The 72,089-nt window shown below is 37.9% G+C and overlaps 1 protein-coding gene across 1 annotated transcript; it reads right to left on the bottom strand.

The window, feature by feature from the left end:
• Positions 1-26,257: 26,257 nt before the first annotated feature.
• On the bottom strand, positions 26,258-59,631 carry LOC307164980 (uncharacterized protein). Its single transcript, XM_079882232.1, has 2 exons — positions 59,486-59,631; positions 26,258-28,817 (listed from the first exon to the last, which is right to left on the bottom strand). Exon 2 carries the CDS (start codon positions 28,804-28,806, stop codon positions 27,781-27,783), a length of 1,026 nt encoding a protein of 341 aa, XP_079738358.1. The 5' UTR covers positions 28,807-28,817; positions 59,486-59,631; the 3' UTR covers positions 26,258-27,780.
• Between the last annotated feature and the right edge of the window lie 12,458 nt (positions 59,632-72,089).

Raw genomic sequence — 72,089 nt, 5'->3', positions numbered from 1 at the left:
TATTTCCATTCGGGACGAATCAAAGGATTGGCTTAGGCGACTGTCACTCTCTCTCGCAACCATGGCAACCACCCTTTTGCCACGGGATCTGCCCACTTGCGCGCGCACGTTTGATTTGAGGAATTCGAGAGGCACTGAACCTAGGAATAGCAAAACAATGGCAGAGAAAGAGCAATCAAAATTCACATTACCGGCATGCAGTTAGCGAAGGCAAACAAGGCAAAAAAAGAAGACAGTACAAGAAAAGGTAATGAACAAAAAGTCTTTGGATAAACAAAGAAATAAAACGCCTGTCAATATCATCGTGGCTTTCCAGCGACCACCCCGTCCTCGGCCTCTACTTCCTCGGACCCTAGTTGCACGCCACGGCCTCTTGCACGACCTCCTCTGCTTCGCCCTAAAATTATTTTTATTTTACAAAAGGACATTTTACAAACCTACATTTTGCGCATGTGCTCCTGCACGCACTTTTCCAGTCACAACACAGCAATCAGAGGAGGACGCGCTGAAAACTGTAATGCTGTTCTCTTCCTTCATAACTCGTACTGAGAAGGTTTGAGTTGCAGAGGAATTTGTGACTGTTTCAGCTGTTCAACCACATCAAAGTTTCATAATTAGTAAGTCCGTGCTTTTTCTCTTTTTGTTCTTATGTGCTGAAGGGCCGCTGTGCCTTGGTGAAACGGTGTTTGTACGTGAAGAGCTCTTTCCCAAAACGCCATAAACCTAAAAAGCTGCCTCAAAGAACCAGCAAAAGTAATGAATATGAATGTGTAAAATATTGCAATAAGACATTTTAAAGGAAATGTATGTAAGAAATGTATTTCAATTAATCATAAAATGGCCCTGATATGTCACTAGACATTAAGAAATCATGTTCATTTCAAATACTTATATCACTGACAACAGTAGTCCGGCCAGGATATTGTCATTTAAAAAGTGAATTTGCAGCCCTCAACTGATGTTGATGTTGTCATCTTGTGTTTTGGCCTGAAGCGCCACCCTCCACCTATCTACCAATCACGAAGTCAGTAGTGTTTTGGCATCCGGGTTGCCAGCTCTGCTCTAGTTGAAAGCTCCTTGTAGCAGCCTATGTTCCTGCTGGATTCTGCAGCCTATCTGGCAACCTCGAGTCAGGGGGGAGGGGGAGGGGATACACCACTCTACAGTAATTTGAAAGTGATTGCAGTACCAGTTTTGGCCACAACCTTACATACAGCTCCTTTAATTGTTTATTAATTTCGGTGTCGGCTGCAAAGATGAAGTTGACGATAGACTCGCGATCTTCGCAGTAGGCTAGTGAACGCACCGGAGAAATGCACATTTAGGCTACATAGTTTTATTTTGTTTTGGATGGTTTTGTTTAGAACCAGATTTCTGTAAATATATTCCACATTTTTTAGGCCTGTGAGGCGAGTAGGCTACGGTTCGGTTCACAATGATATAATCTCCAGTTCAAGCACCTTGTGTTGTTATTGATAGCCTATATTTACTTTATGTATTTAATCCAGGAATGAAAATATTAATGAATTAATGAAAAAAATATATATTAAAATTAAGATACAATTAATACAAAACGAAATTCGTTTTAAAGAAAGGCTTTGTGCTTTCTGTTTTGAGGTCTCTGTTAAAGTTTGAAAGTCTTAGTGCAGCTTTCAGAGCGCTCGCGTCCATAATGGAGAACTGTCAAGTAATATTGTTTTTTCCTCATAAATGCAAACACGAAAAATAAAAGACAAAAACTTTTTTTAAAAGACAAACCATAAATTTAGAAAAAAAAAAGAAAAAAAAAGATGGATTTATAGCGTTTTGGGGGGAAAATTAATGGATTTATACCGTTTTGAAAATGTTATTTTTTTTTTACTTTGAATTGATCATCAACAATATTGTTGTTTGATTTAATAATCACTGTTGCAAGAAGTGCCTAGTTAAGTTTTTTTTTTGTTTTTTTTGTAAGTGGAAAAAGTAGGGGCTGCCACAGATTCTGTTTAGTTAGCTCCTTTATTGTTTTTTTCTATAGCCTACAATAATATAGGTCAAATGCAGCAAGTCAAAAGACCAACTGGACCTTCTTTGCCAGTTTGCTCACATTTTTTTGAAGGATGGCAAAAATATTGCCTGAATATCGATATCTAGATATTGGAAAAAAATATCGAGATATTCATTTTTGTCAATATCTCCCACCCCTACATGCAGAACACCATATATGTTATGAATCTTACACGAAATTCATCTTCATCACAATATAAGTGATGGTAATGTAAAAAAGTGTATCAATGCAACCTGTTTTTAGCTTATATAACTAGCTCGTTAGCGAATCAAAAAATATATATTTTAATATATCAATATGCTAGCTTGATAGTGAGTACTAAAATACATCTTATTTGTTTATATTCATAAGCAATTAGCGTTAGATTTTTTTTATTACATGTGATTCTGACATAATGTCACTACATGCACTGCGCTCCTTCCTCTCTGCTTGTCTCAGGTAAATAATGCGTCTTCAGCTCAGCGGTTGGAGTCGCGCGTTCATGTGTTTTGGGGGCGTGGCTTTGGAAGGAGCCCAGAAGGGAGGGGGTGGAGTGAATGGAAATAATGAACTGTCTTTAAAACAGTCCTGAGAGGTCTACAGACACTCGATTTTTATACTTTCTTTTTCAGAGTACTTACATTTTAATTATGTATTGATATGTACATAAAGTTTAAACAAATTTGAAAAAGAAGTTTTTTAGACCATTCCTACCTACCCTGCCTTTAAAGAGAAATATTACTTGTGTTATTGTGCTTACAAATTTAATGTCTTAAACTTCTGATCTAAGTTACCTTGCTAACTATATAGTGTTTCACTATAGTTCGGATATTTATATCCGTTGCAGAGTTGATAATTACAGCCAGTTCAAATGAACCGCGAACGAGTCATTTGCTCGGTTGTAATAAGTGACTCTTTTGAATTCCCTATAAATTAATTAATAATTCCTTTGAGCTAAATTGTAATCACTACAAATTACAAATATCTTACACGATATAGCCTAATGCATCCTATCTTACTCGTGCTGTTCACTTTTCATATTCAACATAGATGGAAAAAAATAATTAAATGAAACCTTGTAACGAATTCACACTGTAGGGTAGACTGTGTACAGTTGAGACACCTTAAATAAGTTGCGTTCGCAGCAAGCACAAGTTGTGATTTTTGCTGTGCACTTGCATATTAGTGCCAGCTGGGAAGGAAATATATACCAGGGGCCGTATTCACAAAGCATTTTATCTTACCACTAGGAGTACTCCTAAATCGCACTAAAATATTTTAGCTAGGAGTTTTCTCTTAAAAGTTATTCACAACGCCTTTCAGACCTACTCTTAGTAAAGAAAAATGACAACTCCTAAACTAAGAGCGAGTCTTCGTTGCTATGGATGACGTCATTACTCATGCACGAGCTTGACTGAAGTGACCACCTTGATTGGCTGATGATTGTAACGCGGGAATGATTCCAAACACCTCCCCTACGATGATGAGTGACAGGTGACAGGTCTGAGAATGCGTGCGCTACACAAATAGTGCGAAGGACGGAAGATGATGAATAACTGAATAGCCTAAAGGAATAAAGAGTAAGGCTAAACTAATAGCCTAGTAGCCTAATGAAACATGGATTTATGCAATATCTTTGCAACATTATTGAATTAATCTGTCACTATATGCCTCTGCCTACGTTTGCAAAGAGAAGAACATTTTAATTTGATTCACAATGAAACGTTACAATTAGTTTACATGCAATGAGTAGCCTAGTTTTGGTTGTTGTTGGTGGCGTTATTGCATCCCTAGTTATGCCTACAATGCAGAATTATTCCCTCGCGATTGGAAGCTCCTGTAGCGCCGCATACGCGTTTCAAAACACCGCAACGTGAAATGACACAAAAAGCGGTTTGTGAATAGGTCTTAGTGAGTTAGGAGTCCTCTCGACTTCTTTTAAGCTGTCCCAGACTTAGGTGCTACTTTTAGGGCTAAAATGCTTCGTGAATTACTCTTAGTGAGAAAAAAATTAGGAGTCCTAAAGTTAGGAGTGACACGCCCATTATTTTTAGGAGTTGCTCCTAAATTCGCCAGTTAGGAGCTACTTTTAGCCTTAAAATTCTTTGTGAATACGGCCCCAGACCTCTTGGAACTTTAATTGAATACATAGCGTTGGTAAAGCATACTGAAATTACATCCCTACAAATTTATTAGGCCCTACTGAAAATAAATGTATCGAATTTAAGCAAAGTAGCCTAAATGTTAAGACTGTAAGCCCTTTACTTTTTACTTAGCCTATAAAGGACTCTTATAGCCGACTTTGTGTTAATATAATTTGTAGAGGATTTTTTTAACTCAAACACTAACACTGAAATAAATGAAACTAAATTATTATAATTTTTTGGGCACAGACCACGACGAGTGGCGCTATGCATTGTTCTAAAGCCAGGTTTTATTCTGGCATGTTGAATAGTGTTCGACAAACGCGGCGGCGCCTTCATTTGAATGAAGAGCGCTTCTCGCTCGTGTGAGCGAACACACACTGGAACATTAGGCCATGTCGCAACGAGTGAATAGTGGCCGAGTGGTTGAACTTACGTTATGATCATTTAGATGACACGGGATCGAATCCCGAACTAACTTAGACTATTGATATTTTTATATTAGCCTATTAATGCATTTTATAGTCTATTGTTGATGCAGAGAGATTTGTCTAGTTCTAAAACATAGTTTTTTGCTTATAGCCTATTTACAAAATAAAATCACCATGCATTTCCATTTTACACTAAGGAACAAATATTATACAATGACTTTACTTCTGTAGCCTATAATAATTCCAATCGTAATTTCAAAAGCAGTTCTGTATATATATATATATAGACGTTTAAACGACAAACAATAAAATCAGAACCAGTATTTGCGTTCATGGTTCCAGTGGCAGTAATGCATCCACGGCTTTTCAAAATGTCACAAAGCGTTTTGAGATTGTTTTGAATGAAATATTGAAGTTTATAATTAAGTGTTTTGGCACACCACAATGAGTGGCAAACTCTTTGTTTTGTTTTGCAAACTCAGCTAGCCTGTGGGGGGTTTGGAGAAGGCAATAGTTGCTTTATCGTGGGGGTGCAGGACAGAGGTGTTAATGTTCCGTCTTTCATATGGAGAGTGTCGGAGCCAGCCTGATGAGCAGGCAAAGGCAAAATTCTTTTAAGGATTAATCTCAAAATCTCCAAAAGTCCATAGCCTATGTACAGTAGGCCCTATATCTTATTAAATTATATATTGTAGTTTTATTGATTGTATTTAAAGGTTTTCCACACACAATTTCAATTTAGCAGATACAGAGCTCTTTAATTCGCGACCCACCTCGTTTTATTGTGAGGTGAATTCAGCAAGGCGTGTTGTAGCCTATCTTTGAAGGAACAAAAGCTATTTGTAACAGTTTTTTCTTTCGTGATTTGTGTGGATGACACACAGCGACATATACAGTATTGCTTTTTTAGTATACTTTTAATCATAAAATTAGAACGAAACGCGAAATAAAAAAATTTATTAAACATTATCAAAGGGCGCCCCCTCAACCACACGTTTAATTACTTGTCAACCTGATTATTAGATTGAATTTATGATTTTTGTCGACCATTTCTGGATGGGGGCGGGGGCGGGATGGTTGCGTTACGTTACGTTAGGGAAGTGCTCAGCTGCTGGCGCGTTTGTTTGAAAATGAAGCGGTCTAAACCTCTGGTGCACAGGGACGAAAACGGAGAAAGGAAGAAGATAAAAAATAAAGCTCAGTATAGAGTAAGTCTTCTCATCTTAGCTATTAAGGTGTCCAATGAAATAAATTTAGGCTACTTAGTATTGTAGCCTACATCACCTAATATTGGACGTTTCATTGCTGTCACTAAGCTATAGTTTGCTAGCTATAGTTACTTTGAAGGTGAATAGAAATGGCAGAAACAACTATTAATTATTTATTATTTGAGATAGAACTAAAAGAACTTAATATTTTAATTTTGTAGTGGTACATACATTATCCATAATAGCACATTTGTTTGTAGAAGGTATAGTTAAACCAGTAATTGCAATCATAATTTGCTTAAATTAATCCAATTTGGTAAATATCCTTGAACATTCTTTGTAGAATTTGTGTATAAACAATTTACAGTTGATTCTTCAAGTCATAATTTGCTTGTTGAAGTATTGGAGTGACTATTAGAGCATTTTTGTTTGTTCATCAATGAACATTCTTTGTAGCATTTTTGTATGTGCAATTTATTAGAGTGTATCATTTAAGTAATATTTTGCTTGTTGAAGTGTTGGAGTGACTACAGGTGAAACTCGAAAAATTAGAATAGCGTGCAAAAGTTCCTTTATTTCAATTATTCAACTTATAAGGTGAAACTAATATATTATATAGACTCATTACATGCAAAGTGAGATATTTCAAGACTTTGTTATGGCTTACAGCTTATGACATATCAATTCTAATTTTCTGTGATTTTGAATTTGGGGTATTCATAAGCTGTAATCCATAATCATCAAAATTATAACAAATAAAGGCTTGACACTTATCAATATTCGCGCAAAAACTCAATCTTGCCTAGGGCAACCAAAGGGCTAGAGCCGGCCCTGAGTGCGCAAGTACATAAACGAATTTCAGTAGAGTTGAGGGAGCATTCCTGTGGGCGGAGGTTAGTCAAAGAACTGTTCTACTGACGTCATTAAAGAAGGAAGTAGAGGGATGTAGTCCAAACGGGCCGTTCGATGTAGGCAACTTCTGTTAAATAAAATATCTCGCTTGGCATTGAACTTTGAGCTTTATAATTTTACAGATATTATTTATACTCTAACAACAACATTACACACTAACTAAAGTTTAAAACATGGTGGGATCACGAAGAACGGGACCTTTAAGCTCACTTATTCATTCTCTTCGTTATATAAATAATAAAAAATCCCTACGATTTATACAATATTATGAAGAAATATTTAAAGTAAATACATGCACTTCCTTGTATATGTATGTTTTTTTTTTTTATGTCTTGTTTTTTATGTATGTGTATGTAGTTCCTTGATAATGTTATTTTGTTCTTGAGCAATAAAAAAAAAAAAATGAGGGAATTACGTTGTCTTTCGTTGCTCCCTTCAGTATCCACCTCAAGGGCTCCCTTCGAAGGGAGGAGGGCATAGGGATGATCACTTCCGCTTGGAAGTTTACCTGAGTATGTAATCGTGATCGTGTGTTGAGCAGCCATAGATCACCTCAGACTCTCCTCCGTGTTTAATGATCCTCTGAAACAGCGGAGACAGCAGCCATGAGGAGGAATAAAGCTGAGGTGGAGCGATATATTTCTGCAGCTCAAGACTCTCCCTCTCAGAAACTGGTAAGTTATGATAATGTTAGGAATAAGACGACAGTGTCTTCAGTGTTATTTATATCGCATGAACTTTCCTTAAAGGCAGGGTAGGTAGGAATGGTCTAAAAAACTTCTTTTTTAAATTTGTTTAAACTTTATGTACATATCAATACATAATTAAAATGTAAGTACTCTGAAAAAGAAAGTATAAAAATCGAGTGTCTGTAGACCTCTCAGGACTGTTTTAAAGACAGTTCATTATTTCCATTCACTCCACCCCCTCCCTTCTGGGCTCCTTCCAAAGCCACGCCCCCAAAACACATGAACGCGCGACTCCAACCGCTGAGCTGAAGACGCATTATTTACCTGAGACAAGCAGAGAGGAAGGAGCACAGTGCATGTAGTGACATCATGTCAGAATCACATGTAATAAAAAAATCTAACGCTAATTGCTTATGAATATAAACAAATAAGATGTATTTTAGTACTCACTATCAAGCTAGCATATTGATATATTAAAATATATATTTTTTGATTCGCTAACGAGCTAGTTATATAAGCTAAAAACAGGTTGCATTGATACACTTTTTTACATTACCATCACTTATATTGTGATGAAGATGAATTTCGTGTAAGATTCATAACATATATGGTGTTCTGCATGTAGGGGTGGGAGATATTGACAAAAATGAATATCTCGATATTTTTTTCCAATATCTAGATATCGATATTCAGGCAATATTTTTGCCATCCTTCAAAAAAATGTGAGCAAACTGGCAAAGAAGGTCCAGTTGGTCTTTTGACTTGCTGCATTTGACCTATATTATTCTAGGCTATAGAAAAAAACAATAAAGGAGCTAACTAAACAGAATCTGTGGCAGCCCCTACTTTTTCCACTTACAAAAAAAACAAAAAAAAAACTTAACTAGGCACTTCTTGCAACAGTGATTATTAAATCAAACAACAATATTGTTGATGATCAATTCAAAGTAAAAAAAAAATAACATTTTCAAAACGGTATAAATCCATTAATTTTTCCCCCAAAACGCTATAAATCCATCTTTTTTTTTCTTTTTTTTTTCTAAATTTATGGTTTGTCTTTTTAAAAAAGTTTTTGTCTTTTATTTTTCGTGTTTGCATTTATGAGGAAAAAACAATATTACTTGACAGTTCTCCATTATGGACGCGAGCGCTCTGAAAGCTGCACTAAGACTTTCAAACTAACAGAGACCTCAAAACATAAAGCACAAAGCCTTTCTTTAAAACGAATTTCGTTTTGTATTAATTGTATCTTAATTTTAATATATATTTTTTTCATTAATTCATTAATATTTTCATTCCTGGATTAAATACATAAAGTAAATATAGGCTATCAATCACAACACAAGGTGCTTGAACTGGAGATTATATCATTGTGAACCGAACAGTAGCCTCGCCTCACAGGCCTAAAAAATGTGGAATATATTTACAGAAATCTGGTTCTAAACAAAACCATCCAAAACAAAATAAAACTATGTAGCCTAAATGTGCATTTCTCCGGTGCGTTCACTAGCCTACTGCGAAGATCGCGAGTCAATAGTAGATCGTCAACTTCATCTTTGCAGCAGACACAGAAATTAATAAACAATTAAAATGTCTTATTGCAATATTTTACACATTCATATTCATTACTTTTGCTGGTTCTTTGAGGCAGCTTTTTAGGTTTATGGCGTTTTGGGAAAGAGCTCTTCACGTACAAACACCGTTTCACCAAGGCACAGCGGCCCTTCAGCACATAAGAACAAAAAGAGAAAAAGCACGGACTTACTAATTATGAAACTTTGATGTGGTTGAACAGCTGAAACAGTCACAAATTCCTCTGCAACTCAAACCTTCTCAGTACGAGTTATGAAGGAAGAGAACAGCATTACAGTTTTCAGCGCGTCCTCCTCTGATTGCTGTGTTGTGACTGGAAAAGTGCGTGCAGGAGCACATGCGCAAAATGTAGGTTTGTAAAATGTCCTTTTGTAAAATAAAAATAATTTTAGGGCGAAGCAGAGGAGGTCGTGCAAGAGGCCGTGGCGTGCAACTAGGGTCCGAGGAAGTAGAGGCCGAGGACGGGGTGGTCGCTGGAAAGCCACGATGATATTGACAGGCGTTTTATTTCTTTGTTTATCCAAAGACTTTTTGTTCATTACCTTTTCTTGTACTGTCTTCTTTTTTTGCCTTGTTTGCCTTCACTAACTGCATGCCGGTAATGTGAATTTTGATTGCTCTTTCTCTGCCATTGTTTTGCTATTCCTAGGTTCAGTGCCTCTCGAATTCCTCAAATCAAACGTGCGCGCGCAAGTGGGCAGATCCCGTGGCAAAAGGGTGGTTGCCATGGTTGCGAGAGAGAGTGACAGTCGCCTAAGCCAATCCTTTGATTCGTCCCGAATCGAAATAATGAGCTGTGTTTAATACAGATTAAACGGTCTAGAGTCACTTGATTTTTATACTCTTTTTTTCAGAGTACTTACATTTTAATTATGTATTGATATATATAGAAAGTTTTAACAAATTTGGATCTTTTATTTTTATATAGTCCTACCTACCCTGCCTTTAATTTTTGAGTAGCTCAATTTTTAGTTTGTAGTACTCCTCCTGTAGATGGAGTACTGTTTTCTGCTGCTTTAGGACATCCATCTCTATAACCAGTGTTTTGTTTATTAGGGATGGTGTTGGAGCAGAAGGCAGGGAATGAGGCGCTTCGGGCTGAGGGTCGCCCAGCTGCGATGTCCACGGTGCCCATTCCTCTGCTGAAGGCTCTGTGCTGCTGAAAGGGGAAAACATTTAATCTCTGTTATTTAAAATAAATTTAGGCCAATTTGTGTGGTTTTTTTTTTCAGTTCATAGAATGCCAGATAGAAAAATGAGAAATGGCCTTGCCTATGTTAAATAAAAATGTGTCTTTATATTGTGTTACTTGGCTGTTGGTTTATTAAAATTACCATTTTTGTAGTTCCACCAGCTGAATCATTGAGCTTTCTGTGCCCTCCTTAAACCGTTAATACTTGTTTCTGAGTGACCAAACCAATCACAGTCTTCAAAAGATTGTGTCATACATAGCAACGGGGTCAGCCCCGCCTCCTCACTAAGATGAAGTCTTTTTTTTGTCTTTTCCTTACTCAGAGTTGCTCTCAGATCGTTCCTGAATCGCTCTTAAGCTAAAACTCCTACGTAAAAGTTTTTAAGCTAAGTTAAGAGTTTTCTGAAGGATTCTTAGAATCTTTATGAATACGGGCCCTGATCATGTATTTTAATAATAAGATAATTTAATTACTATTTTTCATATATCATCATATAACCTGTGTAGTGGCCGTTTGTCAACGAAGTAACAAAAATCTTAAGTCAAAGTTCAAATCAAACAAAATCAAACAAAATCAAAAAGCCACTGATGCACCGTAGGTTTTGGTGTACGCGGGTGGGAAAAACATCAGGTCCAAACAAGTATTAAAATTCAACAACACGTGGTTTATTTTTTGACTGAAGTCGAGCAAACACAGAACAAAACAAATTTCCTGTGCCTCTCCCGCTCCGGTAAAAAACCATATGCCTAACCTGGTGCATACTAGTCCCTGCCGTGCGCTTACCTAAATAACCTATAGTGCCCCCTAGCGTGCATGAAACAAACAAAACAAATAATAAACTAACAAAACACTAACAGAAATTTAATCATAATTAAATCAAAAAATGAATAAATTTATCATAATGAAATCTAAACACAACACTAAATAGCTCCAACACTCCAGCCCCTAATTGTGCATTAAATCACAATTACGTCAATCTCCCAAAGGAGCTATTCACTCAACCCCTAACCTACAACTAGATATAGCATATCATACATCAGCTTCGGTTTCCGGTCTTCCTTGTGGTAAACCTAAAACAAAACCAAAGAAAGATAGAGACAAAAAGGGAGAGAAAAAGCAAGAAAGAGAGAGTCCATGGAGTCACACCCCTGCTTCCAGCAGCAGGCAGAGCTTGGTCACTGGCCTCTCCAGAATGCTGGTTCTTGTCCGAAGGCGCACAGAACGCACCAGGCCCCTTGCATCTGCTCTCACGTCCAAAATTTTCCCCATCAGCCAAGATCCTCTTGGGGCGGTGGCATCTGCAATGAGGACGATGTCTCCAGGAGTGAGACTTCTCCTTGGTCTTATCCACTTTTGTCTCTCTTGCATCATTGGTAAGTATTCAGCAATCCATCTTTTCCAAAAAAGTTCTGCCATATATTGTGCTTGCCTCCACCTCTTCCTGATGTACAGGTCACTGTGGTCAAATAATCCTGGTGGCATGACTGGCTTGCCTTTTAACGTCAGAATGTGACTAGGTGTGAGTGCCTCCAGGTCATCTGGGTCATCAGAGACATTTGTAATTGGTCTGTCATTTACTATGGCCTCAGCCTCACAGAACACAGTATGGAGTCCTTCATCGTCCAGAACTTGTTGTTTGAGAACTGAAGTGAGAACACTCTTTACTGAACGAATCAAGCGCTCCCACACACCGCCGTGATGGGAAGCTGCAGCTGTGTTGAAGTTCCACTTTATTCCATCCTCAACAAAAGCTCTCTGAATGTTTCCATGATTTAACCCAGCCAGACTTTCTTTCAACTCCCTATTGGCTCCGACGAAGTTTGTACCATTGTCAGACCTGATGGAGGAAACTGGGCCTCGTCTACAGATGAACCTCCGGACAGCATTTATACAGGAATCTGTATCCAGCGTATGTGCCACCTCCAAATGCACAGCACGGCTGGTGAAACATGTGAATAACACTCCATACCTTTTAAGAAGACTCCTGCCTCTTTTAACGTCGATAGGCCCAAAATAGTCGACTCCTACGTCCGTAAAAGGGGCTCTATCAGGCAACACCCTTTCCTCAGGTAAGTCTGCCATCTTCTGTTCAAGAAGCTTTCCTCTATTACGTCTGCAGACCACACATTCAGATATCACCTTCCTGGCAGCGGAATTTGCATTAATGATCCAATACCTCTGACGCAGCTTAGCCAGTATGTGATTTCTTCCTGCATGCCCCAGTTGATGATGAATATGGCGCAGAATCAGTATGGATACATGCAGATCTTTGGACAGAATGACAGGATGTTTGGATTCTGCTGGCATTGCTGCTCGACCCAGCCGACCACCTACTCTGAGGATTCCATCATTCATCACAGGATCTAGTCTGTACAGCGGACTCCCCTTGGAAACACTTTTGCAGCCACTCTTCAATAATGCAATTTCAGCTTTAAACTTATGTTCTTGTACATACTGAATAATTGCATGTTCTGCTTTCACAAAATCTTCAGGAGTCAGACTCTGTCCTTTGAGCATGGCTTTAAAGCTCTGAACTTTCCTTTCCACTGCAGGTCCTTGAGTCTCCAGCTCTTCCTTGTTGAAGTCTGCAGAGGCACACAACTCCTTCCTTTTATGACCCAATAACACAAGAGCTCTCTTAACCCTCAGCAACCAAGCAACAGACCTTTTTAGTTTTTTCCAAGATGAAAAGTAACAAAGCAGGCGATCAGTGGCACACTCAAAATCCACAACAACAGAGTTTGCTGTCAAATCCCTTTTGACCTCTGGGTCATTTACAGGAATCGCATCGAGCTCAGCATCCAACTTAGGCCAAACCTCCTCTGGCTCAAAAAGAAACTCTGGACCATTTATCCATCTCCTGCCTTTCAGGAAAGTCTCTGCCCTCATTCCTCTTGATGCATCATCTGCGGGATTCTCCTTTGATCCAACATATCTCCACTGATGAACACTTGCTGCATCTCTGATGAAGGAAACTCTGTTTGCGACAAAAGTGTGAAATCGCCTGGTTTCATTACAGATGTATTTAAGAACAGTTGCGCTGTCGGTCCAGAAAACTGACTTCTCCAGTTTCAGTTGCAACTCCTTTTGAAGCATTTTATCAACTCGGACTGCAAGAACTGCCGCTGTGAGTTCCAGTCGAGGAATTGTTGTCTGTTTTAGTGGAGCAACTCTGGCCTTTCCCAACAGAAATGCAACCTGAACTCTGTCGTTCTTTTTCAGTCTCAAATACGACACTGTTCCATATCCGACTTGGCTGGCGTCAGAAAAGTGGTGAAGCTGCGCTGTGTCAGGGTCTTTAAAATCTCTGGATTTAATACAGCGATCCACGTTGAACTCAGCCATCTTCTGGAGATCCTCCAACCATTCAAACCACCTTTTAGAGAGGGAATGAGGAATGGCTTCATCCCACCCCAAGCCTCTTCTACAAAGCTCCTGTAACAACAATTTGGCTGGAATAGTAAATGGGGCTAAAAATCCTAAGGGGTCATACAGTGAGCTGACCACCGACAAAATACCTCTTCTGGTCTGTGGCTGTTCCTGTAATGAGGTCCTAAACTTGAACTTGTCGGTTTCAATGCACCACTGTAGTCCCAATGCTCGCTCCATTGGAAGTTGGTCCGTGTCCAAATCCAGCTCCATTACTTCCTTTGCTCTACAGTCTTCAGCAATTGACAGCAACACTGTTCGGCTGTTGCTGATCCATTTGGAAAGATTAAATCCTCCTTTGTGACAAAGTGCAGTCAGATCCTTAACCAGTTGCACTGCTTCCTCCTCTGAGGCCACTGATTTCAAGCAGTCGTCAACATAAAAATTGCTTTTGACTGTATTTACCACTTCATGAGGGAAATGTTGGGCATTATCAACTGCAGTTCTCCTCAATGCATAATTTGCACAACTTGGTGAAGATACTTCTCCAAACAAATGTACTTTCATACGATGTTCCTCTGGAGAATGTGAAGTATCTCCACCAGGCCACCAGAGAAAGCGGAGAAAGTTGATATGCTTTCCAGAAACATGAACTTGGTGATACATTGCTTGAATATCGGCCATTACTGCAACAGGCTCTTGTCTGAATCGAACAAGGACCCCGATTAAAGAGTTTGTTAAATCAGGGCCCTGCAACAGCTGACAGTTCAGTGATGTTCCTCTGTATGCTGCTCCACAGTCAAAAACAACTCGCAGCTTGCCCTTTCTGGGATGATAAACCCCATGATGAGGAAGATACCAAACATTTCCATCACTCTGCTTTAGTTGATCAGAAGGCACAAGCTCAGCATATCCTTGCTTCACCATGTCATTTACAAATGTGATGTATTGTTCCTTGAACTGATCATTCTTGACAAACTTTCTTTTCAAGCTCTGGAGGCGCTGTTCTGCAACGCGACGATTGTTTGGCAGCAGGGGATTTTCCTCCTTGAAAGGTAAGTCAATGCAATAATGGTCTCCAATTAACTTTGTGGTGTTGTTCATGACGTTCATAAACTTTACATCCTCTCTGGACATTTCAAGCTGCTCATCCGATGACCTCTCATTAAAGTCATAGTTAAACTGTTTAACCAGCATTTCCTGAAGATGTTCAACAGAGATTCTGTTTGATGTTACAGCAGAGTAGTCACTTTTATTCCTGTTGCTCCCACCACGAAGTGGACCATTAATGACCCAACCAACTCTGGTTCTAACAGCATAAGGTCCCTCATCCTGGCTGTTGATTAGCTCCCAGGGCTCCATCACTTTTGGTGCATCCGTTCCAATGAGCAAATCAATGCCTTCATCAACGTCATGAAGCTTAACAGCCTTGAGATAAGACCACTGTTCCAAATCTTCTTGTCGTGGAATATTGAGTGTGGAAACAGGCATATCCTTTTGTGTTAAGACGCCAGGTAACTCAATAAAATCATTCATATTTATCCCAGAAACTTCAAGACCGGACAGCAAATGAGCATTTACAACCTTCTTTTGACCCATTGTTCTTAACAGAATACTTGTCCTTTTACCCTTTACATTCAATCTTCTTGCCAAACTATCTGTACAAAACGTTCCTGAACTCCCGGGATCCAAGAAAGCATATGTCTGCACAGTTTTGTTGCTCCTCTGGCTCTTGACTTTGACTGCCACAATAGAAAAAATTGAGGCATCTTTGTGACCAGCCCCAATATGGCCACAAGTCTGAGACACTGAAGGTGAAGCATTTGTTGAGCTCACAGACTGTTGATTGGAGGATGTTCCTTTATCCTGCCGCTCTATATGAAGGACACTTGGGTGACTTTGGTGACACACATTGCAGTCCAAACGTTTTCTACAATCTTTACTCATGTGGCCCACTTTCAGACATCCAAAGCAGATTCCTTTTTCTTTAATGAAATTAATCTTATCCCTGTGTACTTTCATTTTGAACTGTGAACATTGATCCAATGAATGATTACCTTGTGTACAAAACAGGCAATTAAGAGTAAAGTGTCTGGCATTGTTTCCTGTATATTGAGTTATAACTCCTTCTTTGACTGCAGTGACATTGGTGGCAAAACTGCTCCCTCTTTTCCTTTGTTTGAAGTGACTGGCATTGGATGTTTTGGAGTTGGTGAGCTGTAGGTCTTGGATGTTACCAAAGACTGGATCAGAAGCAATCTTGACTTGTCTTTCTATAAATCCTACCAGATCAGTGAACGTTGCTCTATCACCTCTTCGTTCTTGCAGATCACAAGCAACATTTCTCCACTTTTCCCTTAATTTATAGGGAAGTTTCAAGATGATACTCCTCATGTTTGATGGCAAATCCAGCTCTTTCATGTGCATCAAGTGTTCTGTTAAATTTGCACATCCACGCAGAAACAAAGAAAATGATTGCAACCCTTTAATATCCTCGCTTTTAACAGGTGTCCAGTTAAGTATCTTTTCCATATATGCAGCAGCAATTTTGTGTTCATTTCCAAAGTGCTCTGCAAGAAGACTTTTGGCTCTGTGGTATCCCTGCTCTGATGGTAAATGCTGACAACTGTGCACCAGGTCCTTTGGCTGCCCCCTGGTGTACTGTTCAAGAAAATGTAAACGATCACTCCATTTATCTGTTTTAGCCTCCACCCCATTTTCAAAAGCTCTGATAAAAGATCTGTATTGGAGAGGGTCTCCATCAAACACAGAGATGTTCCTAGATGGGAGGACAGCACACAGATTTTGTTGGACAAGCAAAGCAGCGATGTCATTTTGTTTTTGCATAATGTTCAAAACATCATTTTGATAGCTGTCAGTCAAAGCTTGGGTCTGATGGTGAGCATGTCCCATGTGCACTCCGTTTACAGTTTGCATCACATGAACTGGAGCATCAGCCTTTAATGTCATTTCATCCATTTGTTTACTTCGTCTTTGTTTAGGCTTAACAACTGGTGGTGGTTGAAATCCAGAAGCAGACAAACCAAGAGCATGATCATTGCCATTCATGATATCTGGGACAAAAGTGTTGGCGTCGGCATTTAAATCACTCACTCCTCGTGGCTTGTTCCTTTTATAATAAGAATTCATGCCATCTGAACATTTTGAGCCACACTGTGACCTGGTTTCCAAAACATGAAGCTTTGCCTTTGTTGCTGCCAATTCCGTTTCAAGCTCAAGTTGCTCCATTTCTCTCCTTAGTTTTTCCTGTTGCGCTTCAATTTGATGTTTCCTTTTCTGCGCAGCGATGCGCTCCTCGAGCGCTGCCTTGTCGGCCTCCGCTTTAATGCGCGCAGATGATGTAGAAGAAGTCCGTGATAGTTGAGAGTGTGCCTTTTCAAAGCTCACTTTTACACTTGAAACATTGGAGACACTATCTTCAGGATTTATTTCATCAGCATTACATTGATCATCAGGAGTATCTTTATTTGGCTCAGCACATGAATCATGCGCATCAGAGAGCCATCCTTTTACCTTCTCAGTGAAATCACGATATTCTGTCATTTTGTCCGTGAAATATTTGCTTTGTCTTTCAACTTCATCTTTGGGCAAAGGTAGACTCATAAAAGATTTATGGACATCATGTGCGTCTTCGCAACACCTTACAAACACAGAAAGCTCATTCTTTATTGAATCAACATTCTCCTTTGATGTCATTAACTCATTCAAGTGTTTCATACACTTTTTGGCCTGTTTGCATTTTTCACTCCTTTTTTCCTGGAGTGTCATCACACTATATTCTATACCTTTAGCAGACATTTTAACAGTTCTTTTAGGCTTTTCAGTATCGTTTGCACCAACGTCGGACATTTCCGTTTCTATTATTTATTTTCCCTTTTTTGTTTTGTTTTGTTTGCAAACAAATCACACAGTTCATTGACGCACAAGAGAGCAGGTTTGTAAAACACACGATGATTATTGATCATCAGATCCTCTTCATTAAACAAACACACACTGCCGGACTTTTTATGCATGAATGAAAGCACGTGGCCATGCGTAAAGGTAGACGTGTGACATTCAACCAATTCCTTGTGAAATACTGTCAAACTCCACTCGTCCGGCCGTTTTCCATTACGGCTTTAAACAGTTATATCACTGACTTACCGGTGTCTTTGAGAAGGTTGAACGTCGTTGTGTGATCTGGGCCAGAATGAGCCTTGTCGCCACCTCAGCTGAATCTAAGACTGCTTAATGTCTTTTGTCCATAAATCCACATCCAAGCGATCAGATAAGTCCAGTTTTGAAGAGTTCAAAGGCGGGTTTTTTACTTGAGGCTGTAGTGGCCGTTTGTCAACGAAGTAACAAAAATCTTAAGTCAAAGTTCAAATCAAACAAAATCAAACAAAATCAAAAAGCCACTGATGCACCGTAGGTTTTGGTGTACGCGGGTGGGAAAAACATCAGGTCCAAACAAGTATTAAAATTCAACAACACGTGGTTTATTTTTTGACTGAAGTCGAGCAAACACAGAACAAAACAAATTTCCTGTGCCTCTCCCGCTCCGGTAAAAAACCATATGCCTAACCTGGTGCATACTAGTCCCTGCCGTGCGCTTACCTAAATAACCTATAGTGCCCCCTAGCGTGCATGAAACAAACAAAACAAATAATAAACTAACAAAACACTAACAGAAATTTAATCATAATTAAATCAAAAAATGAATAAATTTATCATAATGAAATCTAAACACAACACTAAATAGCTCCAACAACCTGTGTTTCCCACAGTATTTTTGTGGGTGGACCTCGGTACCTCCAGGGGGGTCTTATATGACTTACAAGCATGAACAGTTTGACCTAAAAATATCACAATTGAAACTACTGCAGAAACAAAGACACCTACATCTTGGATGCCCTTGAGGTAAGCTCAAACATACCAAAATTTAATTTCAATGTGAACTATCCCTTTAAGGCCAAGTATAACATTATAGTCGTTCCGCAGCCATAGCACGGCATGATTGTATTGGTTCCCCATAACAGCGTCTAGCGATACAGCACGAGTAAAGTATCGAAAGGGAACGTACTCGGTTACTTGCGTAACCTCGGTTCCCTGAGATACGGGAACGAGTACTGCGTATCAGGCCGTGCTATATTGCTGCACGTAAAGAGTTAATCGAGTACGTTTACTTTTGGTTTCTCTCAATGAACGCAGTCAAGAACGACGTGCATGCAGTTCCTAGGCTATTGATTCCATCGTTTAAAACTTGGAAATATATGACTGTAAAGTGCAATTGTTTATACTAAATAGTGATTTAAAGTGTTTAAGAATTAATAGATTAAGATTATTGCTATATATTTTTGTTATAAGCAGACTTGATTCGTGTTATTGGTAACGTGATATGTTGTAGCGTACTGACATGCTAATTTCTCTACTGTTTGTAAATAATCTGAATATACATTTTTAGTGTATATTACTTCAAATTAGGTTAAAAGGAACTACGCACAAAATCAAATCATAATGTTTCGCTGGATAAGTGTATGCAAATGTGAACATAATGTTCATTAAAAAAATTCTTGTTGTTTGTTATTTATAGAAAAAATATTGAGAAGCGCAATCACCAGTAAAATCACTAAAGTTATGACGACAGCTTTCTGGAGTTCGCTAGTTGTACGCTATCTGTTACACAATATAAATCACACAATTCATCCAAAAAAAAAAAGAAAAAACACCTTATGGATATGTAAATAAATAAACAGAAAGTAAAATGCAATATACTAATAGATAGAAACTGCAGTGGGAATAATTCCTGTAAGCTTCCTTTTTGGCCAAAGCAGCTCTAAACCGATGACCTGATGGCAGTAAAAGAGTGATACAGAGGATGAGAGGGGTCAGTGCTTTCCTCTTTACTGCTCAGTTATAGAGGTCTAACAGCTGAATCTGCAATGATTTCACTGCAAAAAAGGCTTTTCTTACTTAGTATTTCTGTCTTGTGTCCAGTCCAAATATCAAAAAATCCTTAAATCAAGAAACATTTACTAGATAAATAAAATGACATAAGAAATTATATATTGATTTCTGATCAGAAAAATAATAAAATTAAAGGTATAGCGGAGGATCTTTCCGAATTTTAGATAAGAACTGCCCTCTCCACTTTTTGAAAAAATGCACATGCGCAACACACTACCTGCTACCTGCTAACGCCTATTAAACGTGTGCGAGGTTCTCCTCGTGCACGCTCTGTTTACAAGTTGCTGTCGGCATCGCTCATACAAGATTACTTTCCAAAAGAAGATTTGCACTTTTTCTCCAAATAGCATGCCAAACTTTACCTGTCGAGTAGAAACTTCGCGACTGAGGCATCAGTGGGAAGCCCAACCTGTGTTTTCAGCGCACGCCATCGTGTGAAACAATCTCCCAAAAACACTCTGATCTTGTTTCTCTCTTCTGAGGCCTTTCTCTTCTTCTCATACAGTTCGTACAAACTTTTTCTCTTGCGACCCTCAGACATTTTCAAAGGACCCGGTGAAACGGCGAGCTTCAATGAATGGCTTAGCTCTAGCTCACCACACATAAACACCTGAAAGTGCGCATGCGCAGAAAGCCAAAACTAAGGGACGAGCACGTACGACGGCCTTACGTAAACATATCACCAGAATGATTGACACTTAGGTGGACCAATAGTTTGCACTACCCACCCGGAAAAAGAAAATCCTCCGCTATACCTTTAAGTGAGTTTTTGCACAAAGCAACCAAAATTATCTGCCAATTGGGTAAGAAAAAAATAAAAATAGAGTTTTGGTATGGAAAAATCCATACTAAAAATTTCAGGGAAAGATTTTTTTTGCAATGATCAGCAAAATTGTGTGTGACACCTGGGTCTAAGCCTTTCATCTTAAACTACACCAACAACCACAGCATAAAGTGAGGGATCAAAGACGTGCTAGTAACAATCCTCCCTCGCCAAGGAGAGAAAGTCCTTTGCAACGGCTCACAAAGAGTCTCCCTGGTGAAGAGGGAACGTCCATGGGGCAACGAGATGATCAACACACCTGGAGGAAGATGTGGACCAACTAATGGCTTAAGCTTAACAGAAGAATCTGTTAGTGTGATGATTTTATTTGATTCAATCAAACTACAGGGCTGAGTATCGATATAGATATCACGATTTGATTAGTTATGATTCATTTGAAAATATTTCAGGTTAATGTAAATTGAAAAGATGAAAATTTCTAAATGCTATAGACTATTGAGGAACTCACTAGGTACATAATTGTAAAAATAAATAATATTGGGATTATTATTGAAGAAACTTGAGGGTTTTAATATCCAGATGAGACATTATAACAATAAATGCTAAAAATTTTAATAGTTGCAACAGTTGTTGAATGTGTGATAAATCGCTTTGTCAGACCAGGTCCAAATATTCTCATGCAATCTGATTAAAGCTCGCAATAAAGAGCAAAAGAATAAATAAATGGGCTCATCCTGAAAATCTGTCAAACGAGACTCCCGTGGCTCTTCTGCTTCTGTTCTCTTCCAACTTCTGCTCGCCACCAGAGGGATCCCTCTCCCGAACTATATTAAACCTCTTTGAACTAGATTTCCCTCTCACACACCCGGTGTGGTATAGTATTCGCTCCGTGCACAAAATGGCGACCGTTGACGTTTCGAACTTGAGTGTGTGGGCCAGTACTTCCGGTGATTTGACAGCGATAGCGAGAGACAACAGCGACCAAGTTCCATCAACACAGCGATATTTTTCACAATGAGTGTTTTTAGGATTCAAGGTGACTTGCCTTTCAGAGGGTCACAGCCTCAGCACTTCATTGTTGTGTGCCGTTATGTAGGGGAGAGTGGGGTGATTTGTGCCAGTGGGGAAGTTGTGCCACCCCCTGTTTCTAGGGAACCATAGAAGAAATCGGTCATGTGTCCACACATTTTTGATGACTCAGCCATTTCACTCATCCTGCAAAGAAGAGAGCCTTATTGCATGAGAGGTAAGCACATTTAAGTTAAAAAAACTGTTTTTTGCCTTTCAAAGTAAAATTTCTATGATCATGATTTTTTGATTGTTGTGTCTGAACAGTTATAGACAAGTTTGAAAACATTTCACACATGTTTTAGTGCTTTGGTAAGCTACATTATACAGCTAGCATGATGTTAGCTCAAAACTGATGGATGATGCATTTTTTCTAAAATGGTGGGGTTGGGGTGATTTGTGCCAAAGGGCCTGAGTTAAGTTGTGCCAGTGGCACAACTCACCCCCACTTATAAATATTTTAAACATATTATTTTATTGTATTTGTGCATTTTATTCTTAAGTTTTATCACTAAAACTATGTGAGATTCTTCATTTTATACCAAAAATAGAAATATACCACGTCATGCCACGGAGTTATACGAGGAAGACAGGCAGGGCTTCCACTCCTCTACAGGACATGGACAGAGCAGTGAAAGAGGTGGAGAAGGGAAAGTCCATTCGTCAGGTGGCGAGGCAGATGAACATATGCAGGATGACATTAAAACGATACATGGAGAAGAAAAAGATAGCTGGAAAACAAATAAGGCCAGGATATAAAAGAACTGGACTTGCCAATCAAGTCTTTGACGAACATATGGAGAAAGAGCTGGCAGAACATATAAAGGCACTAGCAGCAATGTTTCACGGTCTAAGTCCCATGAAATGCTGTGAACTTGCTTTTGAGTATGCAAAAAGAAATGACATCAATATCCCTGCCAGCTGGATCAGAGAGGAAAAAGCAGGTTTGATTAAGTGTGCATTTATTAATAAAAAGGGAAAAAAGTAAAAGGGAAGTTTAATAATTATTTTCCCAGGAAATGCTCAATGCTCATGCAGATAGTAAGAGAAGCAAAATTGGGTACTTATTTAGAGTGTATAGATTCAACTTATGTAAAGGCAATGGCTCAATAAGGGACACATTAAGAGAAATGCTAATAATGCTAATAAACGTTTAATCTTTTCTAGGACGTGATTGGTTTGCAGCCTTTAAAGCACGCTGTCATTTGTCATGCCGCACTCCTGAAGCAACCTCTCTTGGTAGAGCTACTGCCTTTAATAGGCACAACGTGGGGGAGTTCTTTGATAACCTATCTAAAGTGATGGACAGGTAATCATATGGCCTTGACATGTCAGCCCCAGAAAGACACTCCAGTATACAATCTCTCTCTCTCTCTCTCTCTCTCTCTCTCTCTTCTCTCTCTCTCTCTCTCTCTCTCACACACTCTCTCTCACACACTCTCTCACACACACACACTCTCTCTCTCTCTCTTACACACACACACACACACACACACACACACACACACACACACACACACACACACACTATTTCTCCCTCGCTCTCTCTCTCTCACTCACACACACACACACACACACACTGGCCAGGAAGACTGGGAAGGAGAGGGGGAACATCATCTCTAGGTAGTAGCAGTGGCAGAGTTGACATCTACACAACCACATCCAAATACCTAAAACTGCTGTAAACTTCTCTGATCAACAACAATTTAATCTCATTTCAGGTATAACTTCCCACCACACAAGATCTACAACATGGATGAAACTGGTGTGACAACGGTGCAGACCCCCAAGCAGATTGTCACAGAGAAAGGGAAGAAACAAGTGGGTTCTGTGACATCAGGTGAAAGAGGAGAGCTTGTCACTGTGGCCTGTGCGGTGAATGCCACAGGAAATGCAATCCCACCCATGTTTGTATTTCCGCGTGTCCGTTTCAAAGAACAGTTCCTGAATGGATCACCAGCAGGATCCGTAGGTCATTCTACACGGTCTGGATGGATGAATGAAGAAGCCTTCATCATCTTCATGGAGCACTTCATCCGCCAAACCAACTGCTCCACCAATCACCCAGTCCTGCTCATTCTGGATAACCATGAATCTCACATCTCACTGAAGGCAGTGACAACTGCTAAAGAAAATGGTGTCGTTATGCTCACCCTGCCACCTCACACCTCACACCGCTTGCAACCTTTAGACAAAACAGTCTATTACCCAATGAAAACCTACTACAACAGTGCAATGGATGGATGGATGCGCACTAATCCTGGTAGAACCGTAACGATTTACGAGGTCCCAGGACTTGTAAACCAAGCATTCATGTCTGCAATGACACCCAGAAATATCACATCAGGTTTCAGAGTGACAGGCATATTCCCATTTAACAGGGATATCTTCCCAGATGAAGATTATGCCCCATCAATGCTAACAGACAGGCCAAACCCAGAAGAGCCTTCCACCAGTTCTGCTGCTGACCTGCCTGGACCATCACATGAGGAGCCAACCCATGCCACAGGTCTTGAAGCAGGTCCAGACACAGGGGAGCCACCCACTTCTCCGGAAACAAATCCTGAGCAATCTTTAAGTGACAAAACTGGTTCTTCTGCCCATTTTGGTTATGTATCTCCAGAAGCCATACTTCCCTTGCCAAAAGCCACAGCAAGAAGGCCCAGAATGAAAAGAAAGAAAGTAAAATCAAAAATCGCGACCGAAACACCTGAGAAGATGGAACTGGAGAGGGTACAAAAAGAAAAAGAAGATAAAATGGCTGAAAAGGAAAAGAAAAAGAATGAAAGGCAGATGAAAAGGGCTCTCAAAGGATCAAATCAAACTAAACTCAAGAAAATGAAGAAAACGGTTGTGTACAGTAGCTCAGAAGAAAGCACCATGGCCATTCCACTTAATGAAACCACTGACGATGATAAAGCAGAGGATGACCTGGAGAACACACGCGACAGAGAAAATGAAAAGGGTGAAAAGAAGAAAAGGAATGAAAATAAGAAGATAGGGACTAAACCAACCAAACCAAGAAAGAAAGTAGTTGTCTTCAGTAGCTCAGAAGATAGTGACATTTCCATTCCACTTAACGACACCACTGACTATGAGAGTTCAGATGTCCAGAATGATTATGATGATGATGATGGTGACAAGGATCTGTCTGCTGGGGACTTTGTCATTGTGAATTTTGCAGGCAAAACCAAATCCTATAACTATATTGGATTGGTTGAGAAGGTTGATGGTGCCGACATCAATGCAAAGTTTCTAAGGCGAAGTAGTAAGAGGTCTGTAGATGGAAAGCCAATCTTCACTTTCAAAGAAAATGATGAAGGAGTCATCCCTAGAGAAGATGTGCGTAAGAAACTACCCACACCACAAAAACTTGGAGGTACAGCCAGAAGGGAGCAGAAATTTATATTCCCCTGTAGCATTGACAAGTGGGATGTTATGTAGTAGGCCAGATCTGTGAAAAGGATGGCATTCAGTATGGTCTTCGTTTGAATTTCATTTCGTTCTGAACATATGTTCATGTGGCGCTAGGCCTTGTTTAAGAAAATTTGCCTTCGATGTCATAAATGACCTTTAAATAGAATTTGCTGGTTTTTTTTTTTCCATTTTGAATTAAACTTTGTTCTGATGTGTTCATGAAGGGCTTGTTTAAGAAAATTGACCTTTGATGTGCTCATGTGGCGCAATAGGCTTGTAGAAAATTGCCCTTTGATGTTGTAAAATGACTTTAAATAAACCTTAAATGAGTAATTTTGTATTGAATTTTTCTAGCTTTTATAAAGCATTACAGTTTCTGAGATCAAAATATACTGTTTTACTTCAATAATCAATGGCACAATTTACCCCAATGCATTCTCTCCAAAGGCACAACTTACCCCGCACCTGGGGCAAGTTGTGCCACAAGACCACTTTTTTTCAGAAAGCTATATTTCTTAAATACTATATTTCAGATCGAAAGTGATTGTTCCCAGAGATGCACCACATCCTGAAATATATGTTCATATTGTAGTTGGAACCATTGCTATCATGGCCTCAGCTTAAAGTCACTTTAAGTAAAAACTGGCACAACTCACCCCACTCTCCCCTACCATGTCGTCACGTTATAACAGAGAAGTCAGCTTTCATGCATTCCCCGTTGACGCCGCGAGACGGGCTGAGTGGATGCAGAAGATCCGGAGGGATGACTTCAACCCGACCAAATTTTTAAATGCATATAATTTTAAGTGTATTTCACCTGTGCGTTTCTATGCTTTCTATTACAGCATTTATTTTGTGCAAGTGAGATGAGTAAAGACCACCTGTTTAATAAATCATTATCTGTCTCTGTCTGGTGTTTAAATGCAGCACAGGCTACAGTATTGTACTACGTGTAAAATATACACAAACTTGCCCATATTAAATTGTCTGTGGTACCTACAGTTAAAAATGTAAATGTAAAATATGTGATAATGATTGATGTAAGTAAGTAAAAAATATATGCGCAGAGAAAATAGTATGGTATATATTATGGAGATAAATTGTAGGCAGCCTATCACAGGGCAAACATGTGAATGTTCACAGTGCATTTTATGCAAACAACTCTAATCGGAGTTATAACTATATTTACAGTAGTCATAATTGTTATTGCGTATGTGTATGCAGCATGAGTCAAATACAATCTTCTGTTCGTGAACAGTTGTATTTCATTCATTAATCTACGTATTAATCTTCACGAACAGTGTTTGACTCATGCTGCATACACAATAACAATTATGCCTACTGTAAATATAGAGTTATAACTGGGAGTAGAGATTTGTCAAACATACACCACAACAATGTTTTCTTTGGTAGAAAAAAAAATACAAAATAAAAAAAATAAAAACACCAAGACTTTAAAAGCAGTATCCAGCTTTATTTAACATATTAAAACCAAAATTGCATTCTATAAAGTGAAATATGTGAAAAACAAAAAGCTTTTGATTACATGTTTACACCAAATGCATGAGTTCAAAATTCAGCGCATTTTACGACTGGTGAATCAAACACTTCAGCCGACTTCAGATACACTATAGCCCTATCCGGACGGTAAGTGTTTCTCATGTGGACGTCCATAAAAATAAATGTGCATGTCACCTCAGTGATAAAACTCATGCATTCGGATGCCGATTTATTGACGATGGAAGAGCGAGTTTTGTGATCCTTTGAACCCGGGAACTCACAGCTCACGTGGTCAGTCGCATGATTGTCTGTCAGATGCCAAGTAGGGCCTAAATACAAAATTACATGAGGTAAAGTTTATTTTTTAAGGTAGTCTATATAATTGCTGCCATAATAACGAACCATTTCAAATGTTTATGTGCTTTTCTTCTTTTTGAGCGGTGATGAAATATTGTTCTTGTAAATGCTTTACAGCATTTCAGTAATACAGTAATAGCCTACGCTAGATCTTTAACATGCATACGAACAGTTATTGTACGGTGCTCTGCAGTGGACACGACCTTAGTGTTTGTCAAAAACAGTAGGGTGACCATACGTCCTCTTTTTAGACCTAAAAAAATGCGTCTGGCCGGGATTTTTCTTAATTGGCCAAAATGTCCGGGATTCGGCTTTTGCTTTTTTAGTCGCCGTTTTTGCTTTAAGCTTTAGGTCCCGCCAGTGGGTCATGTGCGTAACGCAAAGATTGGTTAAACTGCATCTTAATCAGGAGCATCAGGAGGACAGAAATACATTTGTACTTAAATAGTGCTGTAGATTTTATTTTATTTTAAACTATGGCCCTGAAAAGAAACAGTGTTATGTAAAAGGTGTTAAAAGCTAAAATATTTTTCCCTAAAAATAGCGGGCCAAAATGTGAATGGAAAGGATGTATTACTTTATGTATTAAGGTACAATAACATAGTTGCAAGGTTGTGGATGCATTTGTCAAGTATTTGTTGTTGCATTCACCCCCCGCCACCCACACCACACACACACACACACACACACACACTCCATACGACCCCATGAGAAACACTTACTGTCCGAATAGGGCTTTAGACTACATCTACAGTAATATAGACTGAGCACACATTTTACTCTAGTAAAAATGTCCCAAAGCCTGATTTAGCCACCATACTGAAAGATTTGAGGTTAGGTTACATGTGTGAGATTTTAAGGTAGTATTCTCTATAAGTTTCTTTTAATCATAAAGATAGTTGTTGAATAGTGTTGTAATTTGTAGTTACATCATCTGTAACTAAATAATCTAAATCAATAATCTATAATAAACAATTACAGCCTTGTTATAAGCAGTGCATGCAGATATCTAAATAGTTGCTTGAGAAGTTATAATTAAGGTATTTAACTGAAGCACTTGGTTATCCTTGGAGTTAAACCATCCTGGTATGTTTTCATGATTGAGCGGGTGGCAGCGGGACTTCAGTCGGCAGGGTTTGGATCATTTGTTATCTTTATATCCCGGCAGAACAACACTGGTTCTTTACCGATACCCAGTTTGTACTGCCACAGATATACAGACTCTTTCGGCTCCAGCTCAAATGAGAGTGTTTCTTCCACTTCAGTCAGTTCGTTCCAGCTTTCTTTTTCAGTGTTGACGTGTGAACCTCCATATTCTGCAGAAAAGGAGAACTGAACCTTCGCAATTAGCTTGGCAAGATCTCCAGTTTCAGCTGTGACTGACGTGGCTATCTTCCAGTTGTGTGTGATCTGGGACATCTTCTCCTTATCGTATCCAACCTTTTTATTGATTCTGTTTTCATATTTTGATGGTGATTTTTTGTCATTAAATAAATATTTAATCTTTTCCCACGTGCCACAGACTGGGCCTTTAGTTACTGACAGCCCACCAGGAAGGAAGTTAAGAATAGCAGGATGAACAGAATAGACACAAATGCAATTGTCTTCGCTTAAGTCTCTACTGGTGTAGTACTCGTATCCCCACTCTGAGGCTGGCTTGAGGAATGAGATGCAGCCAGCCATATATTTGCCCCAGTAATAGAGGCCGTTTCTGAGGTTGGGATGGAGCTTGTATTCTACACCTTCGGAGTCTTCATTCAAGTTTTTTGTTCTTCGATAAGTGCCCTTTTTTTGGAAGATGATGTAAAAATAGTTTTTGACACTGTAAACGTCCAAGGTTGCAAGGTAGTGGTCTCCGCCCCGGAGGTTGGGATGAAGGCTGAAAACTTTGGGATCGTTGTCTGTCTCCAGGCTGGTGACTCTGCGGTAGGAATTGCCCTTGATGACGTAAAAGTAGTTAATATCACGAATGTAGTGGTCTCCATCTTTGCAGGCAGGGTGCAGACTGAAAATAGAGGTTTCATCATTTTCTTTTAAAGCATATGTCTCCATAAAGCAGCCGAGATCAGAGCGGATTATATAATTGCGGTGGAAGTTTGCACAGATGTCAATGCCTTTTGCTTTGCTCTTGGGAATAATGCCGCTCATCGTGCCTGAACCTGCAACACAGAATAAACCAAACATTCAATCTCCACTAGGGCTGAGAGAAAAAAAATCGATTCACCTAGCTTTTTTTTTTTTTTACATTCAAAAAGGAATTAAAAGTGAATTTTGAATTAATCTCTTTTTGTAAACTAAAAAAAAAAAAGAGATGTGGATTTGGACGTTAATTAAATTACCACATGACCTTGGTGTTTGTCAAAAAAACAGTAGGGTGACCATACGTCCTCTTTTTGGACCTAAATTACCTAATTACGACCCCGTGAGAAACACTTACTGCAGTGGCGGCTCCTGCAAAATCTCTCAGGGGGGGCAAGTGTTTGGATGATTGATAAGGATTCGGTCCACCCATGCAATGGATAAATGAACAGCTTAAGCATGTAAAGGCAACTTCACTACTTTAATATTAATGAAAAATAAAGTGACTCTTACAATAAATCTCCTTGTTTGTTTCTATATGAGTGTTAACAATTCAGCAGCAAGTCCAAATCAATTCAAACAAAGCCCAGCCAGGATGCGAATTTCCAAAAATGTTTACTCCAATTTCAATTCAATAAGAAACAACTGAAATCACATAACTCACTATTTACGCTAACGTTACTTGCTCTGGCCAGCGTAGCGCAAATCGCTCTGAATCTGAAGGGCTACATTTATTAAACGAAATATTCCGTCAGATAAATATTTGTTGTGACAGAAATATAGTTACATTTTCAAGCATTTTATCCAAAATTTAAGCACTTTTCAAACCTTAAACACATCCAAATTCAAGCACTTTCAAGGATTTCAAGCACCCGTACGAACCCTGCACATACTCACTATTTACACTATTCACTATTTGATGTACCTTTAAAGACGGTGGCAGTTTTCAAGTGCTCCTCAAACACCTCGTCTAGCGATGCTGAACCAATTTATCCTGATAACTACGACGGCTGAATGTTATTTCTTTTAATGACACGATAGAATTAACTGCGTTCGCAACAATGACGTTGTTCAAGTTCAACTGGCCTCAACTCGCGAGATGTCCCAACAGTCTCTCTCGCTCTCGCTCTCTTTTTTATTTTATTTTTTTTTAATCACATTTGATAAAGATATTAAAGTAGTGTTTCATATTTTCTTGTTGTTCAAATTCAAAATTGTTTTCAAATATTATTTGTCACTTAATCTTAAAGATTTTTAATAGTGTATGTTTGTTCCCACCAATCGCTGCACAAGTTAAGGGTACGTATGATGACGTAAGCACGTTAGTGCGAGCCCTCCCGGAACCCATAGAGAATGCATTGCAGTGCCTGCAGTTCGAAAAAAAAACATCTTTGAATGTAAGTCTATGGCAATATGGGAACACTCTGGGCGATTCTCAGCCAGAGTGAAATCGCCCAAAAAGAGGCGGTACTCCACAGAACGTGACATGGCGCTGATTGGACTAGACATTCTCTGATTACAGAGGCAGATTACAGTGACGGCTAGCGTAACTCTGTGGTTGAATGCGATTGTGAATGTGATTGAAAAAGTCCCTTTGACACTTTGGTGGTGCGTCGCCCAATCGCCCTAATGAAGAAACCGCCCCTGACTTACTGTCCAAATAGGGCTTTAGACTACATCTACAATAATATAGACTGAGCACCCATTTTACTCTAGTAAAAATGTCCCAAAGCCTGATTTAGCCACCATACTGAAATATTTGATTGTTGATTTCGACATTAATAATAACATGTTATTTCGACATAATAAGGAGGACATTGTAATATACATTAAGCCAAATTTTAGCATTCTTATAATGTTTTTCTATGGGAGGAAAATGCTTAACGTGAAATTAAACGTGTTGCGTTCATATTCTGGACTAATCTGATTTTTTTTTGTAGTAGCCTATACTTTATTATGATTAATAAATGCACCCACAATTATCCGTGAACTTGATAAATGTTGCAGACATGTTTTACTATCCACAAACAAATTGCTTTCAACTTATGTGTGTAAAATTCAGAATTCAACGAATGTGCAGCAATTTGTACATATCGATCTCATTTGAGTGTATTCGACAATGCTTAACGTGTAATTAAATCGCCTAGATAGCCTATTTTGCTTCATGTGTTATTAATAATATTAATGTAACTATTATTGTTGTTGCTGCTGTATGGTCCATGCTAACAGTAGATTATTATAATTGAAGAGGTTTCCATACAGCAACATATCGCAACATTCAAATCTGAGTTGGTGCTGCCGCTGACCCAGAGAGAGATGTCATAAAACAGCTTCACAAAACAAAACACAAACAGACTTTAACCTCATAGTATCATTATTTCTGTGATGCAATAGGTAAAATTATCAAAGAAATACTTGGATAGAAGTTTAAAGTTCGAATATAGCTGCAAGCAGCAATTACCGGGTCCAAGAAGAACAAGACGAAAAGACATGCCAACATGGCTGAAAGTGTCAGACCAACTGCAACAATGAGCAATTAAAGACATTTAAAGAGGATTTTAGACGAAATGGCTGAAAAAATCATATGAACTTTAATTAAAAATATGATTTAATTATCACTTTCGACCAATAGGTGGCGCAGTTACTAAACTTATGTGATGTGGTCAGAGTAAAGTGACAATGACACATATAAAGTTTGGTGTCAATATGTCAAGGCATTGCAGAGATAAAGCCTGAATAGTGCTTTCGGCATCATGCCTCAACTTTGCTGCTGCGCTATACGAAAACGGTTTCGTCTATCGACACGAAATCCATAACTTTTAGTCGGCATGGTCTGGAGATGATACGATTTGATTTTGGTGAAAATTGGACAAAAGGTCTAGGAGGAGTTTGAAAAAGTAGATATTGAATGAAAATCAAGAAGGGCGGACAGGAAGTTCGGCCAAATAAGGAAAACTTGGTATCTATGTTCTCGGCTTGACCCAGGGAATCTATTAAAGGGGGGGTTAAATGCTCATTTTCACTCAATCTCCTGTTAATCTTGAGTACCTATAGAGTAGTGTTGCATCTTTCATATCTCCAAAAAGTCTTTTGTTTTATTAGATTTTTAATTGAAAGATTGGCTGTACCGAGTCTTTCCGGAAAAAAACGAGCGGCTGGGGGCGGGCCGTGTGGGCGAAGCTAAAGCTGTGCTAACGCGCCGAGCTAACAACACACAGAGACATTTGTTCAACAGTTTTACTCACCGTTCCCACGCACGACCGCGAACCTTTATCATTGTGACTGCTCGATCCTTAAGCAATAGACGATCTGCAAATCCGCCGATCTGGGCTTTGTTTATTAAACAATCATCGTCGAAATGCAGGGAACAACAGTCTATCACAACTCCGTTTATGCTCAGGAAAACAAACTCCATCCACGGGCTCCTTAACGCTGGGTTCTTTGGGAATCTGTGCAGGGTTGTCTTGCCCTGGCAACCAAAAACACACTTCTTTGGTGACACTGACTTCCCAAAAGCCGGGCAGGGCGCTGATGGCGAACTGCTTTCGCTCTCTTGCTCTGGTCTACGAGTGCGCGCGCGGCCGCGATCTTACCGGAGAAGTGCCCTTAGGACCCATATAAGGAAATTCCGCTCTATCTTACGTAAGACAGAGCCATACTCGAAAAAAACTTTCCGAAACTTGTGACAAACCGGAAGGAGTATTTTTGGAACAACTTAGTTTTTGAAACATTGTCCATGTTTAGCAATGGAATCCAACTCTTTACCAGTGTAAAAAACTCAGTATGCATGAAATAGCATTTCACCCCCCCCTTTAAGACCAGTGGCATTTCAATAGCCAGATGTATTCAAGAGTTATTAGCCTTTTTGGAAATTTTGTTATAACTTTTCACAAGGTGACACTGCCCTGAAACTTTTTGAGTACCTTCAAAGCATGGTGCCGATGACTCATACGAAATTTCGCAATGTTACGTTGATGAGTTTATAAAGTATAGTATAGTATATTATATCACAATACTGTATTGAAGTCAATGAGAATTTCATGTTTTATTCTATTATAGCGCCACCAAGAGGCTCAGTCCCACCATTTTTTTTATGTGTCCTCAGAGTGAGTCCATACATCTGTGTCAATTTTGGTGAAAATATCTCAATTCGCTTCAGAGTTATAGACATTTATATGAAAAAACACGTAAAAAATGACTGACACATGACTTTGATTGAATTTTACTACCCCTTACTATCAATGTTTTCGCATTTGGGCATTGGCGTTAAGCTATCGACCTATGTTTCCAAACTTCTGACCGTGGTTTCGTCTCGATTTGTTAAACAGTTTCGAAGATATTGGCAAAAGCTGTTTAAGCGCTAAATCACAACGCTACACAAACCGTAAGGCAAAACCTAGCATGTTTGGTATCGTTGGACTTAGCAAGGATTTTCCGAAACTTCTCAGGCTCCTTCAGTAGCCTCAGATCATGCTTGTGATGACATGTACCAAGTTATGTCTGAATACGATAAAGCGTTGTAAAGATACAGCTTAACGTCTGTTTCACACATACAGTGCAATGCATAAGTGAATACACCCATGCTAAAGTTGACTAAAAAGAGGAATAAAAAATCATCTTTTGGAAATTGAACTTAATGCCTTAATTTAAAAAATTAGGAAAAATCCAACCTTTAAGGACACCAATTTTCTTTGTGAATGAATAATGTATCATAAATAAATGTTCTTCCTTAAAATACAGGGTGCATAAGTTTGGACACCCCTATGTTAAATTCCCATAGAGGCAGGCAGATTTTTATTTTTAAAGGCCAGTTACTTCATGGATCCAGGACACTATGCATCCTGATAAAGTTCCCTTGGCCTCTGGAATTAAAATAGCCCCACATCATCACATAGCCTTCACCATACCTAGAGATTGGCATGGAGTACTTTCCATAAGATCATCTCTCAATGCAAATCAAACTAGCTATTAGGCTATCTGAAATAAAACCATGCCCATCTCTAGGTATGGTGAAGGCTGTGTGATGATGTGGGGCTATTTTAATTCCAAAGGCCAAGGGAACTTTATCAGGATGCATAGTATCCTAAAAAAAATATAAAAAAAATACTTAAAAATAAAAATCTGCCTGCCTCTATGGGAATTTAACATAGGGGTGTACTCACTTATGCACCCTGTATTTTAAGGAAGAACATTTATTTATTTACGATACATTATTCATTCACAAAGAAAATTGGTGTCCTTAAAGGTAGGATTTTTCCTAATTTTTTAAATTAAGGCATTAAGTTCAGTTTCCAAAAGATGATTTTTTTACTACATTTTCAGATGAAATTACTACATTTTCAGGTCAATCTGTGTTCATTTTGACCATGAAACATGCGCTGTCACTTTAATTCAGCGTTTGCAGCACAGCAGAAATAGACTCGGCGCGGAAACGATCTCTGCACTGCTGTATACGCACCGCTCCTGGAACGGATCGACGGACTGCAACCGCGTGCAGTGTGTGAAAGCTCTGACCTGCTAACATGGGTACGGGAAAAAATACGCACCAGCGTTACGTCTGTTCATGCGTTTAGAGAACGGTTTGAAAAATCAACTTGAATTCCATTTTTTTTTGTCACCACTGCCTAAAGCTGATCTGGTTAAATTTTAATGCAAATCGGACAAACCGTCTAGGAAGAGTTCAAAAAAGTAGGTTTTTTGGACATTTCAAAATTACGGCCATATTTCTATGACGGCAAATGACGTCAAAGGCTGCAATCAAATTGTCATGAGCTCAGGAATCAGAGGAAAAATAATTTTGTTGATTGGCCTTACGTTCAAATGTAATTGACCTTTCGCCGAGCCCCGCCCCCCTTAGTTACTGTTGCTACGTCCGACAAACAAATGGTCAAACACGACCAGCGCGACAGATTGCCATGACGGAAAAAGGTATACCCGTGCGTGTCAGTGACCTTTTTTGGAGCAATACCTCCGCGATATCCTCTAGATTGAGGCAAAAAGGGTTACAGTATGCAGTGGAGGGATATATTATAATATAAAAATACGCAATGAAGGAGACACGACTACTATCTACGTCTCTATCGAGGCTAATGCTTACCGGTGTTCATACACATCATTTGTGATTATGGCAAAGAACAAGGAAACAAGTGTTTAAAAGCATTGTAAGACACTTACTTCTGTTGTGTTTTTGTGTGAAAGAAAAAACTGTCTCTGAAAATAAAAGTGCTGTCAGCAATAATTTCTTATGTGTGTTTTTTCGCATTCACTATGACTAAAATTTTAAATGCTGCAACACATGGGAGTTATATTTCCGATGCTGTAGTTTATTTGATCAGTCACAGTATATCATTAATCAAGCTTAATTTGACTTTTCAACTACAATTAGGCAGGTGAACTGAAAGCTTTTACAATCTTTTAGCTATAACTTAGGCCTATATCATTGACAAACGTATGTGGTGCATTTTCTTCCAAAAATGATTTTCTTTCTCAAATTCATGCTTCAAGTTGACAAAGCACAATAAACGAAATCACACAATAACTGTTTAACCAGACATAGCCTTAATTTGCATCTAAATAACTTGCATTGATTGTCTTTCATAATGCACTTACCATAATATTTATAAGGGGGACAACAGATCACAAAAATCGCGGTTGAGACCATAATATTTATTAGTGGGGCAAGGGATCATAAAACTCGCGGTTCAGACAATATTATGTTTTTTGAGTTACAGATAGGATAGTTTTTCAGATCAGAAAAACAAAACAAAAAAAAACTTTAGGCTAAGTAGCCATCGATACCACAGCCAGCAGGCGTATTTATGCCTCGTAATGTTCGACACATTTAACTGGGATTGGGGCCGTCCACACTGTTTTATCCATTGTAGGCACCGCTCACGTTGTGTTTTCGGCTTTGGGAATGCACACAACTCCTCCAGACAATCTCTCGGGGTATGTAGTGTCCGATTTACAAACGCCATGGGCGCACGCTTCACCATTTTGCTAATGTTTGTCGGACCTGCTCACATAGTAACGGTTGCTATGATGTGTGATTGGACAATGGCCGTTTTGGGGGAGGGGCCGGCGAAAGGTCAATTAGCATACATATGAGTGAAACTTTGGACAGGTGGTGGCACTAGAGGGAATTAGTTAAACACACCAAAATTGGTGTATTGAATGTTGGGACTGTCCTCTATCAGAATGTCAAACCATTACAACTTTCCCACAAATGGTTCTATGGGCTGCCATAGACTTCCATGGCAGAGGAAGAATAATAAGAACGGGAACAGATACAATAGGTGCCTACGCACCTTCGGTGCTTGGCCCCTAAATATAATGTGATATATTATACATTTCCATATATGTAAGGAAACTAGTGCTTATATTTTTCAATATACTGCAATAAATGCACACAATAAAGAGTAAAACTTTGACTATCACATGTAATGCTATTTTTGTCTTCATTTATAAATATTTGATATGTATCGAGTTTTATTCCAATTCAACCAATTTCACTCGCTCACACGCCACACTGTGTATTTCTCACGCTGAAAAGGCAATGCCAACCAAGTTGTCCTGCAAGCTTTATAACGTTGTATACGAGGCGCGGGCACACAAAGTGAACTTTCCTGCCGCCAGCACGTATCTCGGCCAGATTGCGTTCGTTACAAGGCAACATAGATGTGCGAACGGAAGTTGACGGAAAATTCTCGGCCACCGTACGTTCGTTACTAGGTAACCAACAACATCGCGCGAACACACGTCGTGATGGAGAAGGTAAGTTAGAAGAAAGCTTGTCTAACATTTTTAGGCTAGAACATTTAATATATAGCCCATCGTAACATTATTATTGATGCAGTCAAAAACTCTACAACTACTTTGCAACCAGTGGCTCGTTCTTCGTACGTTGCTTATTACATCCGAGACCAAATGACACATCCAAGATGATATCATCGTGCTAATCATGATCCGGCTAATTGGGTTCTTCGAACTCACCTGTTGTTTATGATTAGTATCGCTGGATTGAGTAATCTGAGATAACTGCGTGTTCATGCGCTGGTTTAAAAGGGGATATGTATCGATCGTAGAAACATTGATCAGCAACGCTGCTATTGGCTGTTCAGCGTGGCCAAAGAGCGCGCACAGTTTTTCTCCTCAGCAGAGCAAGAACTAATAGTCGAAGTTTATTCGGAATTTTAATGTTTAATCAAAACGCCAGGGAACACAAAGTCTGCAAAAGCCAGGAGAGAGGGCTGGCAAAAAGTAGCAGACAATTTAAATCCGTTAGAAGTGGCCATGTTAGATGTTTTTATCACTTAGCCTTATTTGTATTTTAATAATTGCATAATTAGGCTACTTTGTTCATTGTAATGTCAGAGTCACCACACTAGAACATGGGAACAAATAAAAGTGAAGTACAAAAATATTCTACATAGCCTAATGGTAATTTTTTGTTATATTATAGTCTCTTCTCTTCTATAAAAGGCACTGTTGAATAAATGGTTGTCTGTTTATAAAAGCAACCAAGAAAAAGGCTGAAAAAAAGAAAAAAAGAAAAAAGAAAAGATCTTAGTAGCCTACACTGTAAAATAATTGTACATATTGCTGCATTAAATGAAGGCCGCATTAAAAGTAATGAATTGCTTCGACTTGTGAAAGTGAAAACTGATAAAGTTATGTTAATGTAAAATTATTTTGCCATTGATCACATTTTCCCGAGTGTAGTTCTTTGTAATGACATTGTGTTTTCCTCTTTTGTGCACTTTTACATAATACACACTTGTATCTGTTCCCAAGAAAGTGGTGGCTGAAATATGTGCAGTAAGTGGACATTTTCTAACTTTCCAAAGGAAAGAAAGTAGAAGACTTTGTAATGTCCATTTGTTTCCATTGCACTGGACAGTGAATAAACCCTCTCAGATAACTGTCATATGGAGGAACTAGCCTACCTGCAAGTGCACACATAACTTTACTTCATTTATACTTGTATGCTTTATGGCTGCAATATAAGTTGCAGGATTCCACATCTCCAGAAAGGCCTACAGAAGAGTCTGCACACACAGAGGAGACATAGGCCTACAGGTGGGCAGTGGATAGACAACTTTTCCTTTTTATTTGTTGCATGAGGCATGTGTCTAATATCTCTTGTTGCAGGCACTTGACCACTGGCTTTTCTTTACAAAGAACAATTTAAATAAAACTCAAGGAACTAAGCATATTTGTCTTTTATTAAACATTTAATTTTTTTTTTTTTTTTTTTTTTGGCAATGTGTAATATGGCACATGCAGCAATGTCACAGGCCCTGTCAGATGTGCAACCCTCAGACTTTTCAGACACTGAAATCTTCCCTTTAGTTAGCTGAAGTTCATTTTCATTGTGTGCCCTTGTCCTGGCTAGAGCTGCATTATAACTGGTTTGGGTCAGGGAATGGGGTCATAAAACACCTGTCTGCAGGAACATGTCATAATCACCTATGGAAAAATGCAGTTCTGTTAGGATCAATAAGTGTATGTAATACAGTGAGCTTGATATTTAATTGTGGAACTTTCCTCACCACTTTCAAATAATGTGCAGGAATGTGAATCTCTGAAAATTCTTAAGTCATGCACAGATCCTGGCCTTTTTGCTTTCACATTTGTGATTATGGAAGATTTTAGTCAACTGCCTTTTTTTTATTTGATATAATATTATTAATCTGGAATATTAAGAATCCCAATAGTAACTGGGCTGCACATTTACATTGTGAACCCCCTTTCTGTTCACATAATCCCCTTCATTGAGGCCTTGATGGCAGCCTATAGTCTAGCCTAGTCTATGGTACCAATCACGTTAGTGAAGCCTGAGTGACATACTGTAATCGGCATGGTCATGATTGTATGATCTTCATAAAAAATGATGATAGCCTAAAGAAATTGCTTTAAAAAAAACTGCTTTACAACATTGGGTCTTAAGTGGCTTGGAAATGCCCCAAAAAAAAAAAAAAAAAAAAAAACTGTTTTTTAAACCTAAAAGCGCCAGGTAAACTCCAAATGACACGACAGACAGCACTTTCCATCAAGTTCTCCGCATCTCCAATAGTGTAAAGGAAAGAGCCACTCGCAAATAATCTTAGGGCAATGCAAACAGTTTGTGCTGTATTTAAAGCCAGACTCCGACAAGTAGTGATGTGCGATACCACTGGTTTCCTATCAGATCCGATACCAACTAAAATGAAGGCGAGTATCGGCGATACCGATCCGATACCGATACTTTGCCCAAAAATTACTGTTTGTGAAATTAAAGTAACAAGTACACTAATTATTCAAGTAACGTGCAGTGAAATCTTGTCATTGGTAGGCTGTGACCTATCAATGTGGCATATGTTAATAGATTCATTCAGTTAATGTAGCAACCCAAGTTCATATCAGGCATCATCACATCGCTGCATGCATACAGCAAAGTCAGTCATATGTGAGCACTAGCGGCGCCAGGATTTTGATTGTAGGTGGGCCCCCAGAAAACTGGATGGGCCAGTTAAATTAAAATAAGCCAAAAAAAAAAACGGGTTCCCCTTCATCTCCGTTTCAGCGCTTTTCTGCGGCACTGAGGACAGCAGGGCCGCGGGAAGAGGTTTTATGTTGGGGGTGCTGATTTGGGGGTGGGTAGGGCGTCACCACTTTTGAATAGGAAACAATATCAAGACTATAAAACTCGTCAAAAAACGCGCACAAACTCAAACCACCTGACTGCACATCACATTTTTGACTTTATTGATTCTGCTTTTATTCGTAATGCAATGGACCGGTCAACGGGACATAAATGAATCATTAAAGGATGGGACTTTATGGGACATTTGCACAAAAAGAATAATAACTTACCGTAGCCTATTTTATAAGTCGCTCCAGAGTCGCATATCAGTCAAAAAATGCGTCACGAGGAAGAAAAAAAACATAGTCCAGTGCGACCTAAGTCGCATTTTTTTAGAAATGTATTTCACAAAAAAAAAAAAAAAAAAAGTTACAGACAGTTCTCCATTAAGGACGTGAGCGCACTAAAGCGGCACTAAAATAATGTTTTAAAACTTTCACAGAGACCTCAAACTGAAAGCACGAATCCTGTCATTAAATTTAATTTCGTTTTAATTGTATCTTAATTTTAATCGATGTTTCATCAACAAATTATCTGGATTTTAATAAATTAGTAAATATAGGCTATTAGAAAATAGTTAATCAGGACACTGAGGCGCTGGCGAACCTGGAGCTCGTCTCATAATGAACCGAAACTCAGCGTAGGCCTATAAGGTAGCCTAGCCTATTGCCTCACAGACCTGAGACATATAGATAGCTTGAAATGTCTGCAAATGAAAAGCAGAACAATTCTTCAAAACAAAAGAAAACAGACTGCGCTGCTTATGTAATTCGTATGAAAATGAAATGTGCATTTCTCTCTGGCGCTGCGAAGATCGCGAGTCGTCAACTTCATCTGTCTATAGCCGACACTGACATAAAAAATAACTGTTTTATTAGTTAACAATTAAAATGTCTCCTGCTATATTGAACATATTTGCCTGTTCCTTACAAAACACTGACAGTGGGGTTTTTGACTTTTTTTTTTTGTTGTTGTTTTGAGCAGCTGCAGACAAATTCTTTCGACACACACACACAATATTGATAAACAGGATTTTTTTTGTTGCTTTTTTAATACAATTAAAATTTCATTTAATTTATTGTTTAATACAATTATAAGCCTATTATTTTTAGATTATTAACAGCAACAACAGCTGTAAAGATGAAGTTGACGATCGCCATCTCCGTATGTGAACGCACATATGAGAGAAATGCACATCATTACACAACCAGAGAGTAGCCTATTTCTTTTTGTTTTAAATTGTTAAAAAGACAATTTCAAGCTTTCTTAAGATATATTTCATGTCTGTGAGGCATATGCTGAGTTTCGTTAAGTTAGGATGAGATGCGCTCCTGTTTACGAGCAGTGCAAGTGACCGCGCGGGCGCCTCTATGATTGTGTTGTCTGCTTTCTGCTATATTTGGTATTTTATTGATAAATTGGTTGATAAAAAAAATTAAAATTAAGATACAATTTATACAAAAAGAAATTCACTTAAAAAAATCATTTTCTGCAAAACAAAACTTAAGTGGTCAAAATCATGTCTGGACTGAGTGGCTAGCGTGCGTGCTGCTCTGCAGTTGTATAGTGCCATATTACGCTCATGACTTGGCAGGCGGAAGAACAAGTAGTTCCGACTAAGTTGGCATTATTCAGATAAACGAGGGTAATTGTGGTTACTTTCCGCTGTATTTCTATTTCCAATAAACTACATATTTGCTCCAAATTACTGAAATATCGATATTTTGATAAGATAATCGATTCTAGAACATACAAAGCTGGTATCAGAGATATCGATATTTTAGTATCGATCCGCACATCACTACCGACAAGTCGAAAATAAATGTGCGTTTCCAACAATTTAATAATGTAAACGACAATCTCACGAGTCACGAAAAAAAAAAAAAAAAACATCTCAGAAAGTGCACTATCGCGCTGCGCTGGACTTCCCGTATCATCTCCGCTTATGAAGCCGCGATCTAATCCTGTTAACATGAAATAAGCCTGCTCCCGAGCAGGTTTGAGCTTGCGCATCTGTTGCTATGACAGCAAGTCCAGGATGAGCTTCGAAGAACCAAACGATCCAAGATCATGCCAAATCGCCAACAATCAAATCCAGCTAACTAAGTTAGCGACCTACGAAGAACGAGCCCCAGGCCAGAAGCTTTGGCTCAGTTTGGCTAGCTTACGTTTTCTGAAACTAAGGGAATTGTTAGTGGGTATGGGAAGGAAGGAATGAAGATGTATTTCTTCGTTTTATTTTAAATTATATATTATACTATATTAATAGTATTTCTAGTTACGTTAAGGCTACATGCATGTATTAAAGCAGAGTGCTCTGGGTAATATTTTATATCCTGTCAAAACATTAATCATTGCCATTGCATTTGTATTTTTCAAAGATGTCAGGGAAAAAGCAAAAAGATATTTTATTGTCAAGTGCCCTCACTTTTGTGAGGTTCAACCCTGCAGTTTCCCCCACTTGAAAGGGTATGCTTGCCTCTGAAGGTTTGGACTGGATTTTACTCAATGACCAGGAATTTCTTTTCTTTCTTTTATTTGATAGTTGTCGTGGTCAAAAGCAGGTAAAAAACCTTAAACACAAACACAAGTGGGTCAATAAAAAATACAATAAACCCAAATAACCATAATAAGACATCATAACAAACGATCAAATACTTAATTTTAAACATTAGAAATTAATCTTGACAATAAGTAAAAAAAGAAACCTCATATCTAAAGCACCCAAATAAATTGAAGACACTTTTAAAACACTACTCAAATGAGTTTAACCTTAAACTCTAGCAGCGTTAACACAATACACAATCCCACACTTTCAACTTTTACCCTTTTAAAATCTTTACAATACATTTCTTTTAACTGTACTTTTAAACCTTCATGATGTTAAATGTATAACATTTTAGCTTACAATTCAAGCACATGATTTTTTTTTCTTTTTTAAATACACACATTTTTCCCCAAGTATAACTACATGATTCACTTAAATGTTAAAATCCACCACACTGCACAAACGAATGCTCACCGACTCCTTCCTTGTACAAACAAGCTTTAGTCCTGCAGTATCATTTCCAGGCCCAGTTTCTCCACACATCTTCCCAGTCTGCTTACCATGCTGTGAGTGAATTCCCCTAATCACCAGATTCTTCCCACCTGGTGGCTAACTAGCTGTCTGCAGCTGGGAGCCACACCCAGTACCAAAGCACCTAGGCTGAAGGGGTGTGGTCTGCAGCTCAGCTCAACATTTATCACTCAAGTGGGAGCCCCCTACCCCTGTTATCAAGGCATCAAAATGTGCAACAAACACTTACAACACAAAACACATTTCATAAGCTGGAGTGTGTACTCTTGTGTACACACACACACACACACACACACACACACACACACACACACACACACACACACACACACACTTACTCTAATATGTAATTTGTTCACAATGTCCCACAACACAATAAAACATTATACCATTTCGACTAGTCATGATGATGATAATGAATGCGGCTGTTTACACTCAGGTACATTACCATGTTTTCTATGTACAACATTATAAATGTAATTAATAATCCCACGATTATAATGAACAACGCGTTATGGTTATTGTGTTATTGTGTATTACTCTCCATTAGGGCTTCTCCCCTAACTGCATGTGATCTCACTCCAAGCTTTTGATAAAACTTGAGAACCCTGCATCCAGACTTTCACGTTTCCATGGTAATCAGTCACTCGTGCATCAAGACACGCCCATGCTCGCACCGGCGCTGTATCCATCATTTTCATAGAGGTCGCAATGAGTTCAAAATGGCAAAAAACTCTACACTACTTTTTCACGAAAAAGTCAAGCACTGTTGTCAAGTCAAGTTGTCGTGTGGTATCCGAATTGTTGCACAGTGATGAATAACTCTGCTTATTATTACAGATGTATGGACTCAGTTGAATAATTAACAAGTTTTGTTGGAAATTGAAAATGTTTGCTACGCGCAAACATGCGTTTATTTTCAGTCTTTCTTTTCTAATTCGTAATGTCTTTTATTTTCACAGATATGTTATCAAAGCCCTTCAAATTAGAATAAAGATGGTGATTGTTAATGCTGAATTTGTATTTTAATACATTAATAGCCACTTGAATCATGCAGCGTTGTAACGTGTAGCCTACATGATGTCTACCATACTGTATATAATTTGGTAACACTTTACAATTAGATAAAAACGTTTGTAGATAAACTTAAAGTTGTCTTGAAAAAGCCTAACCAGAAAGTACTTTTAAAAGCTTGGAGTTTGACTTAGCCTACACAAAAAAAACAAAACAATTTGAAATATGTAAACAATATAGTACAATAGTGTGCAAGAACATATCTTTCTTTCTTTAAAGGGGACATAGGCTATCATGCTAAATCCACTTTTTTAGCCCTTAAATGCATTTTGTTGTATATTTGGAGTGTTTAGAAGTACAGAAAAGTTTAAATTATTCTCTTCAGGTGCTTCGTTGATATCTTTATGTTCTGTTTTGGCCTTATTTTTCAACCTGTTCCGATTTTTCTGTTATCTATGACGTTTTGTGCACTATTACGTCACAGTATTTGCAGCGGAACTGCCAAATAAGGACATTGACTTCCAGCCCAACACTTCGAGCAATCCGCCATTTTTATTTCTCGCTGCAATTTTGTAGTCCAAGCTAAAAGATGCAGAAGTTACGAGAGGGTAAGTTAAAATGTTCGGTTGTTGGAAGTAGTAACCCACACACTTCATTACACCGTCTAATGTAGATGAACTGCCGCGCTTGTGACAGGGTGCATGTTTAAAGGCCGTGTTGCAGGTTTTTTTTTCATCGAATTTGTGCAGTTTACTTGCTGGTAATAAACATTTAAACTGTTATCCATTGTATTTTATGTTGTTGGGTATCACAAAGCGGAATATAATACGAAAAAGTAGGTACTATCTTACAGCAGTTTGCAACGATTCTCCTTTCCCCCACAATGCATTGCATTACGTCACGTTGGGGAGAGAATTTACCAAAGCCCGCGGCCCGCATTAATGCCGCGTTCCAGGCAACCTGTATCCCGTGTTTTTCCAACTCGTAACTGGGAGTACATCGACCTAGTACGAGTTCACGGGTGGGAAGTCACGGGTTTGACTGCCGTTCCAGTGCACTTTCACGGGTATAAGGTTGGAAAAACACGGGTTACAGGTTGCCTGAAACGCTACAAAGTCGTGAGTCGTGGTTTGAAGTCGTGATTTACGTGCTCAAAAACCTGCCTGGAACGCAGCGTAAGAGTGACTAGAAAGACGAGTAGCAGACGAGAGTATTCAGATAACGTTAGCGCAGATTATAGATAAATACATAGATATAGACAGACAGACCGATAAATAGATAGATAGATAGGCTAGTATATAGAGAGACAGGCAGACAGCCAGATAGCATAACGTTAGCATAGCTAGCTAGCAGCTAGATAGATAAATATATAGAAATATATAGGTAGATTGACAATGGTGAACTACTGTGTTTGTGCTGGTGTAAAAACTCTGGATGCTGAGTGAGGCACGTCACATCTGGTCGCAGGGTGAGCTCCTCGACCAGCGACCAAAACGCACTCGCTTCCCTAACGTAACAGCACAAGCTTTCCAACGCAGTTTCCATGGGACGGCACCGCCGGCGCCCACATAAAAACACAGCGACAGACACGCGGCGGCTACGTTTGCAACAACATTTTCACCGGAGGAAGAGATAAACGCTTAGAAACACCCATATAGCTAGCATGATGCCTTTTATTTCTAGATGACAAGGACAAAGTTTACCAGTAAGTTACTACGACAAAGATTACCGGTACTTATCTGAACTAACGTCATGATCACTGCCACTAGATATAAAGAAAACGTTGATTTTTCACTCGGTGCTATTCAAGGACAGTAAAAAAAAAAAACGTGTCGTTATTGTGCATTGCTGCTCGTAGACTAGCTCCAGTGCTCATTGCTGCGTTGCTAAATGATAGCAACTCACCAGGACACTTCACCAACTCTCCACTCATTCTCCTCGGACCATGCATTTAATTATTAAGTATTTACGGCATTCCTAAATCCGAACCACTGAAGACGCAGTGGCTGAGTTTGTTTTCGAAGAGAATATTCCCCACGATCAACGTCAATGTTTGCGCGAATCATTTCACACCAGACTGCTTTACAAACGAGGGTCAGTAAAGCTGGTTTTGCTAAGAAGCTGCTCCTGAAAAAAATGTATCTGTACCAACTATTCGTGTTCCTGCTGCACCTCCAGAAGAAGAAGTGAGTGTAACGTTTTATTAACCTTTAGCCTATAATTAATATTTATATTAATCTTTGCAAATCGCTTGCTACACGCTTCACAATGTGGTGGCATTCAAGAGCGTTCAACTCGTAAATACGATCTATACGAGATGGCTTGAACGCACCATAATACTAGGCTGAGGCTACCTTTCCTCCACTTCTCCCCAACGTGACGTCATCACCGAATTGCGTAAAAAAAACGTTAATATCAAAAACGTAAAAAACAGGTCTTTGAGGCCATTTTTGGGACATTTTAAAAATTATATACATATCTTGAGTGATTTATGTACCCATTAATCGACAGTGGTGGTTAACCTGCAACATGGGCTTTAACTGAAAGAACGAGCAGAGAGAGAGAGACCCGGTCGCGCGATCTCTCTCTTCGGAGCCAGGCGAAAGTGTAAACAAGACACCATCTCCAAACTAGACGGTCTTGCTTTCTCTCCCTCGCACATATTAATCAAAATAAATCGACACGGTGGTAAAAGGTCGGAAGACCAAAGTTTCATGTGTAAATACAGTAACACACCATTGCGATACATCCATATGAAGACGTTGTTCTGCAGGCTCGTCGTCTTCATTTTCATCTCGCTCCGGCTCCGACTCTGGCTCGAACATGTAAGGCTGGCTGGACAAGTCTTCCGTTGTTGACATTTTGTTAATAACGTGTGAATAAAAAGTTTCTGTGCCACTAGATAATCGTATCTCTGCTATCAAACTACAAAAATGGCCGAACGGGGTGGAGTTGAACCGAGTGTCACCTCTGCATCCTGGAGAGGGGGCGGGGTATGAAGTGTCTCAATTGTATTTAAAGAGACCGCACCAAAACGAGTTGATCTCAGACGCACGTCAGAAAAGGGGTAGAAAAGGGGCCTGTGGAGCTATAATAATGAGGAATTCAGACCCAAGCATTGCAGTTCCGCTTTATATAGACTACAAATGTATGATTTATATGTAAAAAGGAACGATTTAAAAGCATGATATGTCTCCTTTAAAGGGGCAGTAAGTAAGAATTACTCCCATCTAGTGGTGAATTTGTATTTTGCAATCAAACTAATTTTGCTCTCCAGCGCCTCGCGTTTTCAAATGCGCGTTGCATCTACGGTAAGCGATATGTACCAAAAAGCTATGACAGGATGTCTTCTAATAGCACCTCGTCGAGTTTTCCTTCTGGTGAACTGGTTTGTTATTTCAAACAAACTACAACTTGACACAACGAACAAACGAATGTTACAGTTTTGAACAAACAAAACTTACAACCTTGTTTATAGGACCATCTCTACTTTACTCAATAGCTGCTATTCATCAAAGAGCCTGTTTAACTTTTAACTATGTTCTACTGTCTATATCAGTGTTTCCCAACCTTTTTTCAGTCAAGGCACCCTTTGAAATTTAAAAAAAATGTGTGGCACCCTACACTAGTGTTGTCACGATACTACTTTGATACTATACTTTGAAATGTGCTGTTTTTTTTTTTTTTTTTTATTATTGATGTGAACAAATAAATGACAGGTAGGCTACCATAAGATTTTCTTCTTCCTGTTCCTTTTTTTTTCTTCGTTCATGCATGTTACAAATGAATGAATGAATTAAACATTTTTAATTTTATATAATATATAATTTTGTTATAATTGCACAAGATAGCTTGTTTTTACTATATTTTATGTAGCCTAATAATTTCACAGTAAATCTCCAAATTAATGTAGAAACATCATAAAGACAGTATATTTCAAATAATTGTTTAATGGCATCTTTTTATGAATGAAGTGTTATTTGATTCTGATGTCACTGCTGCACTGTCACATGTGGATCCCACACGCGTCCCATTTTCCAAAACTATTAACGTTCATTTAAGACTTTATTTAAAGTCCCTGTAAAGTCAAAATTAAGTATGTGTTCTGAGTTTGTCACACCACAGAAAAATGTGTTATTAGCCACCCAGCCAAATTTGAATGATAAAAAAAGACGGCAAGTACATAAAATAAGCTATCAAAATCTTGAAAAAATGAGCAGTGGTCTCTGCTCTCAAACGCTGGGGGCATGTCCGCTGGCTGCGCTGAAACCACACCTACTCGTGAGAAAGCTGCCGTCGTCGTCACACTCAACTGTCTGTCACCGCTACAGCCGGAATGGATGCTCCAAGCAGCTTAATTTGTTTTACAAAGCCATACATGTTCGAGCCTGGACTACCTACTATAATTATAACATAAGCACACAAGGCAACTTACACTCATTGGTGGGCACGCACTGCTGATGATGGCACCAGTTGTCGGCGCGACGGGAGGATGAAGGCCGAGGCGGGAGAGAGTCGGTTCGGCCACATTCACCAGTAACAGCGGATTATCAGTGAATCCCAGTTGTCTCCGACGAAAAGTTTATAAAACTATCCCGTGTAAAATGATCACTACAGAGGCGGGTTTTGGCGGTGATCCTCAGCTCTCCATCAAGGTGGCTCTTCACAAAATTAATCCACCTCTTGTTGATATGATAGTTTTTCGGAAATGTAAATAAGGACACCGATCTGTTTTGTACGTGATCGCATCCAGGTAATACGCATTTCCGTGATGAAGGCATAGCTAGCTAGCAAACTGACTGTAGGATGTAGTAACTAAGTTAATAGTACTGACAGTAACTCGCGATTGAGTTGCAAACTGATGTGAATGGGCTCCAGTGCGTCATCAAGTAGGGGCGTGTCCAATAGCTCAGGGGCTCCAGTGCATCATCAAGTAGGGGCGTGTCCAGGAGCTCAGGGGCTCCAGTGCGTCATCAAGTAGGGGCGTGTCCAATAGCTCAGGGGGCCTCAGTGCGTCATCGAGCCCCCGTTTTAGCCCCGCCCAAAAAATCCGGAACACAGCAACGGTGAAAAACTGTTTAACGGTCTAACTCCACAATTCAGCACTTCACAGTTCACAGTCTTTGTAATATGATTTAGCAATACATTTCTAAAATTTATAATGTGTTTAGAATTTTTTTTTAGAATTGCCTTTACAGGGACTTTAACTAATTTAAGACAGCTCTCATGAGGACACTCAAAGCGAGAGCGTGAAAGAGAAGTCGAGTCTGGCGCGCGTCGTGTCAGCATCACAGACAACGCATTCTCTTTTGTATTTTCTCGCTTGCATGGTTAGAAGCATTTGCATGAAGAAGAACGTGATTATATAATGTAACGCTAGCCAAAGGATGACAGAAAAAAATGCTGCTTTAATTGCGTTAAATATTTTTAACGTGTTAAACTGAAAAACATTAATCGCATGCGTTGCGTTGACAGCTGCACAACCGATGTGTTTATTTGAATACGCGGCAAGACGGACGTTATGACAATGTGTTCGTGTGTATTTGACTGTAAGCGCATCAATGAAAAATAGGCAGCTTTATGTGGACGCACTGGGAATGAGGCACGGGAATAAAATCACATGCAAGCGCAACCTCCGCAATTCAACGCCAAAAACGTATGATTTGCATTTGTATTATAAATTTGTGCGCATTATTTGTTGTTATTAGAGACTTCCGACGATCCGAGATTGATGGTAAAGATTTGTTTTTTTTTTTTTACACAGTTTCCCGCTGGGAAACGCTGGTCTATATAGGCTAATAAAAAAATTAAAAGCCTGTAATTAAGACCTTAACATTGACTTACCTGTCGAGAAGAAAGCAGGCAACTTAAGCGTCTCTTTTGAAAGCTTTCTCCTGCATTAGCTATCCCAACATTATAGCTAATAACCCTTGTTTTTGTAATCTCCGATCACGTTTCCTTTTACGGTCTTATTGTGGAGTTTTTCGACTAAGAGGACTCGTTATCCTTTGACTTAACCGTGCAGTGCAGCCTTTTAAACTTGCCGGGGCAGTGACAAAAGCGCCTCTCACTGCTCTGCTCCTCCGCTTCTGCTGGTTTCAGTCACGTGACGCGGGCTCTGAACGAAAACGCGTTGTGGAAACGCGTTGGCCTAGTACTTTTTGTCCCTCCCTGCTATTATAGTTTTTCAAGATGGCGGAACTACATGGAAGCCTCCGTGGACCTACCCGTCCCATGTATATAAAGATAATAAATTCTTCGTTTACGAGGATAAGTCAGATCATTGGCAGAGGTATTTGGACACCATTGAGGACATATTTATGAATAAAAATATTGATTTTAGATAATAAAATACCTAAAAAGTTACTTGTTGTCCCTTTAAACATAAATAACACATAAGCCAATTAAGAGGGAGCACGCCAAGATGGCGTCTGTGTAGCTGTACCTTTTCTGTGTCGCATAAACTTTTGTGCAAAACAATCTATTTTTTCCTTCCTTGATTTTTTGCGTTACTTGTACAAGTGTATTTATGTTTTGAAGGATTCTACAGCGTTATTAAGCTGAAATTAACAACATTTGCCTTTTGGGACTGAATTGAACATCTGTTGCGGCCTGCCGAGTGCGTTGATTGAAACACGCGCTGCCGAAACATAACCTGAGACAAATGGAAGGAATGGCGGAAAGTGTGAAGCCGAAGCGTGTGCATAATTATGCTAAAATCACCCCCGAAGTCGAAGAGAATTTAAGTATGGATTGTTTACCATCTGCAGACACCCCGATCAACAGCCCTCTTCCGAAGATACGACGGCAGGTATCTGAGCCCAATACGGATATACTAAATGATATACTGAAGGCGATTGAGAGGCTGGGAAAAAAGCAAGATGATTTCATGGAGAAGTTAGTGGAAATTGAAAGGTCTGTTGCATCCAATACGACCCTGATATCCTAACTCGCCACTAAAGTCGATTCAGTTGCCGACAAAACGGAGAGGGCTGTAGCTAAAACTAACGAACTAGGTGTTCAAGTAGCGGCTGTGATTACTGAAAACAAACAACTGTGGGAAAAAATCGACGAACTGGAGGCATATAAAAGACGATGGAATTTGAAAATGTCTGGTATTCCGGAGGAAACAGGAGAAAATGTGAAAATGATCGCAATGGATATCTTTTCTCGAATCTCGCCGGGACTGAGAGACGTTCTTCAGACTTCCATTGATGTCGCACACAGAATCGGCCCGAGAGCAGGAGGCGCGAGTCCTCGGCGGATTATCGTGCAGTTTTTGTCACGCACGCATCGGGATCGCATCTGGATGGACGCGAAAAACTCGGAAGTCCTCAAACAGAAAGGCATCAAAATAACAGAAGATCTGACACAACGAGCGAGGGAGGCACGGAATAAACTGTGGCCGCTGGTAAGTCAAGCCAGGAAAGATGGAAAACGAGCTGGGTTCAAGGGATCGGTTGCCATTATTGATGGAAAGAAGATTACAGCGGATAATATGTGAATCATGTTAATATTTGCCCTCCCTTGCCTATCCTTTGGTGGACACACACACACACACACAAAAAAAGTGACATTGAACCTTAGATGAAAGCAGGGCTGTAGCCTAACCTCTTTGCAAAGATGGTGTCCTTTTGTTTTCTCATGGTATTCCCTTTGAATGCTGGCCTATTAGTTATTTGATAGGTCTTGATATTCTCTAAACCACTCTAAGCTTGATATGGAAGGTTAAATAGATAAGTTTTGCACTATGTTCCTTCTCGCATAGTTAACTCTTTGACCTATTAGGGCAGATTGTTCTTTTTTTGTTTGTTTGTTCCTAAATGTCTTTTAATATTTCTTGTTTTTCACTTAATGTTCGGGGGATTCGCGATCTTACTAAACGAAAAGCTTTATTTTTATTTTGTAATTCTAAAAGAAGAGATGTTTATTTTCTACAAGAAACTCATTCTAGTGTAAACGATGAGTCCTTTTGGTCAACTCAATGGGGAGGTAAAACTTTATTTTCACATGGATCTACTCATTCAGGTGGAGTTGTAATTTTATTTAACCATAATTTTAGTGGTAAAATTCTTGAGTCACACTTCTCTTTAGAGGGCAGATGGATAATAGCTGTTGTTCAGTCAGGAGAAGCTGTTATTATTTTATGTAATGTATATGGCTTTAACAGCTCTAACTTGAACCATATTCTTTTCCAAACTTTATCTACAAAATTACTTGCTTTAAATTTGAAATTTCCTTCAGCAGCGTTTATTGTGGGAGGAGATTTCAACGAAGCCCCTGATCTGCATTTAGATAGATTCCCCCCAAGACTTAATGTTAATCGCCTTAATTTAGTTATAAATGATTTTTGTAGCAGCCTTTCTTTGTTGGATGCTTACAGACACGTCCATGGAAACAGTATCTCGTCATTTACATGGTTTAAAGCAGACATGTCACAAAAATCTAGAATAGACCTTTGGCTTATATCTGACCACCTAGGTTCTTTTAATAGCTCCTGTACTATTTCTCCTGCCCCTCTAACTGATCATGCCTGTATTGATCTTGAAATATCTGAGGTTCGTAACCGTTTCCAGAGACGACCAGGATACTGGAAAATGAATACTTCGTTTTTGCAACTTCCTTCATATTGTTCAGGCATTAAGAATATTATCGAAAAATGTAAAGTTAAGTCAGACTCTGCTATTGCAAAGTGGGAACTTTTTAAATATGAGTGCCGAAACTTTTCTATACAGTTTGGTAAACAACTTTCTAAGGCAAAGGAGTCGAGAAGCTCTGCGGTCATAAAGGAAATTAATAATATTTTATGTTTGTCATCTCCCAGTGAACAGGACAAGGAGAAGTTGTATTTATTGAAGGAAACTCTTGATGTTCTTTATGCAGAAAAGGCCAAAGGTGCATTCATCAGATCAAGGGCAAAATGGCTAGAATTTGGAGAAAAGAATTCTACATATTTTTTTAATTTAGAAAAAAGATGAGGTGAGTTAAAAAGGATTTCAACCCTAAATATAAATGGTAATTTGACTACTGATGAAGGCAAAATTTCAAAGTTTGTATCTGACTTTTACCAGCAACTTTATACTTCTTCTTTTAGTTCTGAAATTTCTAATACATTTTTCTTAAAGGTGGAGCCATTTATTTCATCTATAAGTGAAGATAGTCATGCTGTTTGTGAGGGAGAGATAACTGTGGAAGAACTGGACATTATAATTACTAAGACTCCACTTAATAAGAGTCCGGGCCCTGACGGGTTACCATTTGAATTTTATCGATCATTTTGGAGTGATATTAAATATTTGATTTTAGATTTTTTTAAAGAATGTTTAGATCAAGGGGAATTATCCGCATCGATGAAGCAAGGTCTTATTACCTTAATTCCTAAACCAAATAAAGATAAAACATTTTTAGATAATTGGCGCCCTATAACGTTGCTTAATTCTGATTACAAAATATTAGCTGCAGTATTTTCTAGGAGACTAAAACCCTGTTTAGATGAAGTTGTCTCTCTCACACAATCTGGCTTCATGAAAGGTCGACACATTTCAAACAATATTCGTCTTGTTTTGGATCTTTTAGATTACTCGGAGTTGGTTAATGATGATGCACTTATCTTGTTCCTAGATTTCTACAAGGCATTCGATACAGTAGAGCATACCTTCATGTATGATGCTTTAGGACGATTTGGCTTTGGTCCAAAATTTTTGAAAACTGTTCAGACCCTGTATAAAGACATCAATAGTAATGTATCCTTGTCTAGTGGGACTTCACCACGGTTTGTCATTGAGAGAGGCATCAGGCAAGGCTGCCCTATTTCTCCATTTTTGTTTCTGTTGGTTGCAGAGCTTCTCAACCTTTATATAGTGAATTGTTCGAATATTGAAGGGATCCAAATAGCAGACCGAACTATTTTAACCAGTCAACTGGCAGATGATACATGCATCTTCCTGAAGAATAAAAGACAGGTCCCCATTATATTAGAGGCATTACAACTTTTTTCAGATGCCTCTGCACTCAAAAAAGTGCTCATGGGCATTCATTCGATGAACATAAATCACTCATTTTAGATCAATTCAAATATTATACATTTATAAGGAGATGTATTTTTGTTTTTTTGAAGAAATGTAAATTACCTAGGTTGTACATGTAATGAGAGTGAATTTACTTGGATCAATGACTGAAATTTACGTTTGTGGCCTGACCCCGCCTACTGCGCGTGTCACTGAGAGCTGTGGACTGTGTTCGAGAAACTTTTTTTGCCAACTTTTTTTGCCGCCATTGATTGGAGTCGAGAACTTTCGACGGATCCTGCTAAAGTTGGGTGAGTAACGTTATTCAAGACATTTCTAACAATAACAATGCAATTTCATACCCAGTTACAGTTAAAAAAGTATTTTACCCCCTATGTACACTTTGTTAGGCGAAGCTGTATTCCATGGTGAAAAAAAAACGTTTCCGTCGTTGACATTGAAATCAGTAACTTAGTTTTACCATTAGCTTTAAGTCTGTGAGATGTTACAATTGTCTGTATTCTGAGGTGTTTTGTTTTGTGTATTGTTAATCTCATTTTCTGGTGATACAGTAAGGAAGCGATCGCATTACTGACAGTTCTCCGCACTTTGCAACGGTCGTGATATGACGTCACATTCTGCGGCATCTTTTTTAAAAGCATAAATTCAGTAATATATAACAAATAATGATATATATATAAAATGTAAAAATATACAATCTACTCCAGTGATGGGTCGTTCATTTTGAACGAATCTTTTACTCAGAGTCGCCAGAGTGATTCGAAGTGCGTTCCAATCGACCGTAACAGAGGCGATTCCGCCATCTGAGTGAGAGATTCGAATCCAAAGGGAGCAAACATGTTTAGTTCGAAGGGCACTGCGAACCATGCTGCGGACGGCATAGGGAATAATGGAACATCCATAGAGAGGTAAATGCGCACCGTGTCACCATCAGTCAGCACTTACGATGGTCGACTGGTGGACCTCTTTCATATGATTATGAATGGGTATAACAAAGTAAAAGTGTCCAGAAGAAGCTGAGACTGTCATTTTTTTGTTTGTCTTTATTTACCTGAGGAATGTATTATGAGGCAGCTACAATGCAATTATTATGACCATGGATTAAGAACACATTCACATGATTAACTAATGATTAACTAAATCAACATTCATTTTCATATTGCTTGCAGGCTCATCAAAGTCTCTTCTGCAGTGCCCAAGGAGTTGTTCAAATAAAGATATACAACATTTTGGCTGTGTTGGATGAGGTATGTTATATTTAAGCTATGCTTAAACACATGTAAATATGTATATCCAATTTCTACACATGAACAGCTATTTCTTAACTTTTGTGTATTTTTTTCTAATATTAAAGTGTTAGTTCACCCAAAAATGAAAATTCTGTCAGTAATTACTCTCCCTCATGTTGTTCCAGCCCTCGTAAGACTTTCGTTCATCTTTGGAACACAAATTAAGATATTTTTGAGGAAATCTGACAGCCGTCTCACTCCTTCAAAAGCTTCTATGTTATTTAAGACAATGTTTTATATAGTCCAAGTGATTACAGTGGCTCAACTTTAAGTTTATCAAGCCACGCAAATTTTTAGCATCTTTTAGTGCGCAAACAATATACGACTTCAGTCATTACTCCAAAATAACAACTTTATTCAACTATTCATTTTCTTCTATGTGTGCCTCTGAGTGAGTTCACATAGAGCTGGTAAGTCCCGCCCCTTCCACTAACCCCGCTGGACCTCTAGGTTGAAAAATCGTCAATGCAAGTGAATGGGAGAAAATAATTATTTTCTGGTCCCGTTTGAATTGTGCCATGAATGTGAACATATGTTGTCTGTGAATTTTTTTATATAATCTTTCGTGTGAAGAATGCTACAATTTAGCGGGTAGAAGTTTGATACGGTTAGACTTTGTGTGAGAGGACTTTGTGGACTACAACTCTTCGCTGCTTTCGACGTGTGCAACAACGCAGCGCTTATGTGTTGTATGTCACATGCATCACACACATGACCAGCGTCAGCCAATAGTGAGCCTACGTTCTGACGTACAACCCAGAAGCGCTGCGCTGTTACACTATGTGAACTCACTCAGATGCCCACATAGAAGAAAATGAATAGTTAAATAAAGTTGTTATTTTTGTATGTTTTTTGCACACTAAAAGTATTTGTGTCGCTTGATAAACTTAAAGTTGAGCCACTGTAGTCAATTTGACTATTTTAAACATTGTTTTTACTAACTTTCTGGTCTGGCAAGTTTCGATTACAAAGAAGCCTATGAAAGAGTGAGACAGCCCTCAGATTTCATCAAAAATATCTTAATTTGTGTTCCGAAGATGAACGAAAGTCTTACGGGGTTGGAAAAGCATGAGGATGAGTTACTGTACGTTCACATGGCCGCCGGCGAGAGCGGCAAAATTCACTCCCGCCGCCCTGCCAAGGACGCTGGAGAAAGATTCGGGGACGCTCCGATGCTCTGACGTAGAACCAAGGCTATCTTTTGATCCAAAATACCACAAAAACAGTAATCCACATATCCAGGATCCACATTCTTTAAATTGTAATTTATTCCTGTGATCAAAGCTGAATTTTCAGCATCATTACTCCAGTCTTCAGTGTCACATGATCCTTCAGAAATCACTCTAATATGCCGATTTGCTGCTCAAACATTTATTATTATCAATGTTGAAAGCAGTTGTGTACAATTTCTTTTCACGATTCTTTGAGGAATAGAAAATTCAAAAGAATAGCATTTATCTGAAATAGAATAAACATAATATTAATAACATAACATAATAAATGTCTATACTGTCACTTTTGATCTATTTAATGCATCCTTTCGGAATAAAATTATTAATTTCTTTCCAAACGGTATAAGATAATGTTATAAAAGCTTTTATGTGACACTGAAGACTGCAGTAATGATGCTGAAAATTCAGCTTTACCAACACAGAAATAAATTGCATTTTAAAATATATTCAAAAAGAAAAGTTATTTTAAATTGTAAAAATATCTCACAATATTACTGTTTTTGGATTAAATAAATGAAGCCTTGGTGAGCAGAAGAGACTTATTTTAATACATTTATATATATATATATATTTCTGTTTGTAATGCAAGTTTAGTGGGATGTTTTGTTGTTTTGACCATTACACACACACTGTTTGTGTTTCTTGTGTTCTCCAATTTCAAGGATTGTGAGAAGGCTGAGAAAGCAAGCTGAGATGGTCCTAAGGATCTGTGTGGTCCATGCGGAGGGTGCACAACAACCACCAAAAGAAGTGTCAATTGTAATTCAGACTGTGCTGTGTGCCATCACTTTGCTTATGGACATAATTTATTCTCTGGATCTGAGGTACCCATCCAACCTGCAGCATACTTTCGAGGTCTTTCAAAAACTGAATCTGGATGGACAAAGGCTAGCTGAAGATGTTTGGTTTGAGTAGATCAGTTTTTAGTTGTTTTTTTTTAGTTTTGTCTGCATTTCTGTTATAACTGTTTATAGCATTATGAAATGAATAAACTGTTTGACTTGCTATTTGATTTGTTTGCTTTTTTGGTGTGCATACTGTAATGGCATATTTTTAATGTATGCAACAATGTGAAAGACATGCATGGAAGCAATTCTATGATCAGCACAATATAGTCAATTTTGAATATTTGCCATTCTGTTAGACCTATAGAAAAACACATTGGTCAGTGTAATACATAAGTTATATTTTACTTTGGAAAAATTACATTAGTTCAATGTAATACAGTAAGTTTGACTTTCAAGGAAAATTACATTAGGTCAATGTAATACAGTTAAGTTTAATTTTCAAAAAAATTACATTAGGTCAATGTAATACAGTTAAGTTTAATTTTCAAAAAAATTACATTAGGTCAATGTAATACTATTAAGTTTGATTTTGAGGAAAATTACATTAGGTCAATGTAATTGTGATAATTCAGATAGAAATAGTTTGATTACATCCGACAGACATGATTACAAACAGCTTTATCAATGTAGTAATTTTATGTGGAAATTTGCCACATGATTAATATACATTCAACTGATGAGGTATTTTTTTGAGTGTGGCCTTTCTGTTAATCAGAGTAAATCAGAGATCATGACAATTCATCATTCTGCTATCCCAGATATATGTGGAATTAAGGTAAAAGAAAAGGTTAGGTATCTTGGTATTATAATCACTAAATGTCCACATGAAAGAGTTGAAAATAATTTCTCTACGTGTTTACATAAAGCAAAAATGGTTTTTAATTGCTGTTCTCAGAGAAACCTGTCTATCCATGGACGTGTTCTGCTTTCTAAGGCTGAGGGAGTGTCGAGGCTGGTATATCCGGCTCTCTCCTTGTATGTTAGCTCTAAAATGAGCTCAGATATTGACAGGGCCATATTTAAGTTCATTTGGAAAAACAGAACTGAATATATAAAGCGAAAAACGATCATCAGAACGCTTTCAGAGGGTGGGCTTAACGTTCTTGATTTCAGTACTCTTAATACTATTTTTAAAATCAACTGGATAAAACATTGCTTGGCCCATAATACTTCTATATGGTTTTATATCCCCAATTTGTTTTTTGAAAAGTGTGGAGGATTAAAGTTTTTATTATCATGTGACTTCAAATGTAGTAAACTTCCCATCAAATTATCCAATTTTCACAAGCAATCACTAGATGCATGGAAAATAGCCTTTAAACATAATTTCTCCCCACACTCTTGTATAATATGGAATAACCAAAATGTATTATCTAAAAGAAAAAGTATATATAAAAAAGAATGGTTTGATAAAGGAATTATTTTTATTTCCGACTTACTAAACTGTAATGGTGAGACTTATACTTATGAACAATTTCTTGCTCTCTCAGGTATTGAATCTACATGTAGAGATTACCATATGGTTGTTAAAAATATCTCCATTAAATTGCTTCAGCTTGTGAAAGCACATCTCAGTTACAACTCAGTGTTACGGCAGACTCCTAAACTTATTATAGGAGGTGTTAATATTTTGGATATGAAGTGTAATAACTCTTACATTAGAAAGTGTCTTAATCAAGATATCAGCTGTTACCCAAAAGCAATTCAAAAATGGAAACACATTTTTTCTTCTATACCTTCAACTGAGACAATCTGGTCAGCAAGTAATACATTTTTACTGCCAAATAAGGTCAAGGAAATTCATTTTAAAATACTACACAGGTATTATCCATGTAACGCATTTCTTAATAAGTTTAAAAAAGATTTATCACCACAATGTTGTTTTTGTGATCTTGAAACTGAAACTCTCATACATATGTTTTGTAATTGTAAATATTCTGAAGACTTTTGGAAGCAGGTATCTATGATGGTTTTTGATACATTCTACAAAATAATTAGAATTGATGAGGCTATGATATTATTCTTGGACTGCAATACTGGCTCAGATATAATTGATAACACATTAAAGTTAATAATTCTTCTTGGGAAGTTTCATATACATAAAGCTAAAGTAATGTCTATAATACCCTCCTTTATTTTTTTCTGTAAGGATCTTAAAATATTCTATGACTCATTGAACTCAATCACTGGAAATAAGAAGTGCATAAAAACGTCTCTTATATTGAAAAGAATAATTTGTAGAATTTAATGTTTTACTCTGTACAATGTAAGATCTGTTATATGTTTTCCCCAGTTTCTGTTTGTCTTATGTTTGATGCATATATTTGATATGTCTGTAAGTTTTTTTGAAAGTAAAAAAAAACAAAAAAAAAAACAGCCAATTAAGCAAAAACCTGTCAACAAAGGTCTGAAAAAACAAAACAAAACAAAAAAAACATGCTTGACATTCAGTCCCCCTCACTTTTAGATTGTATTTGTAATCCCCAATCACTCTTTCTTTAGGGAAAATTCTAAAGAACTTTCTATAGAAACTTTCTGATACGTGTCTGTAATGCATAATAACATTGGCTCCAGAAAACAGGTGTTCAAATGAACTACGAGTCCACAAGTGCTCAGTATTAGAAACATACTAACCTGTTGGACTGTAGCCGGAGTCAGAAGAGCAGCTTCTCCTGGATCGAGTCTGAGAGATGATGTGTCTGACAGATTTCTGTCTTATATAAAGCTCTTCAGAGGGCTGGACAAACACACACAAGCCTCAACAGACCCGTCAGTGCAATGCTTCATTCATGTGAAAGGTATTTGGCTCTGTTCCTGTTTTCTCTATATGCACATTTCTCTGCTATAGGCCTATGCAAAGTTCACACTACATATTTTTAAGAGTGAAATGTAAGCAGTTTTCCAGCACTTTCAAGAAGTGACTTCCAGTGCTTTACAAGAAAATGTATTTAATAAAATATTTTATCATTATTGGTCACACGTTGCAGAGGGCAATACGAATATCAGACCTTGGCATTATAAGCTTGTTTCCATTTGCTTAAACAGGGTCCGTGTACTTTTGCGTCCATTCGTTTTTCCTTTTATAACTCGTAACTGAAAAACAGAAAATGACCGGTTGTTGTATTTTTAAAACGCACAATTGAACACCAAAATTTTAATTTTAAACTGTACACACCAAAAGCTGCCCCCCCCCCCCCCCAAAAAAATTATATTGACATATTTTCAGATTTTTGTTCATGACTTTTTGCCCCTTTATTAAACATTTAATTAAAATATTCACAAATTAATATGTAAACAAATGTTGATTTTACTGTTTTTCTAAGGCAAAATTTGAACCCGGAAATTATATTTTTCCCGCAGTACTGAATGAGAAGAGTCATGTCTCTGGAACAGAGAGATTATTTAGGCTAATGACAATAAATGTGTCTGAAAAAAATAATGAGGCATTTTAATTGTTTTTATTAATAAACTAGTATTTTCTAAATCAGTGTCGGCTGCAAAGAGCAAAGACACGTCCAAAAGACGTCATTCTAATGTCTTTGTCGAATGTTCATAAGACGTCCACTGAGGAGCAAGAATGAAAGTTTTTGCAATGTCTTTTTTAGACGTCTTTTTAACGTTAACTATGGACGTCCAATTTACATAAAAAGGAAACATTCAGAAGAAGTCCAGTAAGGAGCCAGAATGAAAGGTTTTGATGCGTCTTTTTCAGACGTCTTTTTAACGTTCACTATTGACGTCCAAGTGACATCTTAACAGGGTTCTAAATGAATGTTTTTACGACGTCACTTACAGATCTCTAAATGACAAGTTTTTATGACACATTTCTTGAACTGATTTCAGTCACAAATCAACTGTATTATTTTAATTGTTAATGAGGTCTGTCTTATCCTCTAATCCTGTCTTGCTATTAGCTTTATTAAACCTTCATCAGGTTCCAAGGTTGGATGACCACATGGTATTCAATAAAACTCACTCTAGTCATAGTAAAAGCAGTGTGCAGAACTACTGTTTTAAAATTGTAAATAAATTACCTATCCCCACATATTCCTTTTTTAACCATGGCAAGAAAAACAAAACAAGAACGGTTGTTGTATTTTTAAATGCTATGTTGAATTCCAAAATTTTCAATAAAACCGTATACACAAATCTTATGCGCATAAAATAAGACACTTGATTTCTTTTAAGACTTTTGTTTATTACATTTTGTATTGTTGTGAAAAAATAACAATATAGGCAAATTAGTTTATTTTGCTGAATTAGAAATAACGTTTCTCCTGCACTTTTGAGAGCCATGTCTGTGGAAACATGATAACACATGACTTGATTATAAAACTGAAATGCCATTCCTGAACATTGCTGTCCCAACATGCTGACGGGAGAGATTTCTCCCCTCTTGCTCCTGTTAAAAACTCAACACATTCTCACTCACACAATTTCTCAATATAAAACAATATGAAATGCCCAACAGCCAGATAAAAGTACATTAACAAGAATTTTTTGTTGAGGATCATATTTGACATCAGGATTTTAAGGCTCATACATAGCAGAACATAGAGCTCAGAGTCTAGGAGGAAAAAGCAGCTCTATTTTATTCAGAGGCCCAAACTGAGAAAAAAGAAGAAAAAGCAATTTTGTGCAGATATTTATATGGCCAAAAACCAAAATGAAATTATGATAGCTTATAATGATCAAGTGTTGGGAAGGATACTTTCAAAACGTATTTTGTTACAGAATGCATGCCCCAAAATGTCATTTGTAAGTGTAGGAATATAAATATAAGTGTGTTGAATATAAGTGAATATAAGTGCATTTTATAAGTGTTGGAATGCAGATTGCGGTGTGGTGATAACACGTTCATGTAACATGTAAGGGTGGCGCTGCCAATAAAGCACCTAAAAGAACCGGCAAAAGTAATGATTATGAATATGTCAAATATAGCAAGGAGATATTTTAATTGTTTATTAATAAACAAGTGTTTTCTGTGTCAGTGTCAGCTGCAAAGATGAAGTTGACGATGCTGACCCGCGATCTTCGCAGTGGTGAGCGCGCCAGAGAGAAATGCACATTTCATACGGATTACATAAGCAGAGAGTAGTCTGTTTTCTTTCGTTTTGAATTGTTCTGTTTAAAAGTAGACATGTCTTTGAGGCAAGTACCTTATACGCTGAGTTTAGGTTCATTTATGAGATGAGTTCCAGTTCACACGCTGGCTCCTCTGTTGTGATTATATTGTCTGCTATATATACTTCTTATCAGTGCTTTAAGTGGCTCAAAAGAGGTGCCGGTACTCTAATTTTTTTTTTTTTTTGCTGACTCCCCTCCTCCCCTGAGGTAACTATGGAAGCTTGTTTCCGCCACTGAATAATAAATAAATAATAATAATTGCGACTTGTTATCTCACAATTCTGACTTTTTTTCTCACAATTGCGATATATCAAGTCAGAATTGTGACTTTTTTTCTCATAATTGCGAGATAAGAAGTCAGAATTGTGAGAAATAAAGTCGCAATTATGAGATATAAAGTCGCAATTGCGAGATATAAAGTCGCAATTCTGAGAAATAAAGGCGCAATTGGGATATATAAAGTCAGAATTGCATGATATAAAGTCGCAAAATGTGTGTTATAAAGTCAGAATTGTGAGATATAAACTATTCTGAGAAAGAAAAAAAAAGTCAGTCTTTTTTTTCCCTTAGAATTTGACTAGCTTTATAGATAGTTTATATCTCACATTTTTTTCACACTTTATAAGACGCAGTGTTGTATAAATTACTAGACAGCAATACTTGAGTAAAAGTACAAGTATCATACTAGAAAAAGACTTTGGTAGAAGTGAAAGTTACCTTTTAAAATATTACTTAAGTAAAAGTCTTAAAGTACCTGATATTTAATGTACTTAAGTAATTGAAGTAAAAGTATTTTTTATTTATTTTTTATTTTATTTTTTAAAAGCAACAGTTAGAACTTTGATTGTGAACTTTATTGTGGCTTTATTGTGGGAGGGGTGGGGGGGGGGGTTGTTGGGATGTACAAAATAATCTTTTTCTTAATCTAATTTGGATAAATATTAGGTACACAAGATAGGCATTCATTTTTCTCAAGAAAAAAAATCTCACCTAATGATGTAAACATACAGAGAGCCCTATCAGCTGGTATTATTTAAGGTTAAAAATAATTCAAATTAAATATAATGCATTTTTTTATCCTAATAACAACTTTATTTAATGATATGTAAAAAAATATAATAAATATGTAATATAGTACACATATTTAGCAAAAATACTCTCTATAGCTGTGTTTTTCTAGCCAACTCACGTGCTATAGCCTATATTATGGTCATCAAATGGCTTTCCTGAGGTAAATATTATGTGACAATTGTTCTCCAGCTGTTTTACTGACCCTTTCCGCGGTTGAAAAACACTGATTGATCGATATTATGTAGGCTGAATATACATTTCGGTAAGTTGTACTGTTTCTTTTAACATTGTGTTCATTCGTGTTAATAGAGATGATCGGTTCACGTGCGCTAGGGATCTGTCATGTCACATTTACAAGCGCCAAAACGGTATTTATTGTTTGAATCTCGTTATAAAAATGACAGAATCTGAGAGCTGGGATTTTGTTTTATATCATAACTAACCTGCTCTGTCTCCGTGTCCTCTTTGCTTCGCGATTTTTCTGTGCGTGAGAAAATGGATGTGTTGTGAGAGCGTGTGAAAAGTGTCAATTGCGTGCATGTGTCTCACGGACGGTGAATGCGTGAGAGTTGGTGGTCGTTTATGATAACGGGAGGTCCTCTCGTGCTTCCATGGCGGTTTCAGTTGTGCTTCCTCCTCCTTTGTCATGGCAACAAACAACCATTATGCTGAAAAAGAGCGCGCGCCGTGCATTGTGAAGGGCGCTCTGAAAAGCGGCAGCGCCGCCAGAGGATTAAAACAGATGTGCAAATGAGCGTACCGGTACGCTAAAAGCACGTTCTGGGCGCACGGAGAGGTGGCGGTACGCTCAAGAGCTATATTTGGAAGTGGCGGTACTGAGTACCGGCGCGTACCGGCCCACTTAAAGCACTGCTTCTTATTTATTAAATTCAGGCAATTGGATTGGAAATGAAACATTTGTTAAAATTAAGATATAATTAATACAAAACGAAATTCACTTTAAAGAAAGGCTTTGTGCTTTCTGTTTGAGGTCTCTGTGAAAGTTTTAAAGCAGTCTTTTAATGCCGCTTTCAGAGCACTCACATCCGTAACGGAGAACTGACACGTGCGTAACATTGTTTTTTCCTCATAAATGCGAACACGAAAAATAAAATAAAATAAATAGTTTATGTTCTGTGGAGAGCTGACACTTCTTCATCTGGTGGGTAGTATTAGCCTACTTTTGGTTTGCACAGTGTAATTCACAGAATATTTTGCCACACAAAAGTTAAAGATTTTTTGTGTCACCCATGCATGCATGTCTATTTCCCTCATTTTAAATATAAAAATACATGTGTAGACTGATATTTTTTTAATGTCTGGACCCCTTTATTAAGGGAGTAGCCTATGGAGATATCAACAGACGTTTCAATATATTGGTATTAAATGCGTTTTCTGAGAATTTATATTTCAAGTTTTTACTGCAAATGTCACATCCATAACGCTGGAATTGCCCAATTTTAAAGGGCCCCTATTATGCATTTTTGAAAATGACCTTTCATATGTAGTGTGTAACATAGCTCTATGAAAACATCCTGCAAAGTTTTACATCTGAAAGTGCACCATATAAAAAGTTATTGTCTTTCAAATGTAAGAATCGACTCTGAGTCAAAGAAATTAATTGTTTTTCAAATGAGTCATAAGCCGTTTCGTTGTGACGTCAAGACGAAACATTAGCATATTGTTCGCCCAAGTATTGCTTGCGCAGACACCAGGGAAAACTTGAACGCCCTTAAAGGGTACATAACATGCACAGTTTCCCCTAATGTCATGTTAATCTTGAGTACCTGTTGGACTGTAGCCGGAGTCAGAAGAGCAGCTTCTCCTGGATCGAGTCTGATAGATGATGTGTCTGACAGATTTCTGTCTTATATAAAGCTCTTCAGAGGGCTGGACAAACACACACAAGCCTCAACAGACCCGTCAGTGCAATGCTTCATTCATGTGAAAGGTATTTGGCTCTGTTCCTGTTTTCTCTATATGCACATTTCTCTGCTATAGGCCTATGCAAAGTTCACACTACATATTTTTAAGAGTGAAATGTAAGCAGTTTTCCAGCACTTTCAAGAAGTGACTTCCAGTGCTTTACAAGAAAATGTATTTAATAAAATATTTTATCATTATTGGTCACACGTTGCAGAGGGCAATACGAATATCAGACCTTGGCATTATAAGCTTGTTTCCATTTGCTTAAACAGGGTCCGTGTACTTTTGCGTCCATTCGTTTTTCCTTTTATAACTCGTAACTGAAAAACAGAAAATGACCGGTTGTTGTATTTTTAAAACGCACAATTGAACAAAATTGTTCAATTTTGAACAATCCCCCCCCCCCCAAAAAAAAATTATATTGACATATTTTCAGATTTTTGTTCATGACTTTTTGCCCCTTTATTAAACATTTAATTAAAATATTCACAAATTAATATGTAAACAAATGTTGATTTTACTGTTTTTCTAAGGCAAAATTTGAACCCGGAAATTATATTTTTCCCGCAGTACTGAATGAGAAGAGTCATGTCTCTGGAACAGAGAGATTATTTAGGCTAATGACAATAAATGTGTCTGAAAAAAATAATGAGGCATTTTAATTGTTTTTATTAATAAACTAGTATTTTCTAAATCAGTGTCGGCTGCAAAGAGCAAAGACACGTCCAAAAGACGTCATTCTAATGTCTTTGTCGAATGTTCATAAGACGTCCACTGAGGAGCAAGAATGAAAGTTTTTGCAATGTCTTTTTTAGACGTCTTTTTAACGTTAACTATGGACGTCCAATTTACATAAAAGGAAACATTCAGAAGAAGTCCAGTAAGGAGCCAGAATGAAAGGTTTTGATGCGTCTTTTTCAGACGTCTTTTTAACGTTCACTATTGACGTCCAAGTGACATCTTAACAGGGTTCTAAATGAATGTTTTTACGACGTCACTTACAGATCTCTAAATGACAAGTTTTTATGACACATTTCTTGAACTGATTTCAGTCACAAATCAACTGTATTATTTTAATTGTTAATGAGGTCTGTCTTATCCTCTAATCCTGTCTTGCTATTAGCTTTATTAAACCTTCATCAGGTTCCAAGGTTGGATGACCACATGGTATTCAATAAAACTCACTCTAGTCATAGTAAAAGCAGTGTGCAGAACTACTGTTTTAAAATTGTAAATAAATTACCTATCCCCACATATTCCTTTTTTAACCATGGCAAGAAAAACAAAACAAGAACGGTTGTTGTATTTTTAAATGCTATGTTGAATTCCAAAATTTTCAATAAAACCGTATACACAAATCTTATGCGCATAAAATAAGACACTTGATTTCTTTTAAGACTTTTGTTTATTACATTTTGTATTGTTGTGAAAAAATAACAATATAGGCAAATTAGTTTATTTTGCTGAATTAGAAATAACGTTTCTCCTGCACTTTTGAGAGCCATGTCTGTGGAAACATGATAACACATGACTTGATTATAAAACTGAAATGCCATTCCTGAACATTGCTGTCCCAACATGCTGACGGGAGAGATTTCTCCCCTCTTGCTCCTGTTAAAAACTCAACACATTCTCACTCACACAATTTCTCAATATAAAACAATATGAAATGCCCAACAGCCAGATAAAAGTACATTAACAAGAATTTTTTGTTGAGGATCATATTTGACATCAGGATTTTAAGGCTCATACATAGCAGAACATAGAGCTCAGAGTCTAGGAGGAAAAAGCAGCTCTATTTTATTCAGAGGCCCAAACTGAGAAAAAAGAAGAAAAAGCAATTTTGTGCAGATATTTATATGGCCAAAAACCAAAATGAAATTATGATAGCTTATAATGATCAAGTGTTGGGAAGGATACTTTCAAAACGTATTTTGTTACAGAATGCATGCCCCAAAATGTCATTTGTAACGTATTCCGTTACATTACTCAATCTGAGTAACGTATTCTGAATACTTGGATTACTTCCACATTGAATATAAGTGTAGGAATATAAATATAAGTGTGTTGAATATAAGTGAATATAAGTGCATTTTATAAGTGTTGGAATGCAGATTGCGGTGTGGTGATAACACGTTCATGTAACATGTAAGGGTGGCGCTGCCAATAAAGCACCTAAAAGAACCGGCAAAAGTAATGATTATGAATATGTCAAATATAGCAAGGAGATATTTTAATTGTTTATTAATAAACAAGTGTTTTCTGTGTCAGTGTCAGCTGCAAAGATGAAGTTGACGATGCTGACCCGCGATCTTCGCAGTGGTGAGCGCGTCAGAGAGAAATGCACATTTCATACGGATTACATAAGCAGAGAGTAGTCTGTTTTCTTTCGTTTTGAATTGTTCTGTTTAAAGTAGACATGTCTTTGAGGCAAGTACCTTATACGCTGAGTTTAGGTTCATTTATGAGATGAGTTCCAGTTCACACGCTGGCTCCTCTGTTGTGATTATATTGTCTGCTATATATACTTCTTATTTATTAAATTCAGGCAATTGGATTGGAAATGAAACATTTGTTAAAATTAAGATATAATTAATACAAAACGGAATTCACTTTAAAGAAAGGCTTTGTGCTTTCTGTTTGAGGTCTCTGTGAAAGTTTTAAAGCAGTCTTTTAATGCCGCTTTCAGAGCACTCACATCCGTAACGGAGAACTGACACGTGCGTAACATTGTTTTTTCCTCATAAATGCGAACACGAAAAATAAAATAAAATAAATATTTTATGTTCTGTGGAGAGCTGACACTTCTTCATCTGGTGGGTAGTATTAGCCTACTTTTGGTTTGCACAGTGTAATTCACAGAATATTTTGCCACACAAAAGTTAAAGATTTTTTGTGTCACCCATGCATGCATGTCTATTTCCCTCATTTTAAACATAAAAATACATGTGTAGACTGATATTTTTTTAATGTCTGGACCCCTTTATTAAGGGAGTAGCCTATGGAGATATCAACAGACATTTCAATATATTGGTATTAAATGCGTTTTCTGAGAATTTATATTTCAAGTTTTTACTGCAAATGTCACATCCATAACGCTGGAATTGCCCAATTTTAAAGGGCCCCTATTATGCATTTTTGAAAATGACCTTTCATATGTAGTGTGTAACATAGCTCTATGAAAACATCCTGCAAAGTTTTACATCTGAAAGTGCACCATATAAAAAGTTATTGTCTTTCAAATGTAAGAATCGACTCTGAGTCAAAGAAATGAATTGTTTTTCAAATGAGTCATAAGCCGTTTCGTTGTGACGTCAAGACGAAACATTAGCATATTGTTCGCCCAAGTATTGCTTGCGCAGACACCAGGGAAAACTTGAACGCCCTTAAAGGGTACATAACATGCACAGTTTCACCTAATGTCATGTTAATCTTGAGGAGTAGTATTGCATCCTTCATATCTCCAATTTTATTTATAAAAGAAAGATAGGCTGTACCGAGTCTTTCCGGAAAAAAACGGAGCGGCTGGAGGCGTGCTGTGTGGGCGGAGTGCCGATAGCTAACAACACACAGTTTTGAAGCAGTTTTACTCATGCACGACCGTGAACCTTTATCGTTGGGACTGCTCCATCCTTGAGCATTAGACGATCTGCAAATCCGGCGTCGAACTGGATCTTGTTTATAAAACCTATGCAGGGCTGCCAATGATTTCCTGTTGAAGCGCGTTGATGTGCGCGGTCTCGCTCTCCTCTGGTCAACGTGTGCGCGGGTGTGCTTTTCCGAGAGAAATGCTCATATAAGGAGTTCCACTCTCGTCTAAAAAAAACAGCCGAAACTTGTACCAACCCGGAAGTAAGATTTTCGGCACAGAAATTCTCCGTTATTCGTTCAAAATATATTTTTTAAACTTTGGCCATGTTTAGCATGAGAATCCATCTCTTTAACACTGTAAACAACTCTGAATACACGAAACACCATTGTACCCCCCTTTAAACACTCCAGCTGATTGCTGTGGACACTGAAGAGCATCATGTCCAGAAGACGCTGTGCTCTACAATGTGAAGGTATTAGCCAGTTTTTTTTTGTTTTTTTTTACCTGCCTTAGGACGAGAACTTGAAGAATCTGGTCAAAATGAATCTTTACTATGATATCACAGCAGTATAATCTTTTGCTGTGTTCCCTTTATTTCACTGATGACTGCTCAAATCTCTGAGTTCAATGCAGGAATCGCAAACCGCTTGCTCTTGAAAGATGATGAACAAAATAATTAGTTTTGAGTTTTATATTGTGTTGGTCTCCTGCTAACTGGTTAATTCACATTATTAATACTTCTGCTAATCAATTTTGGGACACTATTACCTAAAACGGTGTCTATTATTAATGCAGATTGTCTATCGTTCTCACTACTCTGAGTAAAGATTAAGAATAGAGCAAGATTTGTTTTTACAAACGTTTATGTTTCATCAGTCATTCACGCTAGTGCTCGGCTAATGTATGCACTGTTATTGATACAATTTCCACGTGTTCACTGCAATAAATTACAAAAATACTTGTTAAATAATTAAGTACAAGTAAAATAATCAGTTTGTTGATGGACATGCACTTAATGCTGATGGTGAGGAGTTGCAACATCTTATATTGTACCTCAAACGCGGAAGAGATAGTTATAAGTGCACCATGTGTCACTTTTGAATGATTTATTGCCCCTCATAAAAAGGTTCCCACGCCTAGCCCCGCCCCCTCCCTGACCCCTCCCACTTCCGGAATGTACACATGTACACTGTGGGAAATTTTCCCACGCATATCCCTCCCACTTATGGGCTGACACCTGCACCGTGGGAATTTTCCCACACTCCCCGTTTGACCCCCTTTCATCAGGATGTGTACTTTAACCCTCTGGGGTCTAAGGTGATTTTGGGGCCCTTGGGATGTTTTGACATGCCCTGACATTTGTGCTTTTTTCAGTTATTTATAAACATGATAATGGAAAAGGTGTAAATTCACTCTATATAGCACAAACAGGGCTACCATAATATGTGAGCAACATGAATGTAGATGTTTGTATTTTTAAGAGAATAATGTTTATGCGTGGTTATTGGAAAAAATAAAAATGAAAGTTGCTGAAATAAGACCACAAAACTCATACTAAATATGTGTCAATAAGACTTTTGACTAACGGATGTTGTCGCTTCGAGTTCTGGCTTCAAAATTATGTGAAAATAGTCTTGCTTTATCGTTCACATAAAACAATACATTGATTTAAATTGTGTAAAACAGGTTTTGCTTGGAAAGCCAATATGCGGTTGGTTTACACCAATGTCCCACCCATTATGCATAATGAGCCATTCATTCAGGTGTGACACTGACTGAGCCACAATGCAAGGACAAAAGATATATTTAGAAGAAGACTTATATTGACCATTTAAGATTTTGCTTACATCTATCTTGTAAATGTTTTGCTATTTTATTAAAAAAGGTTACAATTACAACAATAATTACAATTTCAACAATATTTCAAGTGTACTTTCTTTGTAAAAAAAAAAAAGATTATAGGCCTACATTTTATCAAATGTATTCATTAGTTTGAATATAGCCAACATTGGAACAGCTAACATCTTAGTTGATGACTTTATTTTTGACAAAAATAGTATTTAATATATATATATATATATAACATATGAGCAGAAATTGCTAAACAAATGCTTATTTGATGTGGCAGTATATTCTACAGTAAAAACTGTACCCAAATCTAGTCAACAAAATGTTGTCTTTCATATTTCGCTTGACTATAATGTTGTTTTTATGAAATATTAGGGCATATAAATGTTAATTTGCAGTTTAATACGTTGCTTATACAAATAGCCTACATTTTATTTCAACATATTTCAGTCGATTTTTTACTCAACTCAGTATGCAATACAGTTTGCTAAAACATCATCATTCATTCACACACAGAAAGCGATTTAAATTTAAACTGTCTTTTTCCGAGCTGTGGTAAACAGCGCATCTCTGCCGTTCATTCATTCACACACAGAAACACGATTCACTTGAGAAGGAAAAAAAAACATACTACAGTATTCCTCAGCTCGCTCCTTGATATACCCGCACTTCTGAGGTACATTTTCCATTATTATTATTCCTCACAGCGCTGCGAGACTATGTAAACAAGTAATGATCTGAATAAACTGGTGTTTTCTCGAGCTGATATGGGGGCGTTCACAGGTTTGCGTGGATTGCCTCAGTCATTTGTGTTTGAATAGCACACGCTCACCGTGGGCGGGGTCACATTAAAAATAATTAGATGAGATTAGAACGACTGACATCTCGCTCTTTTCTTACAGATTACATGAACTGAGAATATTTGTTTTTTTTTATAAATTACTTCATTTAAAAGAAGATAATTCAAGCTTCATGCCTGTGTGTCTGTATGCCTGTTTGACTGAGTATTCGCTGAGTTATTGTTCATTTTCGGACGCGTTTCAGAATGGACTTCACTGACAGAGAGAAGGCAGAACTCGATTCGTGTTTATTTTTCTTTATTTGGCAAAAAGCACAACACTTTGTTTTTATTGTGAGTATACACAAAAATAATACACATTTAACAGAATCGATTGATGTATGAAACTTGTTTGTAATATCAAAGTCAACAGAGCAAAATCAATCTCTTTTGAACTGATAAAAAAAAAGCGAGCTGGTTTCGCCGGCGATACCGCCGACCCCAAGGGGTTAATCACATTTGGAGTATTCAAAATTAGTTTTAAAACAATGTATAAAAGTTAAACAATTAAAATACAACAGTCTTTTAGCATTCATTTATTTGTAAAATGTTGATCTCCCAGAAGAGCCGGAATCAGCTTTTGCATAAATTCAGTGGGACGACCATTTTCAACTTTCTCTTGCAGGCCCGTAATTTTTATATTTTGCCGACGGGATCGGCCCTCCAGGTCATCTTGTTGCTTAGAGTGTAGAGCCTTATTGGCCGCAACGATATCTTTGCAGAGAACCTCTAGCTCTGAGATGCGGCTCTCCTGTTCGACTCTGGCACCCTCCAGTTTGGAGATACAGGAATTAGTTTTGAAGAGTAATGTTTGCATATTACACGGGTATAAGCTA

The sequence above is a fragment of the Squalius cephalus genome (assembly GCF_949319135.1).
Source record: "Squalius cephalus genome assembly, chromosome: 9".
Lineage (NCBI taxonomy): Eukaryota > Metazoa > Chordata > Actinopteri > Cypriniformes > Leuciscidae > Squalius > Squalius cephalus.
The sequence above is the reverse complement of the archived record's forward strand: the minus strand, read 5'-3'. Positions and strand labels throughout refer to the sequence as shown.

Coding starts and splice junctions, on each gene's coding strand:
- LOC307164980 (XM_079882232.1), bottom strand. CDS start 28,806: ATGAGCGGCATTATTCCCAAGAGCAAAGCAAAAGGCATTGACATCTGT.